Source organism: Durio zibethinus, chromosome 6 (genome assembly GCF_047325235.1).
Source record: "Durio zibethinus cultivar Kanyao isolate XHJ-2024 chromosome 6, ASM4732523v1, whole genome shotgun sequence".
NCBI lineage: Eukaryota > Viridiplantae > Streptophyta > Magnoliopsida > Malvales > Malvaceae > Durio > Durio zibethinus.
In genome coordinates this window covers 11,621,451-11,693,539 of record NC_143167.1, presented here as the reverse complement: position 1 = coordinate 11,693,539, position 72,089 = coordinate 11,621,451, and the positions used below count along the sequence as shown (strand labels likewise).

General features: G+C 28.8%; 2 protein-coding genes and 1 pseudogene across 4 annotated transcripts; 1 reads left to right on the top strand and 2 right to left on the bottom strand.

Annotated features, from left to right (window-relative positions):
• Positions 1–283: 283 nt before the first annotated feature.
• Positions 284–7,137, bottom strand: LOC111285125 (zinc finger CCCH domain-containing protein 14-like). The gene is made up of 3 exons (XM_022874382.2): positions 6,914–7,137; positions 5,120–5,180; positions 284–1,317 (listed from the first exon to the last, which is right to left on the bottom strand). Exons 1-3 carry the CDS (start codon positions 6,993–6,995, stop codon positions 561–563), a joined length of 900 nt encoding a protein of 299 aa, XP_022730117.1. The 5' UTR covers positions 6,996–7,137; the 3' UTR covers positions 284–560.
• Positions 7,138–33,015: 25,878 nt separating this feature from the next.
• On the top strand, positions 33,016–35,109 carry LOC111286353 (transcription initiation factor TFIID subunit 11-like; annotated as a pseudogene).
• Positions 35,110–61,824: 26,715 nt separating this feature from the next.
• On the bottom strand, positions 61,825–67,111 carry LOC111285478 (protein NRT1/ PTR FAMILY 7.1-like). 3 transcript variants are annotated; one of them, XM_022874956.2, is made up of 6 exons: positions 66,685–67,111; positions 64,726–64,779; positions 64,174–64,315; positions 63,830–64,047; positions 63,169–63,728; positions 61,825–62,962 (listed from the first exon to the last, which is right to left on the bottom strand). In XM_022874956.2, exons 2-6 carry the CDS (start codon positions 64,765–64,767, stop codon positions 62,104–62,106), a joined length of 1,821 nt encoding a protein of 606 aa, XP_022730691.2. In that variant the 5' UTR covers positions 64,768–64,779; positions 66,685–67,111; the 3' UTR covers positions 61,825–62,103. The 3 variants fall into 3 exon arrangements, with proteins under 3 accessions (XP_022730691.2, XP_022730690.2, XP_022730689.2); XM_022874955.2 differs by lacking the exon at positions 66,685–67,111 and adding an exon at positions 64,988–65,089; XM_022874954.2 differs by lacking the exon at positions 66,685–67,111 and adding an exon at positions 65,014–65,089.
• Positions 67,112–72,089: the final 4,978 nt, after the last annotated feature.

Below are 72,089 nucleotides of genomic sequence, written 5' to 3'. Positions count from 1 at the left end.
ACAAGGCCCTAGATATATTTTTCAAATGAAAAAAAAAAAAAAAACTATAAATTAATCTAAGGATCAATAATATATATATATATATATATATATATGAAAGTGTATGTCATTTAAGAAAATACTAGTGGATGACCTGTTGGCTAAGAAAATTTAAATATATATATAAGCTGACAAGTCAAACCTCACCATCCCCATTTTCTTATCCCTTTGGATAAAATAAGACTACCAATAATATTCCTCAACCTAAAGTTCAGATGAAAATCAAGGCACACAAGAAGCAGAATCTGTTAATCTCTTAAATTCATTAAGTCTTACTGCTGCCAGGAGTTATCAACTCATAACAATATACGCCACCAAGTTTCCATTCCACAGGTATACAGAAGAAATCATCAAATATAAGAAAAACAAAAACCTAGAAAACTCTTGGACTCCAAGCTAAAGCCTACCTTTGCATCCGGCAAAACCCAAAACCCTCATAGAAGTACCACCAAATTAACCAATGGCTACAGCAATAGTTTTTACCCAACACAAAGGAGAAAGACAACAAAAACATGAGGAATTCACATTCCTGGTTTGCGCAATTCTTCTGCTCCATGCGCAAAATGGCACCTGTCACCAAACGTGCAGGATCCTTTGGAAAAGTTCTCACACAGCTTCGTCTTAAAGTTGTTTGCTGAACCAGAGCCACTCATAGCAGGATTCTTCATGCTAGTTCCAGAGGCTGAACCAACATTTAAAATAAGTTCACGAACCATCGCACTGGCTTGTTTGATCTGATCAAATGTTCCCTCCAGCTCAATATTCCTTGAACTAGGATCTGATTCATTCTCCCTTATAGACAGCTTGGCTCCTGTGACACGACAAATATGCTTTGAGTTCACACCATTTTTACCGATAATAGCTCCTGCAAGGGATGCATCAATGCTGATCTTGGCAGTGGCAGATGCTCCAAAGCTGGCTGCAGCACCAAGACCTTGTGAGGTAGGCTCCATTCTGCCAACCATCCTTCCTGGCATTGATCCCATGGCACGAGGATCTTCATAAGCAGGACCAGTTGGCTTGCCAAGCTCCCACTCACCATGTGCAAAATGGCATTTATCACCAAACTTGCAACCTTCAGGGGTGTTGAATTTGTTGCACAAGCGGGTTTTCACAGCTGGAGGAGATGAGCCGTCAGGGAAGGATGGTGGAACTACTGAACTTCTGGCAGCTGCAGGGATAGTTGGGTTGCTACCCAACATCTGAGATACTGCTTTGATGCCACCGGGAACATAGTGCAAAAAGTGACAGCTCTCACCAAATGGGCACCCTGAAGTGCTGTAAAATAAACGAAACTTGAGTATATCAGCTAATATCAACAAAATACACTTCAACTAATGCTATAATACAAGTACCAGTTCAGTCTAATATAATTATGAATTTATCAAAGCTCTTCAAGCATACACCAGCTCATACAATACCAGGAAATAACTATAAGTGCTTCTGCATGTAACATCTAGGAATCGCACACAATAGTAATTTTCTGTATTAGTACATCATTGATTAACAAGCACCAAGAACATGACACAACCCTTCATTATCGTCCAGAACCAAGCAAATCAACAATCATATCTCCACAAAGCTGCTTTTTAAAAATATATTTTTTCAAAAAATATATCATACTTTTAGACACTTCAATCTAGCGGTTAATTCCTCTCGTTTAATAAGTTCTAACACTGATGAGATGAGCTGAGCAAAGATGAGATGAGAAAGGAAAATATTCAAGACCAAGCTTAACACAGATTAAGCTGCCACTAGACAAAACCTGACTATTTTAACATATATATTCATCTTCAAATAAAGAATTGAAAGATCTAATAGCAAGACTCAAGAGAAAGAATGCAAGACATTCCCTTAGTGAATTAATCAATCGGAATTTATGTCCAACCATTTCAACCCAATGTATAAAAACAGAAAGTTTCAATCACCTAAAATATTTGAACACATTAGGCAAAATTAAGTTGTCATCACTTACATTTTACCTAGCAAACATGCCAGCAAAGTAGTCAGGATAGAAAATTCCATCTCAAATATTCAAATCTCTAAATTTCTTTTTATATGATAAGCTTAAAACAAATAAACAAACAAATCAACATATAATTGCCAAGAAAATGAATCAGAACTGTTCACAAAATTCAAAAGAAAGGGGCTTCTAACTCACACAAATTGTCATACAGCCCTTATTTAATGGTGGATCCAAAATAAATGAGAAAGAAGCCAAATGTCGCATATAAACAACTATGCTAATTGAAAATGTATGCAACAGAAATCTCCCTTATTTAATAGTGGATCCAAAATAAATGAGATAGAAGCCAAATGTAGCATACAAACAACTATGCTAATTGAAAATGTATGCAACAGAAATCTCCAAACTTTCTGACACATAATCACCATAGCACATATCCAAACCACATTATCCAACTTTCCTTCGATAAGTCCTAGAAATGTACTAACTCAAGTGTTTCAGAACAGCATTCTTTCCTTATCATACCCTCTATTCTTTATTTATTTGCCTCTTTCTCCCTCCCAACGCACAATGGTTTATAATCTTATCTATTCTGGCCCACAAATATCTTAATTTCAGCTGTAACAATTTAAATAAAAGTTCTTACACTTCCATTCATCTAATAAGCAAAAGCAGTAATATACTAAGCCCTCTGATGAAAGTAATCAAGTAATCATCACTCACCAGATTGAACCCATCCTAGAATCAATTCTTTCCCCTCCTACTCCATCTCTCACCTCAAGAATAACAGAGCAAACATAATAGTCAATCTTAGAAAACCTTCCTACAATCTAATCTTTTTCCTCCGGCACTTTGTCTTTATATGATTACACTACTTATATGCTCATCGAAGATATTGCAGAACTCCTTGACCTTGATACAACATATTGTCTTTTCTAATAATATGGTTGCAATCCATGATATACATATTATCTTAACCAGAATTAAAATAGAACTCATATCAATCAAGCCACTCATCACATAATCTTTCCAATTGTATAAAATCTTATCACCAATTAGCCATATTTTACAAGAACCCTTTTCAATAATGGCATTCTCAATTCCAGATAGCACTACTGTAGAATTCATACCAAGCACCTCCCCAAGCACAGTAAAGATCATATTAATAACTCTCCTCTCTGTAAACCTAAAAATATCAGATACCCCAGTTTGAGTACTTTTTTTACTTTAGCATAAAGATCAAATCAATATTGGTATCCTTAAGCATTGCCAATTCCCTACAGTCAGGAAAAATGTTATTCTGTATCCTACTCGTAGCTGTCATTTCTCAAGTACCTTCATATAATAATAATTACTAAATATCAGCTTCTATCACTAGATAAATCATCACTAAACTGTTTGACTCAGACAACAAAAATGCTCATAACTAACATTACTTCTAGGGGAGAAACAAACCGATGCCATCAATTGTAATAGCAACAGTTATAAAAATTATAACAATAATAATACCATTACAAGATAATATCCTCAAATTTTATGAGGTAGACTTTCTCCAATTCACTCAACATTTCATTAATTGAACTGGTTACAAACTTCAATGATGTATGTGAGAAATTTTCAACCAAAAGATACTTCATTGCCTAGGAAAATGCAGTATGCATTCTTTCTTTCCCCCAAGAGAAAGATAAAAATCTATTCACAAATCAAATAAATGCAAACAAAACCAAGCTAATATCTTCACACAGTCTCCAATTTTATGTACAAAAAAGGGAATCCAGCTACCTTCCATTACCACGCCATAAAACTTTAATCACCATTCAATTCATAGGTATGACTTCCACAATTCATGTGTGGGTCCTACACATGTAAATGATTGTGATGCGTGTACAAAAAAAGTGATGGAAAGAAGTCCAATCCCAAAACACTTTTATAGAGGATATAAGAGAGAATGAAGAAGACTCTACTGGTCAAGAAAAGACATGAATTGCCTTACAAAACACACACACACGCACACACACACAAAAAGCCAATTGAACCTGGAAGCGATGAAGCTCTCTCTCGATTTTACAAGAGACAAAACAAAGAGAAGGTGTTTTCATAACTCAACAGAGTGAGACCAGAAATTGCAAAAAAAAAAACCTTAGATCTTTATCCTTCCAAAGCAAATTTTACTGAACAAGATATTTCGACATAGACAAGAATGCAACCAATGAATAAAGGCACTAGATAAACATGCTACTTGACTAGCAAACAACATCCAAAAAGTTTTATAAAAATCTAGAGCTTATTTTTTAAAAGAGAAACAAATCAAGATCAGAAAACAATACTAATAACATAAAACAAAATTCTATCAATGCATGAATTATGAATCAAATAAATGAAAAAATAATCAAAATTAAACAATCTCCAAAAGAAATTTAATAGCAAACTTTCTCAACTTTTTCCTTTCTTCAACAAGACAATCCTCAAAAATTATATGCCAATTAATAAAAGAAAGTAAGAAACCTTTTCTCAAATAATGAATTGAGGGACAACCTTCAAATATTTAATTAAAAATACCATTATCATCTTCATGAAATACCTGATTATGTTAAATATACTGTTTAAAATTTAATATGGCCATAATTTAGCATTAGAATAAAGAGCCCTGAAATGCAACAGGGAAAGATACATTGTAGGGATAATTTAGGCTTATATCTTCAGCCATTCTATTTCCATTATCTACGAAAATAGACTACCCCATACGGCAACTCCTGGTACTCACTCAATGGTCCACATGTTACTGCATTTAATTGAAATGATTACAGTACACTATAAGATAGAAAAGTTTTGCTTCCTGCATGGTTGCTTTCTGTTTACATATAGGCCAGCATGTAGTTAATCCAAGAATTCACCAAGAAATCAACCAATTCTGTTCCATAGTCTTTCTTATCATGATTAGAGCCAAGAGTATTACCTGTATCACCACTTTAAGTTACCAATTCATTAGTCATAATCACATAAATTTTGCTTCAGAAGGTTGTTGTCTAAGAAAATTTTACTAGAAAATTATAAAAATTAGAAACAGATGGTAGTGCATTAGGCTATTTATTTTAGATAGGTTAAGATTTGAACCTGAAAAACTTTGTGCATGGCTTCGATTTGCTTCCTATACCAGTTGGAAAGGACTCCATTTCTGTTGCAGAACATTAATTAATTTATCTCAGTTACAATTTCAGTGATTTATTGATGTTTGAACTTTACAAAGTATTCATTACCATGTTACCATTTCTTAACACTACTATAAAAAGAAAATATGCGCTTTATAAATTATGAATAATTGGTTTACATCATTTTTATAGAATATAACCATCAATATTACTAAAAAAATTGCATGGTGAGCTGACAATTTGGTAACTAAGTCCAGCAAAAGATTTGTAAAAATGTTCTGTCCATTAGAGAAATACCCTGTTTCCTTCAAGAAAATGAGGAAAGAAAGAATGAAAGAAATGTATAATTAAACATCATTTTTTCTTTTTCTGGTTCCCAAAAAAAAATCAACAAATCAACTATGTGATTTTGAAAGTAAGTTGAGCTTCCTATTTTCCCAGGAACTAAGTTTCAGATAATTAAAAAAAAAATAGATTTCTTTTGTTTTTCCTTTTCAACGATTTTCTTGATGGGAAATCAGATTTAAGGCAAATATCTATTTGCTCCACATAGCAATTCCAAACTTCTACAAGAATCACCATAAAAGAGAATTTTTCCAAATTTTCACATACAAAGATATAAATGACAAATCAAGACTCATAACAATTGCAACAATACAATATATACAAATATAACACTGGTGTCACAAACAAAGTAAGACATCATTGATAATCGTGCAAGAAAAGCTTATAACCAGAATGGAACAAGGATCAATGGACTAAACATTCAATCTTTCACCCACATAATCAAAGGATACAGGAACAAGAGAAGAAGTAAAAAATCCATCACCATCACTAATATCAACTCTGAACCCAAAGACGCTAAATATCATCAACAAAACACATGAATGACCACATGAAAAATTTAAACACGCTGCTGTTTAAGCTCTGCGACCCAAACTAAGTGAAATAACACACACACACACAAGCATATTTTGGATGACACCCTACACAATAGCAATGGATTCAAAAAGTCCACAAGTGGGTTTAACTAGTTGCCACATGTCCATTTACAGAAAGTAAACATAAATCATTAAGCTTACATATATTGTTAAATGGAAACGTGACAATCAATTAAACCCATTTGTGGAGCATTTAAACTCCATGCTCAAAGCAATAAGTAATCACATAAAACTATAAAAAGAGTTTAATTGTTTACCACATGTCAGGTAATTGTGTCACCTTAATACTTTAACATTGATTTCTAAAACTCCATGTTGCATGCATATTTAGCTTCTTGTAGAGTTCTAAAACTCCACAGTTGTGTGTTTGTGATTGATTGTCACAAATTAAGCAAAATCTTAACTCAATATGTTCAACTTTTTCTTTTCCTTTTTATAAAGCATCTTTTTTTTCCCTTTCCAAAAACTTCTACGGTTAAATTAAACTGGAGTATAAATCATTCAATTTTATACTCATCTTTATACATATCCAGCAAAATGTTTATATCCATTTACTAAAACAAAATCTAATATTCAAATCTCCATTAGTCATTTCGTAGCACCCAAACACTCTTAAACTACACAAATTCGAAGCTTTCCACTTTCTCAGTGCCTCAAGAAAGAAAGACACAAAAGAAAAAGACAAGAAAAGCTCTTCAAACCCTAGAAACCACCATTTCATCACAAATATACCGCAAACAAACTCATATAAGCATAAATGTAAACAAATAAATATACATATATATATATATATATTAAAAGCAGCATAAAATTCGCACCTTGCTTGGATTTCTTAAAGCCGCCATTGCCGTTCAAGGCAGACTCGGGCCTCCCTCTCTTACGTCCACCACCAAACTCCATTGGGCGAGCAACGAGATCCAAGAAGAAGAAAAGAAAATGAGTGAAAATGAGAAAAAAAAAAATGGAGACCTAGAAGATAGAAAGAAAGAGAAATTAGGGTTCGAAGAAGAAGGGAAAGGGCGGAATTGAAAATTAGGTTTAAATGTGGTTGATGATGTACTGAAAATAATAATTTTTTTATTTTTTTGTGGTTTTATTTATCCGAAAGGATAAAGGGCAGAAGTACTGTGGTCACGTGGAAGACTCACGTGCTGCGACTGACGTTACCGATTTCTCGACTCACGTCATTCATTTCACAAGATTTACGACGGCGTAATAAGTGGAATTCATAAAATGAAGGAAAAAAACGAATTTTGAGCGAAGAAAAACTTACTTGGCAAAAAAATAAAGCAAAGAACTTTTTATTGTTTGAGATCTCTCGTGTTGGTAGTTACTTTAGTTTCAATTATTTAAAAATTAAATTGAATCAAATTTTGTAAAAAAAATAATTTTTTTTAATATTTATTTTTCTATTTATAAAATTTAAAATCAAAATTTTATTTAAAAAAAATTAAACTTGTTACCACTCCACTTCAATTTGAAAATGAAATATGATAATAATTTTTATTTAATTTTAATATAAAAATATTTAAGATATTATAAGTATTAATATAAAAATATTTTAATATTTTAATAATATTTATATAATATAAATTAATTAATTAAATTAAACCTAAATTTAAGATTTAAAATTATCATCCAACTTCTACCATATTTGATTCATTAAAATAATTTTAACAAATTCATAACAAATTATATTTTAAAAATAATTTTTACCATTTCATAAAAATTAGCTATTATTCACAAAAGGATCAAAGTACTTATATTTTTACTTAATTTCACTTATTTTTCACTTTGTATAATTTTTTTCACTAATCAACTTAACTTGTAAGATGAAAACAAAGATAAATATCGAATGCATGTTAGTTTAAATAGTAAAGAATTCAATTTTTTTTTAATAAAATCTTAATTTTGAATCTTACAAATGAAAAAAAATTTTGAGAGAATTTATTTTTTTATGGGATTCAATTTAACTCAACTCTAAATTAATTAGAATTAAACATGATTATTGAATATTAAAAAATTAAAAAAAAAAGATAAAAAAGAGAAAAATATGGATCTCTTTTTACACTAAGTTAATGTAAGTTGTTTCTTCACATCCAAAACTGAAAAATATGCCATGATACAGTGAAATGAAGTGATAGTTATTTGAATTTAAAATTTAATTTAATTCATTTATATTATATTAATAATTTTTAAAAAATAATATTTAATAAATTTAATATTTAAATCTTAATATTTATAAAAAATTTTATTTACTTCTTTTATAATATATATATATATATATAGTTATTAATGATGTGTTGATCTGAGTCACAAACCTCGTTTTAAGGTCTACTGCTCCTAATGTAACTTCCTCTTTTAATAAAATTGAAAATAGATTCTCAGTACTCTTTTGCACAATATTGACAGTGAAAATTTAATTGCATTGGAGGAAACTTTCTCTTCCCAATAATTAATCAAAACGGTTACCCAAAAAGAAAAAAAAAAGAAATTAAACTAAAATGGAGTAAACCTTTAAATTATTAAACCTCGGAGAGAATGAGACACCTCAAGATATAGAATTGGTTCAACCCTAAATATTTTTATTTATGACAATGGTATTTAATATTATTTGAATTTTAGAATTTAGATTAATGCTTTTGGGAGGTACGGAAAGAAAATATATAAGAGAATAAATTTTGATTATAATTTAATTCAAACATATTTATATAAGGCAAGTAACAAAATTACTATATAAGGCAACTTAGGCCCCTTACATATTGATATTGTAATACCTAAGATTTTTCGTAAGTGGAGAAACCTCTTAATAAAGAAGCAGAAACACATAGGGATTAAGCACTAAATATCCCTTTTTTTTTTTTTTTTTATAATGAAACAGATTGAGATAAAGCATAAACACTTACTTCCCTTCTTCCTTACAAAGAACCAAGTGGCTGTAAGACTGAAATTGAAGATCAAGAACCAAATTTGGAATGGGATTTATCTTCTAAAAGTGAGTAAAAGGTCATATTTCAATTTGTTGGAAAACTCTTTGATAATGTTGAAATTTTTAGGTTTTACCCATGAGAGAATATATAGGATTTTATAAATTCAATTTATCTTCATGGTTGCTGGTCTTAAGAGTGTTTGATTGGGTTTATTTCAGTCAATAAATTAACTTTTAAGTTGAGAAATTATCATGTGATTGCTAGAATAAGAAGTTTGAAGTTGAAGAGGAAAAACCTTGAATTTACAAAAATCTTTCGGTGATTTTTAAAAATCCGTCTAGGGAAGACTTGAAACCTTGATTCATTATCAATTACGAGATTATGAAGATTTATTAACTAAATTTCACTGCTAGTGATCAAGGGAGAAACGAAATTACAGAAAAAGAAAAAAAATTTGTCTTAAATGAATTTGTTGTCTAAGGTAGTGGGTTTAAAGCAATATTTTGTAATCTACATGTTTTCACTATATGAATGGTACATTTTTTGAAATCCGATTGAATCTATTTTTCAAAGAGACAGAAAATATTCAATTTTTACTATATTATGCATACGCTGCCTCGCATCCGCAATAAATTTGAGTTGTGAAAATTATTACTATTAAAATTACCTATGCATTGTTATACTTAAAATTTGTTTATTTTATCGTCTTTATTCATCATATATATTTTATATATCTAATAGAAAATAAAATATAATCGATAAAAAGCGAAAGTGATTACAAATATCGTAATTAACTTATTTTTCATTAAATTTATCTAAAAAAATTTTAAAAAGTAAATTTTTTGGAAAATTAAAAAAAATTTAAAAAAAACTCACAAAGTGTTTTATATTGACACCCCATATTGAATTTAAAATAGTAATTTTTTAAATTAAAATAAAAATAACTTTATTAATACAATACATATATATAATTAAATAAATAATAAAAAATATATTTTTTTATATATACTTCAAAATGGCTAAAGGCAAAGTATCCTAAATATGTTTTCAACCTGAGCTCTCTTTTTTTAAGAACTAAACCCGTCTCAAGTCAATCTCGATTTTAAAAAATCTTCCCTTATCAGATTGAAATGGATCGAAACTCATCGGATACTAATTGTTTTAGCATCCTTATCAATCAACACATTTCGTTGCAAAATTAATGCATTTAAAAAATAAAAAAATATATATAAAAGATGAAAAAACCAAATATGGTGCGATAACGACACTTTCATTGGATTTTTTTTTACAAAATTACTTTAATAAAAAAGATGTTAGCTTTTTAGGTGAGATAATGATCCAAGAAGGGGTGAATTAGATTTCTCCAAGTTCTTCCTAAACAATTATTTCAAAATAATTGAATGAGGATTAAAATAATAAGCATTTTTAATGAAAAATATAATACAAGCAATAACAATTAATGAACCTAAAATCAAATATAAACAACAACAGATATAAGAAGATAGGGATAGAGAAATCAAATACAATTATTTATAGAGGTTCAGTCCTTCTCCACAAAGCACTTACATCATCTCTTCTTGGTTATCCACACTAAAGCTTTAATCCACTAATCTTGAATTAAAAATACAACACAATCTTTTTCTTTCTAAGGTTTAAGATAAAAACCTTACACTCTCTACTTTCTAGGTTAAGTAGCAACCTCACAATCCTATAATTTCAAGAGGTTGCCTCACTTTTTGATAACAAAATCACTTAATAAAAATGTAAACTTAGAACACCTCTTAAAGGCTATGTGTTTGCCTATTGAAGTATAAAAAAATTTGATAAATAAACAACAATATAGCTTGCATAAAATAAATAAAAAAAGATATGAATTTTAAGCTCTAACAACTCTTGATTTTTTAAGAGAATTAAAATACAACTTGTTAGATCTTGCTTTCTTGATGCATCAACCTTCTTGTTGTGTTGGAGTAGCCAATATATAGAGAAATTGAAGAACTAGCAGTTTGGGAAGCTTGGGAGAAGAAAATAGCCATTAAAGCTAGATGAACTAGCCATTGGAGATGTTTTTGGGCAAACCCGATTGATCCTTTCCCTGAGGGGATCGATTGGTTCACGTTTTGCTGGCCATTTCATGCTTGAAAAACATGACCCGAATCATCCTTTTATGTAGATGATCGATCTTGTCAATGGGGTGATCGATCCCCTATATAGAGTGATCGATCCTTTCTTCAACCTAGAGCAAAAAGATACATTCTGGGTAAAAAACCAATCGATCCTTTCCCTGGGGGGATTGATCCTGTCAAAGCTAGATGGTTGTCTTTTATTTTGCACTATACTTACTAATTTGATCATATCTTGAGTTCTATAACCCAAATAAAAAACCATCTAAAGAATTAGAAACTAGACTTAAAGTCTATCCATATAAAATTCATCACCTAATTCATTGTGTATAAATTATAGTGAATTTTCAAAACTATCCCTTACGTAGTTTTTAGACAACTACAAAATATCTAGTAAAAATTTAAAATCTTTTCTTAAAAAATTTGAATTTGAATTTTGTTTGATCCATTAGAAAGTAGACTCAAAGAACTTTCCAACCATACAAAATTCAAATATTAAAGCTTTGTGAATTAGTACAAAAAAAAAACCAAATTCAATGTTGAAAAATTTTGTTCTTGTAAAACAAATTTCTTAAGTTAATCTATTTCTCAAAACTAATATTATCAAAATTATATTGAGTCCAAAATGAATAAGTTCACTTTAAAAACAACAATTGGATTTTCATTTAAGCTAAATAAATAATGTTTAAAAATAGATTTGGTTTGAGAAATATGAAAACATAAAGCAATGTTTGTTTAAACTTTGAAAATCATATTATTTATTTAATATCAAAATATAGAACTTAAGAACATGTACTAAATAAAATTTTTTTCAAAATCTTAATCAAGTTTATTTAGCTTAATGTTTTGTCATTTCAAAATAAGGATCAATTCAAGGCTAACAAAAGATAAAAACATAAAAAATAAAAAATAAAAATAAAAAATAAAAAAAGCTCATTGGGGTATTATGTGAACATTCTAATTGAGTGGGAACTTATCGAAGATAAATTATTTTATCATTCCTATTCATTAACTCCCTTTGTTTCAAAATTTATTTAATTAAAAGAACAAAAGGAAAAAAAAAAAAAAAGCAAATTAGGGGCCACATGGACGGCAACATAGGTTTTTTACAAAATTTATCTACTTAAAAATTAAAAAAAAAACAAAATAGCAAAAAAAATAAGATAGCACATTGAGACCATCATGAGGATTTAACAAAAATTAATGAATCAAATTTATATAATGGACAGATTACATCTTGATTGTGTATAAATATAATATTTTTATTAAATTAATTTATTAAATAATATTTTTATTAATATAAAACATATATATAAATAAATAAAATAAATAATTAAAAATAATGTAATATATATAGTTAAGGCAAGATGGAACACCACAAATCCTTTTCCGACTCGATCTTGATTTATAGGAAAAAAATCTCGATTTGGTCTCCAATAAAAAACTCAACTACCAGATTTAGATGAATCAAAACCTAACAAATACAAGTTATTTTGTTATCCATACCTTCGTTGATATTTTTCTTAAAAAATTTATTTATTTATTTCTTTTGCTTTAAATTGTTCGATTAAAAAATAAAAAAATTAAAAGAAAAAAATGAAATAAAATGTCATTATTTGTACACATCTATGTGTTTTTATCAATAAAATAATCTAATAAAAAATAAAAGAAGAAAAGACAAAAAAAAAAAGTTTAGTTTTCATGTGACATAAATAATGTTGAGTTTTTACTACTATCATTTTTCTTTAAGAAAGATTAAATTGAAAAAAGAAAAAAACCAAAAAAATAATTTTTTAATAAGTAATATCAAATATATCCCACATTAAAAAAGTTAAAATATTTAAAAATATTTATATAGGGAAAAATAAAAGAAAAAGTAAATCGAGAAAATGATTAAAAAAAAATAACTTGACAAATGGTATACCTTTGGAAATAAAATGCAAGACAAAAAAGAATTTAAAATTTTTAAAAAATATTTATTAAATATATTAAAATAAAAAATAATTAAAAAAATACAACACTTCTTCTTAAAAAAGGTCTTTAACCTAAAAAAGAAAGAAAAAAAAAGTAGGCTACATATAAAATTTTGAAATCTAAAAAATATTTATTAAAAATATAAAAAAATGTAATATAAAAAAGAAAAAGGAAAAAATGTAAATACATGGTATATCATTAGTATCAAATAAGTCTCACACAAAAATAATTAAAATCTAAAAAAATATTTGTTAAAATTTTTTTAAAAAAGTAAATCTAAAAGCAAAAAAATTTTGGTATAAATGGGTTCTACCTAAAAAAATTTAAATCTTAAAAAAAATTTTGAAATATTAAAAAATTAAAAAAATTAAAAAGTAAAAAAAGTAAAAAAAAAAAAAAAGAGTAAGTGTCACGTGGCACAACTTAAAAGGGCCAAACGCATCATAAACTAAACTTGTGCCACGAATAACCAATTCACAACTAATTGTTGCATTCCTTTATTTTAGAATGCCAAAAGATTTTTTGTCTTAACCTATAATGCTTTCTTAATTTGGAATGAGATATTCTTTGTTCTTCAAAATAACATTTTCTTTCATTTTTAAGATCAGAAATGTTTCGTGATACTAAAGGATAGGCATGAATTTATAAAAACTAATAACTTAGATTTGTGATAATTTATAAAATACATATGCTTGTGAAAGAGAGGATAAGTCACAACAAGCTTTTGCATTTTTATTTCTAATATTAGAAAGTGAGTTTTTTATAGTTGAAATACAATGATTTTTATTTTTATTTGTTTTATTAATTCTTACTTGATTTCATTCATTGTATATAAAAAATATAAATAAATAAATAAGTTTCAAAAAATTAAAAAAAAATTAAAAGGACCAAAAAAAATAAAGAGCACCATATGGCACAGTAGTTAAGTTCCATACAAAAATAAATTTATCTAAATAATGGATTTAAAAAAAGGAAAACAATTGTAAAAAGAAAGATGAAAGAATTTAGTAAAATGGATCCCAACTAAAAAATTGAAATCTATAAAATATATATTTATAACTTTTTAAAAAAAAATTAGAAACAAAAAAATTTAAAAGAAAATATAAAAAATAAAAAAAAATGAAAAGGAGGTGGCATCATGTGGCATGATAAAGGGAAAAGGGGAGGTACTATACATTAGCAAAATTAAAAGTATAGACTAGCAAAATGTCCATGCTTTGCCATAGAGATTCACTGTCATATATATAATAACAATATAATTTTTTTTTAAATATTGTATCAACTAACATATTATAACTACGATGAATATATAAACCACAAAATGTTAATGGTTTTTTAGCTAAGAAAACATTAGTGTAAACGAACAAATATGCAATTTTAATATCTAAATACCACTACAATTTTCTCTTTTTTTTTTCTTTAGATTAGTTGGTAATAATTTATATAAGATGTTGATCAATGAACAAATCTCTTTTGTCATTATTTTTTGACATAATTCGTGGTTAGTATAATATTTGGATGTTTTATTTATGAAATGTAGATTGTCTTATTGCATATGTACAACAAACCGATCTCAAGCATGCATATCCAAGGCAATTATCTTGGTTCATTCCTCTTTGAAAACATCTCAGAGTGATGCTTGATTTGGTTATGATTAGGTGGGGCATGATAAATTCCTAATAAAGACACATTTTGTCTTTTACAGGCACATATAACACACCAATCTTAAGCATGCATATCTAGGGCAATTATCTTGGATCATTCCTCTTTAAAAACATCTAAGATTGATGCTTGATTCGGTTATGATTAGGTAGGGCATAATGAATGCCCAATAAAGACACCTTTTTGTCTTTTACAAGCATGGGTTTAAGGACATTTCTAATAAGTAATTTCCTGCATTTAAAATTAATTAATACAACTTATAAATCATCCAATAGAAGCAAAACATAAAGCAAGGAAAATCAGTTCAAGGACCAACTCTTAATAAAACAAGATCATTATTACCACTAATTTGTTTTGTTTAGGTTAGGTAATTTACTACATACAAAGTTATCCCTTTATTCATGCATATAAGAAGATAAAAGACAAAAAAAAAAAGCCTTCTATCCTAAGTCTACTAACTGTTTATCTTTTTATCCTTAATAAACTTGTTATACTTTCAAATCTTCTTCATAGTAGATTTAATCAATCACAAACAACCATCAAAATGCAAACCACACATAGAACCATCCCAAAATAATAAAATAATAATAATAACAAAATCTTGGCTTTTTTTATTCATCTTCCCTTGAAATTTGAGGAGCAATAGATGGACAAAAGTAATTACAATTAGATAAAAAAGTAGGTGAAGCATTAGACACTAAGAACAATTAGTGCTAAAGAGTTGTATTACGCATACCATATATGCATCTAAGTGTTCGAACAATTAGAGATGCTTTCTCTACACTTTTTTTAACTTGTAAAGAGTTGTTGTGTGGATTGTCCACTTAGCCTAGAAGGAAACCAATACATCTATCTCGATATACTCATACCTATGCATCATCAAGCAAATATATCACTTTAGATTAACTAGCCAACAAATACAAATATATAGTTAAATATGAAATTCATTGATCCTTCTAAGAAATGAAATCTTTTCCCATCTATATTCTGTAATTTATTTTGGATCTTTGGAAAACTTTGGTAATGGTAATCATTTGAGGCAAAATATAAAGGAAATCAATAAGTTTAGAAACATCCAAAACTAAAAAAAAAAAAAGTAGAAAAGAACAAAACAATATTTAACTCAGTAAAGCATCAAATAGAAACACATACTTACATGAAGAAATATATTGATTCATATGCCTAATGATAGCATGTGAATCAAAACCAATACTAACAAAAAGGTATGGAACATTTGTAGTGGATTCATAAATTCAAGTTGTGAAAAGTATAAAAAATATAAACAAAAAAGGCATGTAATTACATTTGAATTTCAATGCAATAAGATTAAAAGAAATATAGAACTTGTGATAGCAAAAAGGTAAAATCTACCAATTGATTCACCTAAGTTGCACCATTCATTACTTGTTGCTGATACAAATTCTTTTGCATGTCAACAATAAAATAAAAAAAAAAAAAATCTTTAAGCATTGAAAAAATATGATAAATAATCCAAACAATCTGCTAGTGTTAAATACATTCTAGCAACTATTCCAAGGTGAACCATTAAGAAGCTGGCTTGAATTCAACCAAGTTAGCAAAGGATTAAGTGCAAGAGTAGGAAAAGCAAACCAATAATAAAAGCTTCATCTTTTTTTTTTGTATAAATGAGATAAGAAAGGACTTTGATAATTTTACATTATCTTTCATAGCCTTTCCACTATGAATATCTTTCCAATTCTAATACTAATTGATGCAAAACATAACTCCTCAAATAAGATTCTAATTGCATTAAGCCAATTACATATCACACTCTATAGTAAACCATTCAAACTATTTTATCTTTTTTGCTTCTACCTTAAACAAGCTTCATTTATTCAAAGCATGGAGACTTTCTATCCTATTTATGTTGTAAAGAATATCTAAAACAAAGCATATATTTCAATTGGCTCAACTAATCGCAGGCATTGCTTATTCTTCATGCAAATCAGATAGTAAGGATTACGTAAGAAGAGTTAAATGATCCAAAACTTAAGGATAAGAGCATTGTGTAAAGAAAATTACAAGAAAACTATTTTTCTAGATTATAAAAACATCAAATTCACACTAAAAGCTTTCTAATTGAAAATTTTTTACCTCATATTCTTTTACTGATTCAATAACATCTCCACTCATATCAACATGCCTTTTAGGAACTTCACATCTTGGTTTCTTCATATAAATTAGGCTTTTCTTAGTTCTTTCAACAAACTTGCTAAAGTCCCTACTACTTTCAAATCTTCTTTTCTTGACCTAAAAATATAATAAGTGAAAAAGAATGCAAAGATAATAAACAAAAAAGAATACAAAGATACCAAATCTATTTTCTTAAAGAAAAATAACATAAATCAACAAACTGAAACAATTTAAGAAAATAAGTGAATAAATTACCTATAGTAAACAACCTTTACACAAAATCAACTAACCAACAACACATAATCTGTAAACCATAAAACCTAAAAAAAAATCGTCTAACTTTTCAAACATGTTCAAATAACATTAATGAAAAAAATAACTTTTTTAATAGTTTCTAATCCTACCACATTGACGTTTATTTGAACACATTAAAAGTAATAAACTAAATATTATCAAAACTAATAATTTGAAACACTTTCATAATAAAAATATTAAGATTAACAAAAATCAATAAAAAAGAAAAGAAAACTAAAAAAAGTGAAAACTTACCAAGTAGATTTTAGAGTGAACAATGAAATATGGAATTTTCTCTAACAACTACAGGAATTTGTTTATGGATGACCTTAACTAAAGTGAACAAATTACTAAAAATGCAGTTTGCTTTTACAATTAGAGGATTTTGCTCTTAATATACCAACATGTAACATGAAAATATTCAAAATTGACATCATCATTGAAGTACGAAAGACCAACATTGAAGCCTAACCACACCAGGAAAAAAAGTAGACTGATCTAATCAATCAAATAATCGGCACCATTAAGAGTGTTAAAGAAAGACAACATTCATTCATCAAAATAAAAGTCAATGGACAAAAAATTAAACAAACTTGGAACCAAAAAAATAAAAAATAAACATAATAAAAAGATAAAGAAAAAAAACTCATTCAATCGTTAAAATCAAAAGCTAAATATGTTTCTATATAAAAAAAAGTAAAGCAAGCATCAATGATGAATAAAAACATTGGAAGAAAAAACAAACTCAAACAGAAGATTTGAAACCTAAAATGATATAGTAGAAAAACAACAGTAACAAACTAATTGTCATTTGAACCAAAATGGCTTTTTCTTTGGCATTGAAAAAAGTAAAGCATTAATTCATTTTTTACGCTGACGAAAGTAAGTCCTTAATTTCGACATATAGTTGTTATACATAAACAAATGGCATTCAATTGCCATCTTAATTGATAAAGAACTAATGACTTGGAAAAAAAACTGTAAAGTTATTTACATACTTAAATTTAATAGTTTAAGTATAAAGTTAATTGTTGGTATTCATGCAAACCTTAAGAATTAGCTAGAACCAATCTAATTAACTCATTAGTAATATTCTTTTCAACCTTTTTCAATGAAAAAGTAGATTCCTTGGTAAAGAAATGGCCTTTAAATTGAATTTGAATAAATCATGAAGGAAAAACACACAATGCATCATTTGTGAGGAACTATCATCCAAAAATTGATTATTTATGAATTATATAGAAAAATTGCTTTCATGACAAATATTTCATGATACAACTTGTAATAGAACATCAAATGCCTAAAAATTCTATCATCAAGTGGTTCAAAACTCATAAGTACTCTATAAGTTTTTGTTAATATGATCAACTCAGTCTATATAAAATTCATGTTTACAATAAATGAAACACACTCCAAACATTGTGACTGATTTTATAGTATCACATGGAAGAAAAAAAATATGTAAGACTAATAATATTTACAATCATACAAATAAAACATGTAAGACTAACTAATAATATTTACACTTTAATCACTATTCTCTTCCATGGCTCCTTCCTACTGGTATTAACATGTTTTTACTTTATTGGCTTTAGATTTATCCACTACAAAAAAAAAAGGTGCAATGCTAAAACTAAGTCAATTTTCCTACGTGTGAATATATATCCCATTGTGAAAAAACAAAATAAATATGAAAAAGAAAAGGTGATTGCCTTTTAATTATAAAAATATGTAAAAAAAATTTATATTTCTAAATTGTTGTTAAAAAACACACAATTGAAATATCCATAATTTAAAAGAAAAAAAAATTCTACATCTCAATTGAAAATATAAATACCGACAATTTGTTAAACTTCTCATTTTCATTGGCTTCATGTAAGATTATAGTGTTTAAAATACTCACTACATATATCTACATCTTTTGCTATTAATTTAACTTATTAAAGAAAAACATAAGGTTAAAATTAAGCAATTCGCTAATTGTGTGTTATGATCTAGATTCAAATATCCCAAACATATTTTTGATTTGAAAAAGGAAGGAATTTGGGTTTGATCAAATGCTATTTCTTGTGTGAATCTAATAATAGCTTTGAAAAAAAAAAAAAAAGACAAACTTTGACAAACCAAAAAAGAAAAAAAAAAATTTTCAAACATCCTACTATTAATCATTTTTATAAACAGATATGAAAGTAAATTTTTAAGAAAAAAAAGATTTTGGTAAACAAAGGAAAATTCCCAAATTATTTATTTATAAAATTATCTTGTTATGTAAAAAAAATAATAATAAGCAAAATTTTTATGTGATTGAGTAGGTGTTTTAATAATATCCTTTCCAAAGATGACATTTCAATTTGGTTGCGATGAAATGCCAAAGGCCATCTATATTAGTGAATAAAGAGTGGCTTCCCTCATTTTAGTAACTTCCATAACTAATCTTTTTAAATTTCACAACAAATTAATTGGTAAATAAAAACAAAAAAATAAAGAAAGATCTCATAACCAAATTTCACCCAACAATGGAAGATTTATATCAAACTATTTTGAAAACTGAAAAAAATCACAAAAAAATTAAATTGATGGTATTAAATATCATATGCAAATAAGAAATAAATTGTATAAAAACCATATCATTTGGTCTTGCAAGAATGAAAAGCCATAGACTCGTGAATCATGAATAAAAAATCCTATAAAATAATTGCACATAATAAGTGCTAAAAAAGTGTAAACACATACAAATAATCTACACATCAATACATTGATCAATCATTAAACAAAGCTAATAAAAAATTAAACCTAAAACAGTATTCGTCATAGTTTATCATATGGTTTAATCAAAGAAAGCATTAAGAAAAAAATATGAATATTAACTTTATCTTAATTTATCAATTGAATCTAATATTAATTACGTTTAAAACTTTAAATTAAAAATAATAAAATAATCTCTCTAAAATGTATAATATAGCAAATCAAAACTATATATAAATATATATATTTAATTGATAAATTCAAAAATCAAAACTATAGAAAGAAATCAAATGTCAAAAGTATAATCAACAAAAAATTCATAAGTTTAATGTGTCATGCATAAAATATATTATCATAATGCTATTCTTATTGATGATCAACAAATGGAATTGATAAATATATAAATAATTCATGAAATAATAGACTCAAATCACAATTAAAAAGCCTAACAATGAATACTACAAATGGATAACCATTCAATAATTAACTTTACATATTTTCATACGCACTACTACTACTACTACTACTACAATTAAAACATAACCAGTTGAAGTCTCTGCTTGATTGAATCATTGTGGTTGTTTACAAAGCCAAGGACATGGTAGAAATGATTGAAAAATGAAAAGCAAGGGTGCCACAAGTGGGAGCACATGGTCATAAATTGATAAACTTTCTTAATGAAGTGCAAAGCTAATATTGACAAGTTAAGGGTTTCTTTTCCTAGTAGTTATAGACTTTTCATGAATGTAATATTGGATTGAGTTAAAAATGACTTTTAATTCAATAAAGATTTTTTTTGATAAAAATTGTCATGTAGTAAATTCTCCTTATTGCATTCATGCCTTTTGTTTTTGCATTCATTCTTATGCATAATTTAAGGGTTCCATAAACATCATTATAAATTTACACATTGTGGGAAATTAAGGCTTAAGGATAGCTCAACACCAATATTACACCCAAACTAGAGTCAAGAAGATGAAGCAAGACAATACAAACCATTTTGAAAGGTTAGAAAAGGTTTAGGAAATAATTAAGAGAAAACTAAGCAAGATCCTTGAAGCTCTAGAAAAGATAAATAAGGGAAGACAGTAAAAGAAGATACTTCACATAAAGATATTGAGTCTCAGTATCCTTTAGGTTTTGGCCTACATCAAACCCATACCACTCCAAATTTTTAGCCACAACAGACTACGTTCCCAAATTATAGTCAAAGAAATGTTTAGAGTTATATTAATCATGTCTTTTATTGAAAAGGTAGTTGATCCCATTCAAATTCCCAAACTAGATAAGACAAAAGAAGAAGTAAAGTTACAAATGGTTATACCTTCAGAATACTCAAAGACTGATCATACCATATGCAAGATTGAAAAAAGATTATAGGTTATTGAAAGAATAGATTTTTTCTGGCTCCATGGATGCCGTCAACCTTTTTTTAGTCCCAGATGTTATAATCTTTCCAAAATTTAAAGTGCCAAAATTTGAGAAATAGGATGGTACTAAATGTCCCCTTACACATATCACAATTATTGCCATAAGATGGCAGCATACAGTAACAATGAGAAGCTGCTCATATATGTTTTCCAAGATAGCTTAATCGGGTTTGCTACATGATGGTATGTTCAATTAGATAGGACTCGCATAAGATCGTGAAAGGATCTGACTCGATCCTTTATTAATCAATATTGTCACATCATAGATATGGCTAATGATCACCTTTCATTACAAGGTATGGAGAAGAAAACATCTTATTCTTTCAAAGATCATGCCCAAAAATGGTGGGATATCATTGCTCAGGTACAACCACTATTGGCAGACAAAGAAACAATGGTGCTATTTGTAAGTACTTTAAAGTCGCCATACTATGAGAAGATGATAGGGAATGGGACTAAAAACTTTATTGACATGGTAATTTCGGGTGAAATCATTGAAAATGCAATAAAAAATAGTAAACTAGAAGAAGGAGAATCTTATGCTAAAAAGATGCCTAAGAAAAAAAATTAGAATCAAGTTGTGAGTTTCAACAGGCAACAATTTAAAAACTACCCTCAATTGATCTATCCTATATATCATCCCACTATAAGTCATGCATCTGCTACACGACCTTTTTATTCATTTACAATTAGGCCCTTTATTCATCTGACTATCCCAATAAGTGGTGTACGAGAATCCCAAAATTGATAAAAGCCTACATTTGATCTTATTCTTATACGCTACATAGAATTGTACAAAGAGCTTTACAAAAATCACTTAATTGCTCTCATTGCAAAATAACTTGAACCACTTTATCCCAAATGGTATGATCTCATTACTCACTGTCACTATCATTATAGGATGGCTAGCCACTCTATTGAAAATTGTATCTTTTTAAAATATAGGGTGCAAACTCTGATTAAACAAAGGTTGATAAACTCTGACACCGGTGGAAACATAACATCTAATTTCAGTGGTAGCCTATTGCCTAATCACCCAAGGGCATAATTTTAGAGAGGCTGATCAGAATTACTTATCATTTTAAAACTTATTGAGAATATTGATCTATTTAATGTACTTAGATTTCATCTTATTTTTCATCATTTTAATAAAAGTGATAGATGTGATGCATTTTTATGGCATTTTCTCTTTTGTGAGTCACCATTATTTATTTTTACCTTTTCATACCTTTTTCTCATACCTTTTTTTTTATTCTAAATGATGAATATTCATACTATCATAATGATAATTCAGAGTTCAATTTTGAAAACCTCATTCACGATGATTATTGATTCATTGAGACTGCTAAATAAAAAAAAGATAAATCTGATAAGGAATCCCAAAATGGATACAACACATGATCTTTGTAAGTGTTTATTTACAAATTTGTTCTTGATCAATAAATGCTCTCCTTTAAGAGTATTCATGCTTGAAATGAGAAATGGCAATCTTTTTTCTATCCTACAAAAAAAAAAGTAAAATTATCATGTACTACCCCATTTAAGCTTGTTGAAAATTCTTTTGAAGAACCCTAACCAAGGATCACCCCTACACTAAGGGGCAAAGTCGAGAAGTTTGTTTACCTTTAGTAATTTCAAGGGCAAAATCCTTTTGTGCTTAAATTTTCATGAAGAATGATGAAAAGAAAAAAGAAAAATAAGAAAAAAAAAAAGAAAAAGAAAAAGAAAAAAAAATAATGAAAGAGAAATTAATGGGGCAAAATGCCAATATGCTCCATATAAAGAAATGATCCTTTGTTTGATTACCCTTCAAATACAGTTTGTGCTTGTTTCATCCATTTATTTCATAATCATTTACCCTAGCCTACATTACATCCTTTAAAAGTCTATTTTGATTAAATATGAATATTCGAATTAGAGAATCATAAACTGAATTAGGGTAAATTTGCTATTGAATTGTTTGAAGCTTTGATCAAAGTGTCACTAATGGATCAAAGAAAAAAAATAAGAAGAAAAGATGAGCAAAAAGTGTGTAAAAAAAATAAAACAAAACAAAAGCTAAAAAAAATAAGAGAAAAAAAGAAAACTTAAATTGAAAACCCGAAATGGCGGTTTAAGTAAAGATGGAAACTAAAAAAAAAAAAAACTTCATATGAAGATCCCAAGAATGAGAATGATGATTTGATGGAATAAGTTTTTGAAAGAGAATTCTGAGTTAAAATTCATAATTGTTTGAACAGTCATTATTTCTAGATGCTGATATTCTTTTTGAATAAGTGAAAATATTGTGCCTTTGATTTATCATTGACCATATTTCTTTTCGATTATAAAAACCCATTTTTCTTATTTTTCACCAAATGTACATCCTCTGAATGAACCAAAGAAATGTATCATGTCTGTCACTAATTTAAAAGATGACAAATAAATGAATGACAATGTTCATAAAAAGTTTTTCACTTTTGAAAGAAATCTAAGATGAGATAAATGAAAAAGCCTGAGAAAATAATTTAAAATGGGGACAATAAGGTGACCTAGTGATAAACTTAGTGATAGATTAGTTGACATGACTTGTGAGTTATGACTAGATAAGAAGAATAACATTGATCGACTGATAGAATTTGCTCTGAGATGCTGAGAAGCTAAGAAAGAATACATGAGATGGTGAAGTCTTGAGAACTTTGAAAATTCATGGCATTGATTTAGTAACATCTGCATTACATAAATTATGTTTAAATCCTCGATGATTGTAGGACATGCATTTGCATCATTGCATTATCACTTATTTTTAATCTCGACTCAGTCCAAATCATCTTCCTGACTTATGACTCAATCTCGATCACTCGATCTTAACTTAGATCAGATCATTTTCTTAACTTGTAGTTTCGGTCACTCATATTTTACTTTGACTCAGTCCTAGTCATTTTATCCTTTTGACTTGTGGCTCAGTCTAAGTCATTCGATCTTGGCTTAGTCTAGATCATTTTCCCATACTTGTGGTATCATCCTGGTCATTCAATCTTGGCTCAATCTAGATCATTTTTCTTAACTTGTGGTTTCATCTTGGTCATCCAATTTTGGCTTAGTCCAGATCATTTTTTAGACTTGTGGTATCATCACGGTGATGAAACATCTGATCTTGGCTCAATCCAGCTCATTTTTCTGACTTGTGGCTCAGTTTTGGTCATCCGATCTTGGTTTAGTCCAGATCATTTTATTTTTCTGATTTACGGTTCAATCTCGATCACCCATTTGATCTCGACCTAGTCCAAATTATTTTTTAGACTTACGACTTAGTCTCAGTTATTTGTTTGATCTTGGCTCAATCCAAATCATTTTCTTAACTTGTGGCTCAGTCCCGGTCACCTGTTTTGATTTCGACTCAATCTAGATCATTTTTTTTATTCGCAGTTCAATCCTGGTCACCTATTTGATCTCGTCTTAGTCTAAATTATTTTTTTGACTTGTAGCTCACTCCCAATCATTTTCGTTTGTTGACTTGATTCTTGAAACAAAGTAGATGTCTAGATTTTTGCGTCATCCTTGTCTAACAAGGATGTGTAAAAAGAGCAGCTATAGATACCCATCTGTGTCTAGAGTCTATCAAATCTATTTTTTATTATTATCATTATTATTGTATTATATTATTATTATTATATTACTAATATATTAAATTATTATTATTACTATTATTATTATTATTATTACTATTATTATTATTATTACTAATAATAATAATATTATTATTATTATTATTATTATTATTATTCTTTCATTCTTCTTTTCTTTGTTGTTCTATCGGTGACAAGAATTTTGGGAAACTGAAACTTTGAATTAGCTAGATCAGAATAGTCAATGGTTTTAATACAGAATCAAATAACAGGATTCTCAATTTGCTCTAGAAAAATTAGCAAAGAACCTGGACCTAAACTGAGGTTCGAAAAGAATTCAATTTCAGGATTCAAGATTAGATTGGTTCTGTCTATTTTCTAAAGACTCTCTTAAGGGGGCCTCTAAATTTGACATAGTATGATAGAGGAACACACAATGGATTTTTGAAGAATGGGGTAAATTTAGTGTTCTAAAAAATTTTTTGGGCAGCAAGGAATTTTGGAGATTTTGATTTTGGGAATTCTAGGTTCGATTTGAAGTTTCTAGGTTAAATTTGGGTTTTTAGGATTAGGATTAAGGTTCTGGAGAGTTTATGAAAAAATCTAAAAAAATCTAAAAATTTTTGGGTTTTTCTAAAAAAATCTAGGTTTGGGATGAATTTTTATGGTGAACTTTGAATTTTTTTGTTGAATTTTTCATGGGGTTTTAGTTTTAGGCTAGTTTTTTAGAAATCGATGAAGATTTTCAATTTCCAATAGTGATCTTGGGTAAGATTCTAGAGAGAGGTCAGAAGATTTTGGTTAGAGAGAGAGGGAGTAAAGAGCTTCTGAGGTAAAAACCTTGAAAATGAGATTTTATAGGGTTTCAAAACAGTGTCGTTTCTGAGAACCCAGATTCGAGCGTAACCTTATTGGGATCCCCGTGTTGATTCGAGTGCTGACTTGACCGGATCGTAGGTTTTTTTTTCTATTTTATTTTTATTTATTTTATATTTTAAATTTTTTTAATTTTATTTTTAGATTTTTTATTATTTATTTTATTGATTTTTATTTTTACTGAACAATTTATTATTTGTTAAATATTTTACAAAATTCTATTTTTATTACAAAAAAAGGACAAAAACAAAAGAAAATAAAAAAATAAAGAAACAAAATAAAAATAAATTTTTTTAATAAATTTATAAATTCTATCAAACTATTGAAAAATTTTTATGGATTCAAATTTTATGGAATCTACCAAAGTAATGGGAAATTCCATAAATGAATTTAAAAAAAATAAAAAAATAATTTTATCTTCCAAACGATTAGAGGATTGCCTTCTAAATTAAGTCATACTAAATTATTTGAAAACTTAATGAATTTTTTTAAAAAATAAAAATAAAATTTTATAAACATTTTAACAATAAAATCTCATCAAACTATTAGGAGATCTACCTTAAGGTAAATCCTATCAAACTAATGAGAGACTTTATTGATTTTTCTAAATAAAATGCTACAATCAATCTAATGACGGAGCCTCTTTAGAGTGGGATACTAGTCTCTATAAATATTAATGAAATGAGAAAATTATCTTAAATTTCTACCAAACTATTAGAATAATTTTAAGACTAATTTTCAATATTAAATATTTGGTAAATTACAAACATGTTCAAGGCTTGGATAATCTGAAATCAAATAGATGCCATCCTCTGGATGGACTCTGTGAGGGTACTATAACTTTTCTCACACGTAATCGTACTCCTAAATCTAAAATATGATTTCATGAATCAAAATCTACAATTTAAAGATACCTAAGTCAATATTAGGATTCCTCTTTAAATGTGACAAATTCGATCAGGTGGCCAATTATACCTAAACAAAAAAAGATTGATGGCGACTCTTTTAATCCATGTCTAGCTATAGGTCCATAGATCTATTCATTATGATAAAAGGTAAATTGTAAAAAAGTTTAAAAAGATGTATATTATTATAGGTAACAGCCAAAGTAACACTTGTCATCAACCATTATGTACCCAATTACAACATTTGTATCATAAATATACTTAATCATGCCTATTGGATGTTTCTAAGCATTAAATTGGGCTCAAAGAAACAACATTTGAGAAGCTAAAATGCAAGTAACATATCAGTGATGCCCATATAATAGTGCCTTAAGTGAGATACAAAATTTCAAATGCTAAGTTTTATATAGAGATGAAGAAATCTAAACATGATTCCAAATACCCAATCGCAAAAAGTATAAAAAAAAAGAATAAAAAACTCAATGGATGATTACAATTTTATAAAGTAATTCAAAAACTAAATAGTACATGATTTCAAGTCAAGGCGATCCTTATGTTTTACAATGACGATTGGCTTTGACTTGAGACAATGCAATTTTTTTTCATTTTTTGTTGTGATGATGAATCAAGTAATTAACACAAGTATAAAATTAAATAATCAAAATCTCAAATTCTGTATAAAAATTGAATGCTAAGAAAATTGTAACTTGTTATTGATGATTATAAAATATTCCTTACTGAGCCCATTATACTACTTAATCATCATCTTATTATTATACCAATCTCAATAATGGCAATTAGATCCCTAAACTTTAAAGCCACAGGCTACCTTCTAGCTTGAATTGGCATTGGCTCAGCAAAACCCAATTTAGCAATCACCTCAAGGCAATAATCTAACACACAATAAAAAAATCACATAAAATTAGATTAAATCAAATTTAGACAAAAAATTGAAAATCAACATAAAAAAAACCAAGAAATTGGCTTCTTGGAACATCCTAATTGATTTTCAAATATCATGTCCTTGAATTGTACCCTTTTGTGTTCTATGATAAGCAATAGCTTTTTGCTTTGTCATTCCTCTAATTGTAGGAATTTTTATATATTCTTAAAAGGAACCAAATATCCAAAATTTTGCCTTGAAAGCGAAACATTATCTAAATCCCCTTTAGATGACCATCTATGCCTCCCTCTATAACCCTCCCACCACCATCACCATGAACACTACACTGCCTCTATTGTCACCACCATGATCAGCTTTACAACCTTTTGCACCATTACTTTTCTTATCTTTTTCCCTAATTATTTTCTTCACTTTTTGAGACAAACAAATAAATATATCAAATCTATAAAAAAAGACAAAAATGAGAAAGAAAAACTTAAAATCAGAATAAAACTCAAGCAAATAAGGGAAAATTTTGGGCAAACAACATGTAGACAATTATATATATACACATGTTAGATGTAAAATGTTAGATTTGTAAAGACAACGGTACAAAGAGCTAGTTTTGGAAGTTTTCAAAATAAAGTTCCAACTAATCCTATATTGCCATGATTTTACATAATCCAAGTAATTTTTTTTTTAAAAAGGGGAAATGCAATATAAGAGAACAAAATTAGCCATTCGGATTTCAATTAATCTTCTACTTGATTGCAAGGGAAAAAAATCTAAAATTTTAGAGCTAGAATGCTTCATTACTTGAAAGTAAACAAACAAACAAAGAAACAGTTACTTTCTATGTACAAATTGAACCCAATAAAACATATAGTCATATTGTAGACAAAGAAAAGAAAATAATTTATATAACATAAAAAAACTCAAAAGCATGACCAGATAGAGGTTCATTTCATGCCTTGTGTTTGGAACTAAATGGATTTTGGAAAGGAAAACAACAGAGATTAAAGAGTACAAAATGGAAAATAGATTACATGTAAAGATATCATTCAATTATCAACCTTTCAAGTTGGCAACATTCAAGTGACACTATTAAGGATAAAAAAATAATTACGTTGGCTTGATTTTCATTAAGAAGATTTCAATTTTATAAACTGCAACCACCTTAGTTACTGAGAAAAAATAAAAAAAACAATAGAGAAATAAAGGGAAAGGTTTTTTTTTTTCTTGTAAATAAAAAAAATTGGAATGTTATTAGTCATTCCATGTTCAAAAAATTATAGTATACCAAAAATCGAATTATACAAAGAAAAGCTTTTAAAGTTCTAGTATTTTGGATTTTTACCTTGATTGAGACCTTTTTCTCCCTTTCCTTTCATCTTACTATGATGTCCTAATCTTCCTTTAATGTCTCAAACCAAAACCTAGCCTTAATGGGAAAAAAATGATTTAATTGAATTATCTAGTTGAAGAAACATAGGCAATAAGGCAATAAAAGTGATGAATAAGGATAATGATGGAGATGGAGATGGTGAGATGGACAAAGTAGTTTTGATTTTAAAAAATTGAAGAATCAAAAGTAATCTGCAAGCCATAAAAAAAATTGAAAACTAAAATGAGAAGAGAGAAGAAATATAAAGCGAAATATGATAATGGAGGTAATGGAGTAGAAGTTAGCTTTTAGAAATATCTAGATAATATTTTTAAGATTTAGATAAGATCAAAGCTTACTTATTTCTTTTTCTCTCGCTAGCTTTCTCTTTTTATTTAAGTAAACATCCTAGCAGCTTTTTAATAGAAAAAAAAAACCATGAAGAAGAAAGAAACAAAGACAAATAAATTTTTTTAAAAAAATAAACGGGCTCACACTTACCCCACCTACCACCTTTTTTAGCAATCAATTCCAGTATCTCCTTTTATTACTTTTAATTTTTTTATTGCCTAAATTTATTATTTTAATCGTTAAAAGTAGTATAAAAGATCGAAGATATAAAAAACACTACGTTTATACTTTAAGAAACGTAATTTTTGTAATTTTTTTCAATCAAAAACTATATTTCTGCATATAAAAATATAATCTTTCTAATTTTTTTTTTCAATCAAAAACTACGTATCAATTTTCAAAAACATACTTTTTGTAATTTTTTTCAATAAAAAACTATGCTTCTACTTGCAAAAATGTAATCTTTGTAATTTTTTTTCAATCAAAGATTACGTTTCTACTTTCAAAAATGTAGTTTTTGTTATTTTTTTTCAATAAAAAAACCCTTCAATAAATTTTTTATCACATGAATGAGTTATCATAACATTAATAGACAACTCACAACAACCTCCCTAATCCAATGTTTTTATCCCAAAAAATAACCTTCAACTCTTTTTAAACACAGACAATACTATAAACAAATACATCAATCTCATACTTTTTATCTTCAAATCTAACCGTGAATTCCTTTTAAATATATTGAATAGATGTTCCTAAATCAATGTTTCAAAGACTACAGGGACAATTTTAATTGCTAGTATAGATAGATGATTCACCACCTAAACTTTTTACCCATCTCTCTCTCATTCTTTATTTGGTTAAATCAAGGAATAGGTACCCTTATTTTTTTTTCTTAGACATTTCTATAAAGAAAAAAAAAACCAAAAAGCAAAAAAAAAAAAATGAAACAACCATGTAGGACCCCCAATAAAGAGTCTTATGCTTTGTACATTTGTAAAATTTATCTTATGAATTAGAATACAAGAAATTAAGTATTGTTGACATCTGCCATATCTCATTGTCGGTACTTTTTTTTTTTTACAAATTACATAAAAGTTACACTTTAATAAGTTTTTAAAATTTTTTTGTAATTTTTATAAATTATAAAAAAAATTATTAATTTCTTTAAATATTTGTTTCAACCTTTTCCTATAATTTTAAAAATTACAAAAAAATTATACTTTTTATTCTATATTTTAACTCTCACAAACTACAAAACTCTATTTTTAAATACCTTTTTCATTCAATTTGCCTGTCATTTTTATAAATTATTAAAAAAATCTACTCTAACAATTTTTTTCATTACACTTTTATAGTTTTAACAAATACAAAAACTACACCTTTTAGTAAAATTTTTTTCCATTTTTTTAGTTTACGGATTCTTTGACTTTAATACTTTGTATTTATCTATCTTCAAATTTGAGCAGACTTCACCTATAAAAATTATGTGTAATTTTTTTATAATATTTTTTACATTTAAAAAAATGAGAGGATGCAACATAAGAGAGAGAATAGTTATAAGGAGAAAATAAAGAATTTAGGAGAGAGAAAAATAATTTAAATGTACATATGAAAATGAATAATAAAAAAAAGTTAAAACTAAAAATATTGTTTTAAAGATAAAAATTAAATAGAAATATAATTTATAACTTTTTCTTTTACTTTTGTAATTATTTTTTAAAATTATAATTTATAACAAATTAAAAAGAGAAAAAATTGATCAATCAGTTTGCATTCCTATTTCTATTTGATTTCATTAAAAATTATAATTCTTACATAATATATTAAATATCAACTTTATAAAAAAATATTTATCTATCTTTTTATTAAAATTTTTGCACCTTTAACGAGGCAGACATTTTCTAATATTAAGATAAAGATTGTTTGTAGATTTGGTTTATATTTTTTTAAATAAAATTGATTTATAATTTAGGTATTAATAATACCTTTGACACATAAAATTATCAGTAAGATATTTGGATCAAACGTATAAAATATCTTTTATACAGCTAACAAAAAAAAATCATTTCATCTTTTCACTTAATTTAGTTTGATCAATTAAATCAAATAAGTTTAATTATATTTTGATTTTAAAAATAGATTTTCATACTTGATTCTAAATCAATAGCAATAAAATGATAGTACATGTAGTTGCCAAGTATATGTACTTGCCATAATAATTGCTTTTAAAGTTTTAGAAAATTTGAAGATGTAGAAGGAATAAAAAAAAAATGATTTTGAGGTGAAAAAATATTATTTTAAAGGTAATTATGGTTATAAGATATTAAAAAATTTTAAATGCTTTAAATCAAAAATAGTGAAATTAGTGATGTAAAAAGATATATTTATAATAAACAAACAGTTATAAATTTTTATTCAAATAATTATGGTAATTTGTATAGTTATATTTTTTTGTTCAAATAGTTATAATTTTTTGAACAATTATTAAATAATTATGACATTTTATTTTATCATAAAATAATTATTTCTATTCATACAAGTTTATTTAAAATAAATTAGACCTGATAATTTTAAACACGATACGAAAACGATAAAAAAAATCATGTATAGATTTAATGTAATCGTGGTTCGTATCTTAAACATATTGACACGATTAAACGACGACATTATTCTTGTCGTATTCATGTCAGATAGTGATGAAACCTTTAAGACACCCTTAAGACATGGTATTATTCATACAAACATATAAAATATACAAACTACAAAAATTATTTTAATTTATTTCTTATATAAATTAATAATCACATTTATTATGTTTAAATAAATTATAAATATTTAATTTTTAAATAATTTTTTGTTTAATTATTAATTTAAATGATGTTTTGTTTAAATAAATGGATTAATTGTATCTAATCGTGTTACTCGTATTTAATCGTGTTAATCATACCATGTTGTATTGTGTTACTTGAATTGTGTTAAACAAATTAATTTTAAATATATTAATAATGTTATATTACATATGACACATATAATAAACATATCATGTTCGTGTTTAGGTTATTTGTATTAGTTAAATATTCGTGTTGTGTTCATGTTAAAATTATTTGTGTCATATTTGAAATTGTGTCTAACATAAAACATGATATGATGACATAAATTGATAAGTTTAAAATAAATATAATTTATTAATTTAATAATATTTTAAAAATTAATAAATTAAAAATTAAAAATAAATTTATTTATCAAATAAGTCCAAGTTTGTCCAATCTTTGATTTTTAAAGTTCTTTGATCACTAAAAAAAATTCTTAACAAACCTTGATTTAACTCACGTCAACACTTAATTCAATTAATTAAATCACATAAGTATTTTTTTTAAAATTATATATAAATGGTCTTTTATTTAATATGAGACTCTCCACATTCTACAATACCAATGATATATTTTCCATCTTTTCAATTTTTTTCCACTCTGAAATTTCTATTGCTGCATTTGTTTGTGCACTCTATCAGCTAAAGCCTACAGGGTGAAATATAACCCTCCCTAGCTAGTAGGCACTCTTTTTGGAGAAGGAAGGCCATCGCAATTTCGCCGTTTCTCTTTCTACCGTCTAATTTGCATATATAATCTTTGTATTATTTTTGTTGATAGAATTGTGATGGATTGCAAAAGCGGATAATTCGGATGAAGCAATCAAAGGGTCCATTTGAAGCGGCATTGGAGGAACAAGAGGAATCACCACCTGATTCCCCAATCAGTCAGGATGAGTTAAACAGCCAAACTCCAATTGAAACCCATAACCAATCCGCTGGTGGACACAATATTCTTGCATATGATGACATTGGCACTAACATCAATAATCTCTCTCCCATCAGCCAGTTCCACTCCTATGTTGGTCTTCACTAGTGTTAATGCTAATTCTGCGGATGCAACTACCACTAAGAACAAAGAATATGATGACGATGAAGAGGAAGAAAACGTGGACGTTGAGCTTGGCAAGTTCCCTTATAGTGCTGATCCTGCTAAATGGCCAAGATGCAGTGAGTTTCCTTTTCTTTCCATTTTGCTTATTCCCGTTCCACCTTTGATACATTAATGTATCTGGAGAAACAGACATGTTTTCTGGTGTTTATATGATCTAGTATAAATATTTCAAAACTGATGCTCTTCTGCTCCATACTTCTGTTGCCGTTTTATAGTAATTGGGGAGGCATCTGCCTAGAGCCGTTAAATATCTGCTTCTTTTCAGGGCCATTTTATCACAATTCACAGTGGATCAGATGAGTAGATATGAATCCTTTAGGAGGTCTGCACTTCAAAAGTCCAACATTAGAAGGGTAGGCTTCTGAGCAGATTTCTTTTTTTTGGGGTTCTTTCGGAAGATTTTTTGTTATTATTATACATGGTAGATTTGTTATTATTTGTTGTCTTTTAGATGCTCTACATTCTAAACTTTTTGTATTCTTCTTTCAAAAGATAAGGACATTAAACACCGGACATTTATATATATATATATATATTAATTTGCACTTGAGCATTAGCTGAAAGTTATGTTTTGCCCATTGTTGATGAATGGACCTGAGATTCCTTGGGGCTTTATGCTAGTCGCTATAGCTCAATGGCCTATTTACACATTTCAATATTGTAAAACATGAATCGATAATACATTGACTTCTGGTTTGTGCTGGCGTAAATACAGTTGTTGGTAAGCATCACTGGAAGCCAGAAATTTCTTTACCAATGACCATTGTTGTGTGTGGGATAGCAAAATTGTTTGTTGGTTAACTTGTTGAGACAGGTATGTGCACTTTTTTCTTCTACGGTAGTAGTGTTGAGATTTCATTTCCTGACACAAATTAGTTTGATTGAAATAGAAAACAAGCAGAATGAAACATTGCAAATGGAAGAATACTTCTAAATGCAGCACTTTGAAACTTTCTCAATTAATTACGTTGTCCAGAACCAACGCAACAAAAGATATGAACCAACATATGGCTTAGTATTAAAAAGATCATCAATCAAACTTTAAACAGCCAAGTTTATTTTCATTATCTTGGTGGTTTGCAGCTAAAATAGTTATGACAGAGAGAAGAGAACTGGACCAATCAGGCCTCGTCATATCAGAGAAGCTTATAGAAGATCGAAGCTTGAAGGCAAAGTGCCTAAGAGATCAGTGCAAAGGCTTTTTCACTAAGTGGATCAAGAAACAAGCTTGGTCAACATTTGTCAAGTCTTTTACTAGTTTCGTTGTTCGCATATCTGACAACACTTGTTATGTAATTTCTTTTCAATCTCGTGTTGCCTTTCTTCCTTTATTTCTTTTCGTTGAAGAGGTTATTAGATGCTTGTAGACCATTGAGTCAGTGGTAGGTGGATGGAATCAATGTATAATCGTGTTTGTGTATACTGAGGATGCCCTATTTTTGTTTTCAGCTCCAAGACAACCTAGATACTTTGCCAAAAGTAAGGGCTCTTCAAGCCCATTTGCTTGTTCATAAGAGCTCGGAAGATTGGAATTTATTGATGGTTGCTTATGATTTTAATCTGATGCGAGACATAATAACAGTGTCTAGGCGGTTTTCCCTTCTTGGGCTGAGGCATACGTTAGCTTGGGTTGTTGGAGGAACCTGTCATTCTGAAGCACTGTCTGTTAGAGCACTGTTCTCATATTGTCATGCTTATATGATGAGATGACGGCCAATCACGTCTGGAGAAAGATAATTTGTTCTATAGCGCAGGTATTTGTACACTGTGCATCTGGTTTAAGTCCATTTTGCTAGTAAGTGGTATGTTGCACTCCCTTGTGAAAGAGAGTAGGGTAGAGTATAATATAATAGAATAAGGTCTGCTGCCTACATTTTTTTTTGTTGCACATTTGTTCGCACCACAAGCTTTCATTGCCATGCTGCATAATAATCAATGTTAAAATTTCTTGCACTGATGACCAGCACCTCCTGCTGTCTGTATGATAAACAAATACATGAACAGATTATTTTACTCTGCTCAGTCTTTTATGATTATTGATGTGTCTGATGATATCTACACATCCATTTCTATGCATTATATAAAAAATTATCCTTGGAAGAGGTTCATTTGCCATCACATGACATTCATAAACAATTTTTTATATTATTAATTGATTTTTTTTATTTATTTTAAGTTACGTAAATCTAATTATTCATAAACTTTAGATTCATATTTATTAAATAGTATAAATACCTATGAATCAAACTAATTATTTTTTAATTAATTTTCTTTTATTTTTATTTTAAATTACATGAATATAAATATTCATTAATTTAATCATTCATAAATATATTATCATTATGAACCTAATTAATTAATTATATATATGTATTTAATATTTAATGTCATTTAAGTCACGAATAAAATCCAAATTATTTTTTGTCCATATATTCTCATTTCGTGTATTGATTTAAACTTTTGAGACGTGAATAACAATTATGATTATACTTTTCATATATTCAAAAGTTCTATATATAGTTAAAAGTTCGATTTCAGTTCACCTTTTCTTTATGTCTAAATATTTTATAAAAGTATAAGTTGTTGATTTTAAGTATTAGAAAATTAAGTTTTTATTTCTAGTTTATACCTCAAAAGTTTGAATTAAATGAATTTACTGACATTTAGCACTATTTTGTATCCATATATTATAAGTTTGTTTTTCATTAAAAGTTACAAATTATTCTTTTGAGAAAATATATATCATTTGAAGTTTTTGTATACTTTTATCTTGAATTTATTCTCAAATAACTTTTACTAAGCCTGGGAAACAATCTAAGCGGTGACAAATTGAGCCCTTCGAAGATTTTAGGAGCTACAAAATCAAAAGAGAAGCACTTCATTCATTGTCCCAAATTACAAAGGTCTGAACATTTTATTCCACTTCCTCTTGGAATATATCTGACGTCAATGATGCCGCCCTTCTGTGGAGATTTTTATAGTAAGTTTATTTTTTTTAACATTATAATAAGGTCGGCAAATAATAATAATTAGATTTAATAATTAAATATCAATTATTGATTAAATTTTAAAGTAAAAAAAAAGTAAAACCTACTTATCAAGTAATGAGATTGTAAAACAAAATTTATAAAATTTTAGACATAATTTAAATAATTTTCACTTTATGTAATAATTTTCTATTTTCCACTTTATTACAGGTTTATGAAATTATTTAAAAATAAAGACATAATAATTAAAAATATTTCTTTTAAAATTTTTTTAATGTAATTGGTATTTTTGAAAATAGCTAAAAATATTATAAAAAAATAATTCTAAAGAAATTAAAAAAATATTAATATAAAAATTCTTTCAAAGAAAAAATTAACTTAAAAGAATTTATATTTTAAAATAAAAAAATTATTAACATAATCAAATGAGAGAAATAATAAAATGTATATCAATTTATGTAAAATGCGATTTATAACATGTTAAAAAATAAGTTATGAAAATTTTAAATATAATTAATTATAAGAAGAAGTGTTAGAAGAATTATTTTAATGTAAATAATTAAATTAAAATATAAACCTTAAATTAATCATTTTCTTATAAATATATTAAAAAAATAGTTAAAAATACATTTAAAGATAAAAAGTAATGTAAAAGAAATGATATTTTAGAAAAAAAATAATCAAAAATTTATTAACCTAAACATGTGAGAGGAATCGTATAATTTGTATTATTTAATATAAAATACAGTTAAAATGTCGTAACATCTAAGAAAAAATTATAATAATTCTAAAATTAATTAAGTGTAAAGACAATCGTAAAAATATATTATTAAAATGTAAATATCTAAGATAGCAACGTAAAATTTTAATTAATTATTATTCCTATAAATATATAAGAAAAATATCTAATAAATAAAAAAATAGATAACATGAATAGATGAGAAGAAACGTAACATTCATATCATTTGACGTAAAATGTATAAGAAATATCATAACACACTAAAAAAGAATTATGATAATTCTAATTATATTGAAAAGTACAAATAAATATAAAAATACAGTATTGTAACATAAATAATTATAATGAAAATATAAATTTTTAATTAATTATTACTTTTGTATATATATAAAGAAACAACTATAAATTAAAAAATAAATTGGTAAGGTGAACAAGTGTGAAGAAACATAAAATTAGTGTTATTTAACATAAAATTGGTAAAAAGTATTATAATTGTAAACACCATTATATTTTTTTATTATTATTGTCATTATTATTATTTTTCCTTCTTCTTTTTCTTCTTCTCTTATCTGATGCATTAAATGTACTATAACCAAAAGCCCAAAATACCAATGGTTGCTACCACCGGCAGTCGCCTAACACACTACCTAACCGACAAGCGTGGGTTTTGGGTTGAAAATGTAGGATTCGAATAGTAAAAGATCTGTGATTTTAATTCCAAAAAGCTCTATAAATAGAACTTCTAACTTGCAAGGAGAATAAAGGAGGGGAATCGAAAAACACTATAAAAAAATTTTATAAGAATAAAAAAGAGCTTCTTGTAAAAAAAAAAACCATTTTAGCTTTCTGTAAAAAAAAAAAAAAGAACAAAAAACCACAATCCCCAAGTAGGGGAACCATCAGCGCCAAGCCTTTGCAATAAAGAAAATATCCAAAAAAGTCAGTCGATTTAAAAAAAAAAAGAAGGGAGGCTAAAACTTTGAGCCCCGATCTAAGTCGATTGGGGCTGTTTTCGGTGAAAAGGATATCGGATCTAAAAACTGCACGTCGAGGATAATATTTTGGCATCTTTTGAGATTTTTTGGCAACCGACCGACGACGAACTGCACGACGGACGATGACTGGCCAACCGGTCTAGAGAGAGGTTCTAAGTGTAGAGAGAGAAAAAGAGAAGAAAAAATGAGAGAAAATTTTTTGGGCCTTTTATAGAAACTGTCAAAGCCAAAACGACGTCGTTTCAATAAACCCTCAAAACGACGTTGTTTTAACGTCTGAGGATCCACTTGTCGACCCGTGACCCGACCCAGAGTCTGCGCAACTAACCCGATTACCTAACTCATCCTTAGACCTAGATCAATCCATTTGAACTGACCCAGGCGGGGTCAAACTGTCCCTAAATCGTTAGATCGAATCAAGCCGTCGATTCGATCGGACCCGCGTTGATCGAACCGTTGATCTGTCCGGTTTAGGTAAAAAAAATTTTTTTTGAATTTTTTAAAGATTTTTTTATATATTATTTTTGTTATTTTAATTATTATTAATATTTATGCATGTAAAAATATTTAAATTTACCAAAATAAATTTTTATTATTTTATAATATTAATTAATAATATAAAATTGATAAAAAAAAGAAAAGAAAATTTTATCCAATGATGAGATTTAAAGGTATTTCGAGTAGTGATACCTATGAAATCTTTAAGTGAGAAGAATTTTTTTAAATACTACCAGTATATTTGAGTACTTATAAAAATTTTTCAATACAATAAATTTTTTTTTTTGTTAACAATAAATAAAAATTAATTAATAAATTAAGAATAAGTAATATAAACAAGAAAAAAAAATTTTATCCAATGATGGGATTCTAAAAATATTTCGAGTAGAGATGCTTTAAGAAATCCTTAGGTGAGAAGATTTTTTTTAAAATATTACCAGCGTATTGAAATATTTATAGAAAATCTTCAATACAATAAATTTTTTTTCTTCAAAATTAAAAAAAAAATAAATAAAACAATTAATAAAATTTTTAAAAAAAGAAAATAAAATGTGTACATCAACATGTTATTATTTGCATTGCATACATGGCATAATTTTTTACGAAAAGTAAATTCGGACCTCTAAAGATGAGATTCTAAGGTATTCCAAGAAGTGATGCCTAAGAAATCTCTAGGTGAAAAAGAGTTCTTTTAATGTTACCAACGTACTGAAATATTTTAAGAATTATTTCAATAAAAAGGCTCTAATTTATTTTTCTCGAATAATATTTGAATATAAAGACAATAAATAAAAAATAAAAAAATCAAGAAAGTTAATTTTTAAACATCGAAAATAGGACTATTTTTTATCAAAATCAAAGGATAACACGTAGTTAATCAATACCGTTTTAAACGGGCGCTGTGGGGGTAATAATCTTTTCTCACACGTAACCGACTCTCGAACCCATACTGTTGCGCAAATCCTAAAATTATCTTTTTAATAAATTTTAATTAATTTTAAGATTTCATTAAAAGGATATACTTTAATAGGTGACCAATTGCACCTAGCCAAAAAAAGATTGGTGGCAACTCCGTTATTTTTTTTTTTCGTTTTCAAATTCATCGTGCGAACACAAAACCGTTACGACAGCTTGGCGACTCCACTGGGGATACATTTGTTTTTAAGAGTTAGGCCAACATTAACTACATGTTATCCTCAAATTTTGATTTAAACAGTCCTAATTGATTTCTTAAATTTTTATTTTTCATTTTCAACCAAAAAAAAGTAAAAAAAAAACAAATTAAAAACAAAAAACGTTCACACACATTTCTTTTACTATGTTTTTTTTTTATACTTTATTTTTCTGTATATATTACTCTCAATAAATAAATTAAGATATATTTGCACACATAATGACATACTGCATCTCATGCATAAGCTCTATACCCGAGCTCTGTCCCTTATAGGAGGAAGTAAAATACCTATGCCCTCGTAAGGTGATAACCTCCGTAATAACAAGTGAAATACTTTCACTCAAATTGAGTCCTTTCCGTTCATAGCCTGTAATAGGTGAGGATTGAGATCCCTTACTAGTCCAGGTGGATGACAGTGAGGAATAATTTGAAAACCTTTAGACACGTGCCAATCCAAACCCAACATATAATAAGCCTAAGAAACCAACCTTAGGTACAGCCTTGTCTATCTTCTTGTAGGAAATACCTAAAAATAAAAGTTGTGTGTAACACAAAAAAAAACAAAAAATCTTTAAAAAAAATTTATTTTCAAACCCTATCCTCACACTAACTCAATTTTATTTTTTTTATTTTTTTACATAAATCATATCATACAGTTCTACATCGAGATATTTGCTCTATGACATATTTCTCCCCAAGAAATTTTCATGGATCCCGTAGAACTTCAGATTTGCTCATCCTCAGTCAGTGTCTCATGTGAGCCATATAATGAAGTATATGTTTGGTCAAAAGAAGCCCAACAAAATAATTAAGATTGCTTGCCTATCAACTATGTGTCAAAGTTACCCGAGAAGGTGCATTTGGATCTCACACAGAATGATTTAGAAGATTTAGTTGCTATTTGGGGACAATTAAATGAAGAAATAAAAGAAAGCTTTTCTAAAAAGTATGCGTAGATTGCATCCTTCATTTCAGTAGTGATCGATGAGCAATTGATAAGGGCAACTATACAATTTTAGGATCCATCCTATAAATGCTTCACTTTTAATCGAAAAGATTTGATGCCAACTATTGAAGAGTATTCGATTTTGCTCGGGATAAAACTATAGTGTCCAGATAAAATATTCACCCAAAAGCCAAAATCAAGTTATCATAAAAAGCTGGCCAAACTTATGGGGGTTAAAGTAAAAATCATTGATTCTTTTGCGAAGCTTAAAGGTGAACATCTCAGCATTTGTTGGAACTTTCTCCGAAACTTCATTCAGGAGCATTTAAATGATGACAAAGGCATGGCTGTGTTTGCTTTATCATTGTATGGCATGGTAATCTTTCCAAACACTTTGGGTTACATTGAGATAACTGTGGTGGATTTTTTCAAGCAAATTGAAACCCAAGCAATTAATCTCGCAACAGCAGTCTTAGCAAAAATCATTCGATCATTGAATTTCTGTCGATGAAATGGAAAGAGACGGTTTATAATATGTGCAATACTATTATATGTGTGGGTCAGAAGTCATTTTAAATGCGAAAAAAATGCATTTTCAAAGCCATATCTACGAAACAAAGCACCAATTAAAGAGTTTTGCAAGAGTCAATGGCCAACATTGAAGATTAAAGAAGAGTGGGTCCTTTTTCTTACGAAAGATTATCGATGATGAAATTGAATGGATGGCACCTTAGATGCCTTGAGTGCCTTTGTTGTATCGTAGAGAAAATGAGCCGTAGATACCATTGTTAGGATTATGGGGTATTGTAAGTTACGCTTCGTTAATGGTGCTTAGGCAAATTGGTACAAAACAGTTTGTTCTTGCCACTCATGGCTTAGCCCAAATGGAATTCATTTATAAAGAACTAAATTCACTAAGAACCTCAGAGCAGTTAATCCAAGCATGGAAGAAAATATGAAAAATGAGATTAGGGCCTCTCATCGATAAAGTCACTCTTGATTACAAGATTTAGAAAACAAGGCGGCCTAGGATAGTACTCTCTCTTGATGATAGCTCATACCAATTAGCTAATCTTTCAATAAAAGTATAATTATCAGAAGTTGAGCTTGTGAAGAAAGAATTAGAAGTTGAAAAAAAGAAATAAAAAGAGAAAATTTAAGACTTCATGAGAAGGTGGGACAACTAAAATATGAAGCAGAGATACAGAGGAGCATATTAGAAAAAATCATAAAAGAACGAGATGTGGCTAATAGTGATTTGAAAGATCTACACCAAGAAAACAAGTGGTTATGAATTCAATTCAAAACTAAAAAAGTTACTAAATCTTATCTTAGTCGGCAACACAAAGTGGATGAGCTCCAAGAAGAAATAAACCAATGAAAAGGCAAAACTCAAGAAAAGCAAGAGGAGACCATTAGAATTTTTCAAGAATGCCAAAATTGGAAGGGGTTATGCTTTACAACCTCAACAAGATTGGTGAAATGCCAAAAAAAAAAGGAAAGGTTGAAAGCCATGCTTGTAAAAAAGAGAAGAAAGTACTTTGAAGTACTAAATGAGAAAGAATCACTTCACCGGATAATCTGAGGTTTGGAGCTACAAATGCAAGATCATAAGAACCATATTTCAACAATGATAGATGAGTGGCATAGAAGGGAAAAAGATTGGATCTTCACATGTGATTAAAAAAAAGATGCTCGCATGATATGAAAAGTAAAAAGTTTAGGAAGGTAACAGTACATAGAGCACATAACCAGTTAAGTTTGTAAGACAGTAAAAAAAGCATGAGAGATGGTTGAAAAGGTAAAAGCAATAAGATAAGAAGTCAATCTTGTAGGAGAATATGGATAGCGTCTAGTAAACTTTCTAGATGAAGAAAAAGACCGTTATGAGCAAGTCAAACACTTCTATGGATATAATTCTAGGAAGATAAATCCCATGTAATCAAAGTTATATGGAATCAATGAAAATTTCTAGTTTTGAAATTTATCCAAGAGCAAATATTTTTCACTTACATTCATGCATCATTTGCACCATTTTTGTTTTTTTCAAAAAAAAAATATAATTTTTGACACATGGTATTCTGATTTTTCTAAAAATTTTATGGTAATAAAGGTTCAAGAATAGCTCGCCTTTCAAAAATTTTGACTCAACCCACTCACCATTCAAACAACACTAAAACTTAAACAAGAATTATGAAACAAGAACGACCAGTCGATTTGAGAGAATCGAGAAAGCTAAAAAAGAACTAAGAGGGAATCTTAGTACAATAATGGATATGCTCAGGAAACTTGACAAGGGAAAAACAGTAAAAAAAAATCTCAGCTTTCAAGAGCAATCGCCAGACATGGTGTATCCTGTTTACGCTTCAGGGTTTGAGCCATAACCAACTCAACCTTCTTAAGGAACTAGAGTACAAATTCTTATTCTCAGTGGATATCTCAATCTTTATTCAGGAATGACATCCACACTTACTCTGAGACAATTTTAAAATTTTGTTAATCCTGTTATGATGAAAAAATCACCCGAGCCAATCTTAGTTCCTGATTTGGATGATCTCAAAGAAAGAGAAAAGCTAGGGATAAAGATATCTAAAAAAGTGAAAGATAATAGTACCCAAAAAAAGATGAAATTATTAGAAAAAAGGCTTAGAGTAGTGGAAGGAATGAATTTTTATGGTTCCACAGATGCAACTGAGCTTTGTTTAGTCCCTGGTGTGGTCATTCCGCTTAAATTAAGGTCTTTGAATTTGAAAAATATGATGGCACAAAATGTCCGATGACCTATATCACCATGTATTGTTGAACGATGGCAGCACATGCTTACGATAAAAAATTGTTAATACACATATTTCAAGATAGTCTTACAAGTTCTGTAGCTAGATGGTATGTTCAATTAGATAGAACTCGTATTCATTCTTGGTAAGAGCTTACAAAGGCATTTCTTACATAATATCGGCATGTCACGGATCTAATTTCAGACCGTCTATCTCTACAAAGTATAAAAAAAAATAACTGAAAACTTCATGGAGTATGCACAAAGATGAAGAAATGTGGCTGCACAAGTCCAACCTTTTATCACTAAGAAAGGGATAATTGTTTTATTTGTGAATACTCTGAAAAGCACTATACTATGAAATATTGATAGGCAATGCAACCAAGAACTTTACAGATATGGTGATATCGAGAGAGATTATCAAAAATGTCATAAAGAATGGTAAGCTCGGTACATGAGAGAAAAATGGAGTAAAGAAATGTGAAGCTCTCAGAAAGAAAAAGAATGAAGCCCAAGCAGTAAGCTATGTGGGGCAACAGTTCAGAGGTTTCACGCCCTACTCTGTACTAGTATACCAAACCCATTACCCTTTCGTAAACAATGTTACATCTATCCCTTATCTATATCAACTATACCAACCACTACAACCACTAATTTATCCATCCTATTTGTAGCCATCTTTTCGGACACTCACCTATTCTTATAACCATCTTGCTGTACCTACAAGACCAGAATGGAGACCTAATAGTGGTCCAAAAGCCCCAAGAAATACTCAAGAAAAACTTACTTTCGATCTCATTCTCATGACATACATAGATTTGTATCATCGACTTGTTAAGAAATATTTACTTGCTCATGTTTTTGTTGAACCTTGAAACTTTTGTTTCCCAAATGGTATGACTCCAATTTGCATTGTGATTATCACTATGGGAATTCAAGTCATTCCACTGAGAATTGTACTACTTTGAAGCACAAAGTACAAGGGTTAATCAATGAAGGGGAGTTAAACTTTGATACCAACCAACAAGAGACTCCAAATATTAATAGGAACCCTCTATCGAATCATACTAGGTCATCAATAAATGCTTTAGTTGATGGGCAAACAAGCTCTGTGAAAAGAAGAATAGAAGAGGTCAAAACTCCTATGGCTAAAGTGTTTAAAGCTTTATTCAAAGCTAACATATTGAAGTCAATAGAATCTCAGAATTGTTCTAAAGCAATTAACTTAACTAAGAGTTGCAATTATCACAAAGGTGCTTTAGGGTATTCTATTAAGAGTTGTCACCAATTTTATCAAAAGGTGCAAAAATTGATGGATATGGGCCAGATAGAATTTTACGAAGAAAGAAAAGAATTAGTAAAAACTGAAGTGTCTACCATTGATTCAAAGAATAAGTTTATGCGTAGACCGGTAACTATCTATTATGATGAAAAGTCAACATTAAAGCTATAAAAGCTCGTTTCTCGATACTGCAAACATAATGAACGTAAGAGGCATGACCCGAAGTGAGAGATATTATACTCCAGAAGATTTAGAGAAAGCCAGAAAAAAAAGTAATGGTAAGAGAAGAAGAGAAAAATCAAAATAATACTGTCACAGCTCTAGAAAAAGAATTTCAGAAGCCAGTCTCTGAGAGTGAAGCTTATGAATTTTTAAAGCTAATAAAACATAACGAATATAACGTGGTAGAATAGTTGAACAAGATGCCAACTAGAATTTCACTTTTGTCGTTATTGGTCAGCTTAGAGTCACACCGTAATGCTCTGTTGAAAGTGCTAAATCAGGTATATGTGCCTCACAATGCTTCTGTTGAATATGTGAAACAGCTTGTTAGTAATCTGATAATTACAAACTATATCTCTTTTAGTGATGAAGAGATTCCTCCTGAAGGTCGTAGAAATACCAAGGTTCTCCACATTACTATTAAATGTAAGAGTCATATAATGGCTAATGTTTTGATTGATAATAGCTCATCCATCAATGTTGTGCCTATGACTATTCTAGCAAAACTTCATGTTGATGAATCTTATATGAAACCTAGTCATATGATAGTTCGAGCCTTCGACAGGATCGAAAAGAAATATTAACAGACATAGAAATGCCATTGCAGATTGGCTCGTGCACTTTCAATATAAAATTCTAAGTTATGGATATTTCTCCCTCATCTTATTGGGTAAACCATGGATCCATATGACAGATGTTGTTCCATCCTCATTACATCAGAAAGTCAAATTTATTGTTGATGGGAAATTGATATGTGTAGTAGGAGAAAAAGATTTATTGGTTACCTAACTAGTAAATACTCTTTATGTAGAAGCAACGAATGAAGCCTTAGAATGCTCATGTAAATCTTTCAAGATTGCTAATGCAACTTATGTGGCTGAGGGATCTAAACTATATTTGCCACACTTGTCTACGACAACTGAAATGGTTGTCAAATAGTTTACCAAGATGAAATGGTGATCTGGAGCTAGACTTGAAAAAAACCTATAAGGAATCACGAAGCCATCAACCATACATGACAAGAAAGATAGATTTGGCTTAGGATATAAGCCAACAAGAGGGTACAAAGTAAGAATGGTGAATGAAAAAAAAATAAGAGAATGACTAATCTTGAGGGATATAAGCCAGAGTTAGAGCCCATGGTCAGTTCATACCTCTATGATTTTTTTCTTTTGGGAGGACATATTTACCCAGATCTACCTACAGCCCTAAATACAGGATTCATGGAAGAGTTTTCTGAGCTAGCCATTCAAATGGTGGATGACGAAAAAAAAAAGTTGAGATGAAAAGTTGTTCGTGCACCCTTGTCCTACAAATTTCAAGCTAAATAACTGAAAAGTAGTAGAGCTGCCTCTTGTTTTTACAACTTCTGAAAAGTAATATGAAACTTTAAATCTCTAATTACTTTTATGAGCATTGGGTGATCTTTTGTGGTATCTTTATGTTTGTCTTTTTAATAAAACACTTAGAAGATGCATCCGTATTTCTTCTATTGTTTTCATCTTTATTTTTCTTTTCATTTACTTTTTCCATCATTTTCTTGCCATTCTATTTTTGTGTGTCAATATTCTCTTCATCTTACCCTTTTACAGGGTCCCAAATAATAAACATGAAGATAATCATGGCAATAATCTTGGATTTGATTTTGAAAACTTAATTCATGTTGATGAACTTGATAATGAGAAAGATTCAAATAATTACACACTACCTCTTGATTTGTTAAAATTAATGAAACATGAAGATAAGCCAATTAAACCCCACCGTGAATTTATCGAATCAATAAATTTGAGAGATGGTGAAAACAAAAGAGAGGTTAAAATTGGTACATCTCTTTTACCAGTTGAAAGACAGAAGCTAGAAGAGCTGCTTCAAGAATATATAGATGTATTCGCATGGTCTTATCAGGATATGTCAGGACTCAGTACTGATATTATAGAACATAAGTTACCTTTAAAACCAGAATTTAAACTAGTATAGCAAAAGCTAAGGTGTATAAAACTAGAGATGCCGTTAAAAATTAAAGAGGAGGTGAAAAAGTAATTTGATGCAGAATTTTTAGAGGTGGCAAAATATCTTGAATGGGTAGCCAACATAGTACCGATTCTTGAAAAGGATGAAAAAGTGAGAATGTATATCGATTATCGAGACCTAAATAGGGCAAGTCCCAAGGATAACTTTTCTCTACCTCATATCGATACTTTAGTAGATAATACGACTAGGCACTTCATATTTTCCTTTATGGATGGTTTTTGAGGCTATAATCAGATCAAGATGGCTCAAGATGATATGAAAAAAATCACATTTATGACCATGTGAAGGATATTTTGTTATAGAGTCATGCCTTTTGGGTTGAAAAATGCTTGTGCTACTTATCAAAGAGCAATGATGACTCTCTTTCATGACATGATGTATAAAGAGATAGAAGTATATGTGAATGATATGATCATAAAATCTCATGAAGGAGAGGATCATGTAGTCAATCTTAAAAAGTTGTTTGACAGGTTAAGAAGATTTCAGTTGAAGTTGAATCTTGCCAAATGTATATTTAGAGCCAAATCAGAAAAACTATTGGGCTTTGTGGTCAGTGAAAAAAGAATTAAAATTGATTCAGATAAGATATAAGCCATCCAAAACTTATCTCCTTCTCATACCTTAAAAAAAGTACGATGTTTCTTAAGAAGATTAAACTATATTGCTCGCTTTATCTCTCAACTCACTTATAAGTGTGATCCTATTTTCAAGGTTCTTAGAAAACATGATCTTGGAGAATGGAATGACGAATGCCAAGAAGCTTTTGATAAGATCAAAGAATAGTTATCAAATCCACCTATGTTAGTGCCACCAATGTCAGGAAAACTTTTGATTTTGTACTTGACAATCATGAAAATTCAATGGGATGTGTCTGGGGCAAAGAGATGAAACTAATAAGAAAAAATAAGTAATTTACTACTTGATTAAGAAATTCACTGATTACGAGTCCAAATATTCACCATTAGAGAAGATGTGTTGTGCATTAACCTGGACAGCTCGAAGGCTTAGACGATACATGCTTTTATCACACTACTTGGCTTATAGCAAAGCTAGATTCTATTAAGTATATCTTTAAAAAACCCTTATTGACAGGGAGAATAGCACGATGGCAAGTTATGCTTTTAGAATATGATATTGTTTATATGACTCAAAAGGTTATTAAAGGGAGTGCAATAGCTGAATTTCTTGTTGATCATGCAGTCGAATATTATGAGCCAATGAAATTAAATTTTCCTGATGAAGATGTGATGGCCATTGAAGAAAATGAACCTATTGAAAAATCATGGAGGATGTATTTTGATGGAACTGCTAATACTTTGAGTCATGGTATTAGGGTAATTTTGATATCTTCTAATAGGCATTATTACCCCCATCAAAGCCAGGTTAAATTTTAATTGCAAAAACAATGTGGTTAAATATGAGGCCTATGTTATAGGTCTACAAGTAGCAATTGAAAAGAAGATCAAAGTGTTAGATGTGTTTAGAGATCAACTTTAGTTATTTATCAGTTATGAGGTAAATGAGAGACAAGAGACTCTAAGTTGATCCGGTACCATACATACATCTCTGAGTTGGTCAAGCAATTTAAAGAAGTTTAGTTTGAGCATCTACCTAGAGAGAAAAACCAAATGGCCGATGCACTGGCTACTCTAGCTGTAATGATTAAAATAGATGCAAATACTGAAATCTAACCTATCAAGCTGGATGTGAAGGATGTACTAGCACATTGCTCAAATGTCGAAAAAGAAGTTGATGGGAGGTCATGGCATCATGATATCATGCAATACATTAAAAGCTAACAATACCCAAAACATGCAACAGAAAATGATAAAAGGACTATCAAAAGATTGGCTATGAATTTTTTCATTAATGGAGATATCCTTTATAAAAAAGGTCGAGATCAAGTGCTCTTAAGATGTGTAAATGCAACTGAAGCAAAAAAGATTATTGAAGAAGTCTATGATGGAGTTTGTGGGGCACATGTAAATGATCATATGATGGCTAGACAAATTATGAGGGCTGGCTATTATTGGTTGACAATAAAAGGTGAGTGTATTGATTATGCTAGGAGATGTCATAAATGTCAGATTTATGCTAACAAGATTCATGCTCCCCCATCAACATTACATGTTCTGGCTCTTCCGTGGCCATTCTCTATGTGAGGCATGGATGTCATTGGTCTCATCACTCCAAAAGCTTCGAATGGACATAGATTCATTTTTGTGATGATTGATTACTTCACCAAATGGGTAGAAGCTGCATCATATGCTAGCATGATCTGATCTTTGGTATGTAGGTTCATAAAAAGGGAGATAATATATAGATATAGGCTTTCAGAGACAATTATTTTTGATAATGCCAAAAACATAAACAACAAAATGATGAATGAAGTATGCACTCAGTTTAAGATCCGTCATCGTAATTTGACACCTTATCGTATGAAAATGAATGGGGTAGTAGAGGTTACGAATAAGAATATCAAAAAAATCCTAAAGAAAATGACTGATACTTGTAAAGATTGGCATGAGAAGTTACCTTTTTCTTTGCATGCTTATAGAACATCAGTCCGAACATCTACTGGGGCCACCCCATTTTCTTTGATATATGAAATAGAAGCTGTGCTACCAGTTAAAGTAAAAATTTTCTCACTGAGAGTCCTGATGGAGGTAGAGTTAGAGAAAGCAGATTGGGTTCAAAATCGCTACGAGCAATTAAACCTCATTGAAGAGAAAAGACTGTCAGCATTTTGTTATGGTCAATTATATCAAAAGAAGATGATGAGAGCACATGACAAGAAAATTCATCCCCGTTGCTTTAGGGAAGGAGACTTAGTACTAAAAAGAATCCTTTCAAATCAACATGATAATAAAAAAAAATGGACACTAAATTGAGAAGGCCCGTATGTGGTGAAAAATACCTTTTTTGGTAGGACATTGATTTTGGCAGAGATGGATAGAGGTGATTTTCCTACTCTCATAAATTCAAATGCTGTAAAAAAATATTTTGCTTAAAAAAATGTTAACTTATCTAAGCTGAAAACCTAAAAAAATGACTTGGATGTGAAGCAGAAGCATCATCATCAGAAGATCCCATAACACAGGGGTAAGTATAGTTTGATGAACTCTGAAGAATCAAGAAAGTCATCTAATTTAGTTTTAGAGAAATAATCTGAGAATATTTTGTTCATGATTATCTTGTAATCATTATTTGGGCACCTTTGTTTCAACTCAAACACTTTTCCATGCACTTGTTATCATCCTAATGAAATACGTTATCTTTCATTTGAAAATAATGCTTATCCTTTCCTTTATCTTATCTGATATTTTTGTTCATCGTACAAGTGAATAAGAGAAATATGTGATTGCATTTTGTTTGTCTTGAACTTAAAATAATGAAAAGAAAAACAAACATGAAAGATCTCAGCATTACTGTTTAAAGTTGGCAAAGGCAAATGAAAAAATATGAGAAAAGCATGACAAAAAATTGATGTTGCAGACTTTAGAAAAAGAAAAATGAAGAATAAAATGTCAGAAGTTAAAAACATATTGGTTATATAGTAATTGTTGAGAATTCAGATAAAAAAAGCAAAAAATGAAAGATTTTTGAGAACCTTTTTACTACAATGCATAATTTTGATTGTGTTACATGCATTGCATTTAGAGCACTCAGTCCATGCATCCATGAGAAGTTGTAACAAAGATAGAAAATTTCCATTTCTTAATGAAAAATAAGATTTTGATAAAGACAATGATCAAACAAAAAAATTCAGAAAAGGAAAATTTACTTGTTCAAAGATGAGAACTCGAATTTGAAAACATATGAGATTTTTAAAATTGTTGAGCCTTTGCTGAGATAAGCTTTTTTAAGATGAGATTTTTTAAAATTGTTGAACCTTTGCTGAGATGAGCTTTTTCAAGATAAATTTTTAAAGTTGTTAAGCCTCTGTTTAGAGGAGCCTTTTCTAAGATGAGAATTTTAAAATTGTTGAACCTCTATTGAGATGAGCTTTTTCAAGAATTTTAAAGTTGTTAAGCCTCTGCTTAGAGAAGCTTTTTTCAAGATAAGAATTTTAAAGTTGTTGAGCCTCTACTGAGATGTGCCTTTTTAAGATTTTTAAAGTTGTTGAGCCTCTACTGAGAGGAGCTTTTTTCATATGATTTTTTAAAGTTGTTGAGCTTCTGTTGAGAGGAGCTTTTTCAAGATAAATTTTTACAGTTGTTAAGCCTCTGCTAAGAGGAACCTTTTAAATTTTCAAAAATATCGATTGAACCTCTATTTAGATAGCCTCTACTGAGATGAGCTTTTTCAAGATAAATTTTTACAGTTGTTGAGCCTCTGCTAAGAGGAACCTTTTAAATTTTCAAAAATATCAATTGAACCTCTATTTAGAATAGCCCTTTTCAAAAAAAAAATTATGCTTAATGTTTCATCTTTCCAAATAAAATGGTTGTTTGTTTATCTTTGCCTTATTCCTGATTCTCAGAAATAGGCAAAGAGGGGCAACTGTAAATACCATTTTATTTATTTGTCTATTTCAAATCAACTGTAAATATCTTTGTCTCTTTCTTTTTTTTCCTTCTTCTCTTATCCGGTGCATTAAATGCACTATCACCAAAGTCTAAAATACCAACGGCCGCTACCATCAGCAATCACCTAACACACTACTTAACCGACAAGCGTGGGTTTTGGGTTGAAAATGTGGGATTCGAATCCCAGAAGATCTAGGATTTGAATTTCAAAAAACTCTATAAATAGAGCTTCTAACTTGCAAGGAGAATAGAGGAGAGGAATCGAAAAAAATTGTAAAACAATTTTAATAAAAATAAAAAAGAGGTTCTTGTCGAAAAAAAACCATTTTAGCTTTCTGTAAAAAAAAAAAAAAGGAACAAAAAACCACAGTCCCCAAGTAAGGGAACTATCAACACCAAGCCCCTGCAACAAAGAAAATACCTAAAAAAGTTAGTCGATTTAAAAAAAAAAAAAAGAGATCGAAACTTTGAGCCCTGATCTACGTCGATCAGAGCTATTTTCGGTGAAAAAGATACCAGATCCAGAAAGCGTACGTCGAGAACATTTTGGCATCTTTTGAGATTTTTCAGCAATCGACCAACGATCGATCGACAACCATTGACGGTGATCGGCACGACGGATGGTGACCGGCCAACCGATCTAGAGAGAGAGGGTCTAAGTGTAGAGAGAGAGGGGGAGAAGAGAAAATGAAAGAAAAAAATTTTTAGGCCTTTTATAGAAACTGCCAAAGCCAAAACCATGTTATTTCAATAAACTCCAAAAACAACGTCGTTTTAACCTCTGAGGATCGACGTGCGGACCCGTGACCCGACCCGAGGTCCACGCAACCGACTCGATTACCCAACTCATCCTTAGACCCAAATCGATCCATCTGAACTAACCCAGATTGGGTCGAACCATCCCTGAACCACCAGACCGAACTGAGCCGTCGATTCTATCGGATCCACTTTGACAGGATCGTTGATTGATCCGGTTCAGGTAAAAACAATTTTTTTTTAAATTTTTTATATATTATTTTTGTTATTTTAATTATTATTATTAATATTTATGCATGTAAAAATGTTTAAATTTACCAAAATAAATTTTTATTGTTTTATAATATTAATTAATAATATAAAATTGATAAAAAAAATAAAAAAAGAAAATTTTATCCAATGATGAGATTTAAAGGTTTTTCGAGTAGTGATGCCTATGAAATCTCTAGGTGAGAAGAATTTTTTTAAATACTACCAGTGTATTGGAGTATTTATAAAAATTTTTCAATACAATAAATTTTTTTTTGTTAACAATAAATAAAAATTAATTAATAAATTAAGAATAAGTAATATAAACAAGGAAAAAAAGAAATTTTATCCAATGATGGGATTCTAAAAGCATTTCGAGTAGAGATACTTTAAGAAATCCCTATGTGAGAATATATTTTTTTAAATATTACCAGCGTATTGAAATATTTACAGAAAATCTTTAACACAATAAAAATTCTTTTTTTTTCTTCAAAATTAAAAAAATAAAACAATTAATAAAATTTTTAAAAAAAGAAAATAAAATTTATGCATCAACATGTTATTATTTGCATTGCATACATGACATAATTTTTTACGAAAAGTAAATTCGAACCTCCAAAGATGAGATTCTAAGGTATTCCGAGAAGTGATGCCTAAGAAATCTCTAGGTGAGAAAGAGTTCTTCTAATGTTACCAACGTACTGGAACATTTTTAAGAATTATTTCAATAAAAAAGCTCTAATTTATTTTTGTCAAATAATATTTGAATATAAAGACAATAAATAAAAAAATAAAAAAATCAAGAAAGTTAATTTTCAAGCACCGAAAGTAGGATTATTTTTTTTATCAAAATCAAAGGATAACACGTAGTTAATTAGTACCATTTTAAACGGGCGCTGTGGCGGTGCTAATTATTCCCCACACTTAACTGATTCTTGAACCCAGACTGTTACGCAGACCTTAAAATTATCTTTTTAAGAAATTTTAATAAATTTTAAGATTTCATTAAAATGATATGTTTTAATAGGTGGTTAATCGCACCTGACCAAAAAAAGAATGGTGACGACTCTGTTATTTTTTTATTTCGTTTCCAAATTCGTTAGGCGAACACAAAATCGTTACGATAATAATATACTAAGAAAAAATTATGACAATATATTTTAAACATAATAGAAAGTAAGAATAATCGTAAAAAGATATTATTGCAACATAAATAATTATCTTAGCAACGTAAAATTTTAACTAATTATTATTTTTTAAATATATAAAGAAAATAACTAAAAATTGAAAAACAAAAAGATAACATAAAATGTGTATCATTCAATTTAAAACTAAAAGAAGTGTCATAATATATTAAGACAGAGTTATTACAATTCTAAATGTAATTAAAGATAAGAACAATCATAAAAACAAATTATTGTTACATAGATAATTAAGTTGCTAATGTAAAATTTTAATTAATTATTTTTTAAAACATATAAGAAAAATAACTAAAAATTAAAGAACATATTAGTAATGTAAACAAGTGAGAAGAAATGTAAAATTAGTATCATTTAGCGTAAAATGGGTATGAATTGTCGTAATACACTAAAAAACGTTATGACAATTTTAAATGTAATGGAAAGTAAGAACAACCATAATAATATATTATTGTAACATAAGGAATTATATTGATAACATAAAATTTTAATTAATTATTGTTTTGTAAATATTTAAGAAAAACTAGATAGAAATTAAAAAATAAATTGATAAAATAAATAAGTAAGAACAAATATAAATTTAATATTATTTCATGTAAAATAAGTAAGAAGTATCATAATACATTAAAAAAGAGTTGTGACAATTCTAAATGTAATGAAAAATAAAATCAACCTTAAGAAAGTATTATTGTAAAGTAAATAATTATGTTGATAACGTAAAATTTTAATTAATTATTATTTCTATAAATATATAAGAAAAATAGCTGAAAATTAAAAAATGAATTGATAATGTAAATAAGTGAGAAATATAAAATTTGTATAATTTGATGTAAAATGGGTAAGAAGTGTCATAAAACACTAAGAACGAGCTATGACAAATCTAAATGTAATTAAAAATAAGAATAATCAGAAAAATATATTATTATAACATAAGTAATTATGATGGCAATATAAAATTTTAATTAATTATTGTTTTTGTATATATATATATAAGAAAAATAGCTAAAAATTAAAAAATAAATTGGTAATTTAAATAAGTGAGAAGAAACGTAAAATTAGTATTATTTGGCATAAAATAGTTAAGAAGTTTTGTCACACACCAAGAAAGAGTTATGATAATTCTAAATGTAATAGAAAATAAGAACAACCATAATAGTATATTATTGTAACATAAATAATTTTGTTGATAATGTAAAATTTTAACTAATTATTATTATTTAAATATGTAATAAAAATAGCTAAAAATTGAAAAACAAATAAATAACGTACAAAAGTGAGAATTATGTAAGATTAGTATAATTTGAGGTAAAATGAGTAAAAAGTGTTGTAACACATTAATAAAAAATAATGACAATTACAAACATAAATAAAGGAAAGAAAAATTATAAAAAAATTATTGTAATGTAAATAATTAAGTTGCCAATGTAAAATTTTAATTATTTATTTTTTTAAGTATATAAGAAAATAGCAAAAAATTAAAAAAAAAATTTGTAATGTAAACAAGTGAGAAAAATATAGATTTAGTATCTTTTGGCATAAAATGGGTATAAATGATCGTAATATGCTAAAAAAAGTTATGATAATTTTAAATATAACTAAAATTATGAACAACTATAATAATATATTATTGGAATGTAGATAATTATATTGGTAACATAAAATTTTAATTAATTATTATTTTATAAATATCTAAGGAAAATAGTTAGAAATTAAAAAATAAATTGGCGATGTAAACAAAGTGAGAACAAATGTAAATTAGTACCATTTAGCGTAAAATGGGTAAAAAGTATTATAATATGTTAAGAAAGAGTTATGACAATTGTAAATATAATGAAAAGTAAAAACAATAGTAAAAAAATATTATTATAAAGGTAATAATTATTTTGACAATGTAAATTTTAATTATTTATTATTTCTGTAAATATATAAGAAAAATAGTTAAATTTAATAAACAAATTGATAATATAAAGAAGTGAGAAGTAATGTAAAGTTAGTACCATTTGGAGTAAAATAGGTTAGAAGTATTGTAATACATTAAGAAAAAGTTACAACAATTCTAAACATGATGAAAAATAAAAACAGCAGTAAAATTATATTATTATAATATAAATAATTGGAATGACAGTATAAAAATTTAATTAATTGTTGTTATTGTATATATATAACAAAAATAGCTAAAAATAAAAAAAATTGGTAATGTAAACAAGTGAGAAAAAACGTAAAATTAGTATCATTTGATGTAAAATGGATAAAAAGTATCGTAACACACTAAGAAAAGAGTTATGATATCTTTAAACGCAATGGAATATAAAAACAACTGTAAGAAGATATTATTATAATGCAAATATTTAAGTAGACAATGTGAAATTTTAATTAATTACTATTTATATATATATATATAGCTCATAATTAAACAATAAATAAGTAACTAAACAAATAAGTGAGAAACATACAATTTGTATCATTTGGCGTAAAATGAGTAAGAAAAAGTTATGATAATTCTGTATATAATAGAAGGTAAGAACAATCATAAAAAAATATTATTAAAATAAAAACAATTAAGTAAACAAGGTAAACATTAAATTGATTATTGTTTTTCTAAATATATAAGAAAAATAACTAAAAATTAAAAAACAAACATAAACAAGTGAGAAAAATGTAAATTTTGTTTTCTTTGCCTAAAATCGGTAAGAAGTGTCATAACATATTATGAAAAAGCTATAACAATTCCAAACATAATGAAAAGTAAAAACAATTGTAAAAAGATATTATTATAATGTAAATAATTAAATAGGTAGTGTAAAATTTTAATCAATTATTATTTTGTAAATATATAAACAAAATAGCTAAAAATTAAAAAACAAATATGTTATATAAACAAGTGAGAAGAATTTTAAAATTCATATTATTTGACGTAAAATAAGTAAAAAACATCGTAAGACATATTAAGAAAGAGTTATAATAATTTAAAATATAATGGATTGTAAAAACAACCGTAAAAAAATATTATTGTAACGTAAATAATTAAATAAGCATCGTTAAATTTTAATTAATTAATATTTTTGTAAGCATATAAGAAAAAAGATAAAATTTACAAAATAAGCAGGTAAACTCTCTAAAAAGAACCATAAAAGGCTACTTCCTGTCAACTACTACCATGAAGTTTGTTTTCCTTAGAATTTTATGAAAACCATTTGACTTGTATCTTTTTAATGATAAAAATGAGGGTTTTGTGATGGAAACTGTGGCAAACTTGTCTTATGCTTCATTCAAAAGATATATATAAAGGTGATATACTGAATTCTGGAGCTTTCTATTTTTTTTTTCAGTTGCATGGGGAGTGAAATTTTGTCCATTAGTGATAAATTTAGCCATAGAAGAAGAGGGGAATTTATTTCTTTAGTTTTGGTTGTAACACTAGATGTGGTTTCTTGCTAGGCAATGGCAGTTAACATACGTTACATGCATTAGAAAAAAAAAACAATACACACACACGCACAAATGAAACTGGCTTTTTGTCAGATGCCGGTTCTATATATAGAATTAACCTACTATGATACTGGTTCATATTTTTCTTTAATGATATATTTAACATTGGATACTTCCGGCAGGAATTCAAACCCTGATCATACCCTAATCAGTTGAGCTGGTTGCATCATCTGATTATTCATAACAAATAAAAATTTATAAATTTGTAATTATTTATTACCTTGTATTATGTGTAAATAATTGAACTATTCAGGACAAAATAATTGTAATAATTGATAAATTGACCAATGGCACAAGTCTGGATAGGTTGATGAAGTCCTTACACTCCATGGATGGTCAATATAAGATAATGATCTTTTGCTTTGTTTTGTTTTCGGTTAATTTTAGGAATGATTCATGAATTATAATAAAATATTTGATATAATATTTAAATTTAAAAAATTTTTAATATAAAATTTATATTTAAATTTTAAAAATTTTTAATATGATATTTAAATTATAAATTTAATTATTAATATAATATTTAAAAAATTATTTATAAATATATATTATTATTTAAAATTAATTACGTTAAAAATAATATTATATTAATTAATATATTTATATTTCAAATAATACATTAAAAATTTTTAAAATTTAAATATATATTAAATATTTTATAATAATTTAAAGATTATTTCTAGCATTAACCTTTTTTTTTGTCATACATAAACTTTTGCAGTGACAGACGCTTGAAATCTGTCAGAAATTGAAACTGGTATTCAATATTCCAACAGTTCCCAGCAAATTACAACTTACAGACTTCCTCTGTTTTAAAGGATTAATATTAGCAGAGCTTCTTTGTCAAGAGAGGATACTTCAGCGATTTAGTATTTGCACATTTGCATCAAATGAAACTTAAATGCCTCACTCACAAAATTGCTGGCTTTTTTATGGCCACTGCTTAAACTCTTGTGATATCTGACAGTGACCAAGAAATTACAAGATAAGTTGGTGGCTAAAGACATCCAAGATAGATAGTCACCGCAGGTCAACCTTTCCACTATTCCTTAATTTGTTCTCATTTTCCATGATATTCATAGCAGAAAATTTATGTTTGTCCTCAAAACGATGAGATAAGAAGAGATGATCACTATTGCTACCTTTCCAAAAGCTATATATAAGAATCCGAATAAATCTCCATGTACCTTTCTATCTTTTTGTGGTCTAAAAATGCATATCTCTTATTTCACATCATAATTTACCATGATTAAGGCAGTGAATGACACTCTACGACTGATAAAATCAAATTGGATCTCTTACATTTAAGACAATTTTGAATAAGTTTTCGGCTGACATATGCGGAGACTGATATCACTTGTCAGGCTGTCGCATCAGCCACCTGGTGCTTCCTGGACTAGCAGATTTGGTGCGCTCTCATTTTCTGGTTTGAATTACACGTGAAAGGTTATATTCTTTCCTTATCACGGTTTAAAAGTTCATTTGAACAATGGATGTGATTGATTTTTATGAAATTAAAAATATCGATAAAAATAAAAATAATTATTGTGTATAAGAAATTAAATATAATAATAATAAAATTAAAATCAATAATAATATATATTTAAATATAAATACAACAATCACGATAAAATAAGATGTAAAGAAAAAAATCATTAAAAATATTAAATTAAAAGTTATATATAATAATTTTTTTATAATAAATCTTTGATATTTTAAATTAATAAATAATTAAAAAGTATTAAATTATTTTATATCAAATAATATTTTATTAATAAGTTAAAAATTAATAAAGTTATTTATATCAAATCATATTTTTATTATTAATTATTTGAGAATTAATGTATACATATTAATGTTATTTAACAGTTAAAATCTTAAATTTTTATTTAATAAATAGTGAAATATCTTTTAGATTAAAAAGTATATTAAGATTGAATTTTGTTGAAATTGTTGGAGTTTTAAAATTAGGGGTATTTTAAAAAATATATTAAATTAAGGAGGATAAAATTATCTAATTTAGGGTCTAGTAGTCCTAGATCCTTCTTCCTCCAATGGAATTCAGCCCATTCAGTGCGGGTCAAATGATCAAACTGCATCATTTTTTTGATAACCAAATATTTATTGGCAATAAGATTGAAGTAAAAATGATTCAAACGCGCTGAATTGATGGTTCAGTGAAATTCAAATGAACCGAAAATCTTCAAAAATCAACGAAAATGAGTTGCATGTTATGCCCCAATATGATGTGAAAACACTACTTTTTTTTTTTTTTTTTTTCTAAATATTTATCCAGGAAATGATCATGACTGCGAAGTTTGTGTAGGGTTCGATGCAGTGTATATGTAGCTAGTAGTCTTTTTCCTCTTTAGATTCCACATCTTTGGTTTCTTGTTTAGATGAGTTGCAAGCAGAAGGCTGAACCAATAAGAAATAAGACTCTAGCCACCAAAGGCCCATATGCTTCTAGGATTTCATCCATTTTAGTAAGTGGGGAAGGTGAAAACTGGACAGCAAGAAAGTAGCATATCAGTTTGTGGTGCAGATGAATACCACTATTACTCTGTATATAATTTGAAATTTGAACAAACCTCTAAAACACCACATACTTACTGCTTTCATGTCATTGACAATTTACATAGCAAATTCTATCTTATTTAACAGTCTCCTCCACTTTTAGAATTGGTAGAAGATGTAGGTCTGCAAATCCGCTTTAACCTTAATAGAAGCTATAGGTTGTGAAATTTATGCTGCAGTACTCCTTTTCTTTCATTCCTATTTGTACAAAAGTTGGGATTTCGAAAGGAGAAAAAGAAGGTATCAGCATGCAAAATAGATACACTCCTAAAAATTTCATTGAACCATTTTTCACAAAGATTGACAGAAATTAGAGGATATGAATGTAATCTCTGATCCGGTGTATATAGGACAGCGTAGCCTTGCTTTTTAAATCTTTTAGTTGCTGTGTTACGCATTAATTCACATGTAAAATTTTGCAACTAAATATATATAAAAATTGAACTTAATCTTCAATGGACTGGATTTATAATTAAATACGATTTTTCTCCGTGTTATAACAGAACAAAATGACACAAATGAATAAAGACTTTGGAAGGTGAAATTAAAAAAGGAAAATAACTGATAAAAGAAGTTTGAAAATGGAAGATTTTGCAATTTCAGAAGCGAGCAGACCTAACTAAATGATGTCAAAAATTAATTAATCAAAGAAGCCTTTGTTGCAAAACAAGTAAACTGCTAGTCAGAGTGTCAATCGACGGTTTGAATCCTAAGATAATTAGAAAGATGATGAGACTTGAAGTCTTGAAAATATTAATTGGGCCAAGCACATGAACTGGCAAGGACTATTCACACAGTTGAACAAGCTAGTTACTCACCAGCATCTAATAGGCTATTTCCTCTAGAGGATGACCCTCTTAAACCTCGCTTTGGAATTTCATATGTTGAAGAGTCTTGAGAGCTTTCTTCTTCACAGTTCATATGTCCCCATGGATATGCTACTGCCATGTGAGGTTCTACACTTATAGCATGACGTGAAAACACATAGCACTACATAGCACCAAACAGAGACTACATATAATCCGATTACTTTTTCGAGTTCCACGTGTTTTTACCTGCCCATCTCCACTATAATTATACATAGTGGAGAAAATACTTGGGGCCTCCTTTCCACGAATTTGGCAATTATATGAAGATGGTTACGCTTGCTTAATTATTTAGTTCTCATTTATGGTGCAATCTTGTATACGCAAATGAAAACAATGTTGTATGTATCATGTGCAGGGTCTCAAAGTAACGGTGCCAAAACTCTCATACTAACTTTTCATATATGGGGACAGCCAAATGGACCCGTATATCATTTTCTAGATGGCCTCTAGGGGAGGTTTCATCTCACATAATGACCAAGTTTTTGGAGTCCACTTGAAGCCCCCACTTTAAGAGTTGGTAGTCATCTTTTCACTTGTTCTCTTCTGGATGTTAAACATCAGCATATGCTAAAGTTTCTGTCAATTTATGGCTTTAAATCAAGGACATGAAGCTCATTCATGTCAAAGGCTACAACTCACAAAGTCCAAATGCAATTTCTGATTAGTATCTATCAATTAATTACACTAAACAAAGTGCTATCAAAGTGGATTCAGCAAGTTGATGACTCCAAAGTGCATGTGCATGGACACAATTTCGTGATTTGAAGACTTCCATATATTTATCAACACTGCTGGCTAGAATAAGTTCAACTTTAGTTATCATTCAATCATGATATATCAATTAATTGGAAGATGTTAGAAAGAAACATTCAAACCAATTGTCCTATTCCAATTGTTTTCCCCGTTCAAGAAAGCATTCAACCTGAGAGGGATTGATGACCAGAACAGATCACAAAGCTTATGCACTTTACTTGACCAATGAACTTTTGATCATAACAAAAATTTCCAATATTTTCGTCTGCTAAAGCTTTTAGACCCTTTGATTTTTGAGTAAATTAGAGAGCAGGAATAATCATAATTACCACTATCATGATCATAAATCAAGCACAGGGGAAGAAGAAGAAGAAAAATAAGTTAAAAATTTTCAACAAACAAACATAACCAAGTCCACCAACTAGCTAATGGACTCTACCAACCTCAACCTCACATTGAAGACGAAAGTACTACCATACCAAGGAGGCAATCATGCAGGTAAAGGTCATGCCTCCCGTGTGGAAATGGATTCTTTCCGAAAACGTTATTTAACAAGGGTACAACTATAAAGGTGCTAGCTCCAAAAGTTGTCACTCGATTGTATCTTGAGTGTTAAAAAGCGAAATGGAGCTTGCAAACTAAACTTTTACGAGCATATCGTTTTGTTGTTCTCCCAATTGAATTTCCTTCTCGCCGGTGTCAAGGTTGATGCACTTGTACCATTTAGCACAATACACATAGATTATAAAATCAACAGTAGTTAGAGCTGCAATAAGGAAGTAGAACCTGTCCAAATGGCCTTCATTCAGGTCAGATGGAATCCAACCAGGATTCTCACCTCTTGCTGTAATCCCCATAACCATGTTAACTAATAAACTGCTAACATAGTTGCCAAGAGAAATGGAAGCCATGCAAAGGGAGCTTCCAAAGCTTTTAATACCATCCGGAGCTTGTCCATTGAAGAACTCCAATTGACCAACGTACATGAAAACTTCAGATGCACCAACAAAAACATACTGTGGAATTTGCCAAAATATGCTTAAAGAACTTTTCTTCTCACCAGGGGTCACAAATTTAAGTCTTTGTATCTCTGTGACACCAGCAGCAATCATTGCAAACATTCCAATAATGAGTCCAATGCCCATTCTTTGAAGCTCGGTCAATCCCTTACGGTTTCCACTTAATCTTCCAGCCAAGGGCGCGAGGATATGACGATAGATTCCAGTGCAAATGAGAACACTGCAAATATCGAAAGCAGACATACTGGCAGCAGGAAGGTGGAAGTCTCCAAGTTTGGAGGCCATTACATCTCCTTGCTCCACAAAAATCGATGCCATTTGTGTGAAGACGACAGAGTAAATTATAGTACAGAGCCAAATGGGTAACATTTTTAGGACACATTTGGCTTCTTCAACTTGAGTTACAGTGCAGAGCCTCCATGGATCGTTTGGTCCACACAAATCATTCTGCGTTATTGTAGCCGCCTTGTCCAGGAACCTGCAGGTCAATTTCAAGTAACTTAATTAACAACCTAAATAAAGAAACATCAGCAAATTAAGAACAATTTCATTCGTTGGCATTACTATATATATAAATAGAGAGAGACACAGAGAGAGAGAGAGAGAGAGAGAGAGAGAGAGAGAGAGAGAACTCTTTATCACTGATCAAATACTATACTTTAACCATATGTAGTAAATACTTACTTGAAATCACCACTATGGAGAATTTTTCTGCTCCCTTTGATGGCAGATTCTGTTCCCTCCACCTCATACAAGGCATTAGCAGTAGCTGGCACAACATCCCACTTCCTATATGCAGCGACGAATACTTGACTTACGCGTGGCAGTGGATTGCCACATGGTTTTATATACCTATATCTTGCTGTCCCCAACAAGTACAATAATAGGGCTATGATTGCAGAGCCTAACGAAACCAAGAAGCCTAGCGTCCATTTTCCTGAATCCTCATAGTAAACCAGTATAGTGTTTGAAAATAGAGATCCGACGTTAAGTGCAAAGTAGAAGTAACAAAAGAATGCAGCTTTCGAGTCTGCTGCTTTCGGATGTGAATCATCAAACTGGTCTGCTCCAAAAGTGGCTATGGTTGGTTGATGCCCGCCATATCCAAAGGCTATCAGATATATTGATAAGTAGAAAATGCCGACACCAGCTGATGATGAGGGCATGCAGACTTTTATTCCATCACCACAATCCGCAGGATTGATCAAGAAAAGCCAAGAAGCAAGTGATAGTAGCCCCAAACCCTGTGTCAACATTTCACAGTCAATCAGCTATAAGTTACTAAATCAAGTGCATAAATCAAGATCACAGGAAGGTGATTCTATAATCTGTAGATTTATATTACCAGCACGAGTATGAGCTGAAAGACAGCACATGTCAAGTACCGACCCCAGTACGAATCGCTAAGGAATGCTCCGATCAGAGAGCAGAGGTAAACAGTTCCAGTCCACTTGCTAACGTTATTGGCAGCATCAGCATTTTCTTGGTCTAGAACCCTGGTTAAGAACAACACCAAGTTCACACCTACTCCAAAGAAAGCTAATGTTGCTAGGCCTTGATTCACTGCACCAGAAATGAAGATCACTCATTTCTCAAAGTTTCTAGAGATACAAAAGAAAAGCAATAAACAAAAGAACAATTCATGTAAATGTAACAAAACAAATTATTAGCAGCGTAACTGAGAAATACCTAGCAAGAGACTTGCATATTTCCATCCTCCTGATTTCTTCCTGGTAAGAGAATTACTCGTTTTCAGCTTCTTCTTTCCATCGGTATTCTTATTTTCATTCACAGCTTCCACTTGTCTAGAGCTAATAATTTCTTCATTAACCTGTCATTATCAATAATAGAATAAGATCAATCAAGAAAAATAATTATAATGACTTTAGACAATGCAAGGTCAATTAAGTAACCAAAACTGCTTTGGCCATATTGAAATAGAAGTTCCACCCAACTAGTTGGGATGTTAATGAATCATTTCTCAAAAAGATTGACAGTAAAGAATATTAAGAGAAGAAAGCTAATGGATAATGCATGCACCGAAAATCAGCAAGACAGTACCATATTTACAAGAAAGTACTTCAACTAACTTCGCAATTGTAACAACTTTCATGATGATCTTAGTAGTGATTGATCAGAACCATCTTCTCAAAGGTACCTCTTACTTGTTTTAGAGGAAAGAAAAAAAAAGTAGTAACTTGACTCGAACTAAATTTAATACTATTAGTTTAGTTTGCCAACCTTTATCTCAATCTCATTGGAAGAGTACTCAATGGCAGCCATAGATAGTTATTTCTGCAAAAACCATACAGAGATGAATAAAACCATGCAAAAGAGAGTAACAAAAACAATCGTTTCTTAATAAATATATATATATATATATGAATATAATTGAGGCATAGTTTACCCATGAAAATCATGAAAATAGAAAAAAAAAAGGGCAGAGTATATTGAAAGTTTCAAACAAGAGGGCAAGGAAGAGATAATTAATTGTACTATTAACCTTGAGACCTTGTAAAGATAACTTACTCAAGGGAAGCTAATAACAGATAGAAAGGAAGAAGTTTTCTTATTTATTAAGAGAGAAGAGATTAAAGGGTGGTATGAGAAGAATGTGAGGAAAGAGTCCAATATATATAGGAGAAATAACATAAAAGGATAGAGAAATTGACTTTATGATCTCAACTCAAGAAAAAAAAAAAAAATTTCTTCAGGAAAAAAATGGATAGAAATATTGGTGGACTATAGCAGAGAAGTTTGCATGGACGAGTGTATGCCACATATTAGGTCATTTCTTTCATGAAATCTTGGTCAGTGGGATTTTATTTTCATTTGAAAGTGATATTCCATTACTCTCTCTCTATCCAATTTTAAGGTTTTCAAATTTTATTGATAATCACTCCTAAATTTCACTCTTCTCTCATATATGTATATATGATCAGCTCTTTCATCTGTCTATAGATAATCACTTATTAATTTCATCACAAAGCATATGGAACAGTTATAAACTGTACATTCACACGAAAATCTGAGTAGCAATGATGATTTTGTTCATCCAATACATTTCAAACCATTTCATTTTTCAAATGCTGCCAAATACATTTTACAAGTAGTAAAAATTTGCCTTACCCATTGAACCAAAATTTCATATTAAAAAGCAAAAGTGGGTAAGGTGAAGAAACTGAAAGTGGGAAAATAAAATTGGGATATGAGCCAAGAGCAAAGAAATTTGATAATATGTCAAATGCTAAAATTTCTATATCTGTTATATACTTGGAACCGAATTTGAATTCTGAAGATAATATCTAAACATTTTCTTGGATGAAATTTATAACCAGGGAAAAGAACCTTAACAACTTTAAGATGAAGTGCTAAAAATAGATGTTATGCAGTTAAAGAGAAAAGTTTTGGATTTATATACAAAAGCAAAAACAAAAATCATATGGAGTTAGATAACCAAAATTGTCAAATCATATGGAGTTAGACAGTCAAATTTGTCAAACTTATATTCCTAAAACCATGTCAAAAGAACTGAAATTTTATTTATCAGGAAGGGTATCAGCTGAAGGAAACTCCCTTCTTTTACCATGTTTAAAAAGTTTTTTTTCTTCTTCCTTAGTTGCGGTTGTAAGTTTTCTATACAAGGTAACAGCGATGTGAAAGGATCAATTGATCTCCTTTGAACATTCCATGGAAAAAGGAGAAAAAATTAGCTGCTCCATCCAGATTGATAATGACTGAAAGCATATCATCTTTTTCCATAAATAATATAGATATTTGAAGCTAAATGTTTTCCTGGCTTAGGCAACATTAATAGAACTTTGAATCCGGAATTTAATTAAGTGATTCATGCAATTATCTATAATCGATGGTATCTAATAAATTTAGGGTTCAAGTCGTTACACATATAATCTCTTTCTTTGTTCTTATATTACGATCTCTTTTGTGCAAAAAAAAAAAAGATATAATAGAATTATTTTTATGAAATTGAACAGTTTCCCATCAATGCCAACACTTCCCCTACTAGATCATTGATAATTTTCTACGCAATAAAACTAAAGCTTCATGTTATGTAAATGTCATGATGTATTCTAATTAAGATCAAAGCCTAACTTCATACGTCTTTTCCATTCGTATATGAAAAATTCTTCAAAGGAAAATTTATATTACAACTTGCAAGCATTAGCTAGGCTTACTAACCTTTTACGAAACTTGGTCACTGACAAGGTAACGTCTTCGGGGATTGTTAAAGACTCCGGTGATGGTGAAGAACCGATGTCGAGGTTGGCGAGGGAGAGAATAGGCCGTGAAATCACTCCACTTTCCGGGAAGGTAGAAAATGATCCGGCAAAGCCTATTGTCATTTATGGATTGCAACTTGAATCCAAGAGAGTTTTAAGCTCACAATTTTCCTTGTCTCAACAAAATGTATGAACTAATGTGTGTTGAACTCTTAATTTCTTTTTTATCTCTTTCTCTCCACACAGAAACCTTACACTTCCAATAGAAAAAAAAATGAGGCAGAAGACTAAGAGCTTTGCATGTAAAATTTGTTGTAAGCAAATTAAAAAGAGTTTGATGAGGATTCTGTTGGGTGTAACAAATTTTCCTAATAAAGCTCCTCCATATCTTGTCAACGTTTACTAGTTCAGATATTTCTTCTTAGTTCCTAATATGATTCTAGAAGTAATACCACTTTTACCTAAAAATTATAAGTAATTTTGATAAGGATAAATTATGATTTTATCCAAAAAAAAAAAAAAAAAGGGAAGATGAGGGATTGTATTTATAGTAAAATTTGTTAACAAAATATATGATATTTGACATTTCGTTCAGTTAGTATTTTTGTTTTTGTTTTTATTTTTTGCTATTTGTTCTTTGTTTTGATCCATTTATTTTTGTCTTTTATTTTTTAATTTTATATTAAAAAACAAATAGCAAAATGCGAATAGAACGAATAAATGTATAACAATTGAAGTCACCTTTTAATTAGAGCATATATCTATATATCTTAATATAAGTTCTACTTTATAACTTATCGGTGTCCTTTTTTTTTTTTTTTTTTTGGTATTAAGAAAACTTATCGGTTTGTTGAAAAAAAAAGAGAACTGAAAATTTGATTTACTTAGATTTAGACCATGTGCAGTGCAGATGAGAGATATATAAAGCAAATAGATTATTATTGTATACAAATTTTTACGTGGTAGTATATGCTTTAATAAATTTATCTATTAATTTCATCAACTTTTACTCAGTCGAATATCTATATATAAAAAAAAATTTAACTACTACTTTTTACACATCAACTGAGCCTCCCATCCTTAACTAGAATCTTATAATCAAATTCTCCAATGCCATGTTTTTTAGAATAAAGAGTACTACTTTATGAATGAAGAAATTAATTAAAAAAATAGTTTTGATAAAAATATCAGCTATATTTTAAAATTGTTCAGGTGATGTGAAACGTTTATAAATTTATATTTTCAATTTTTATTTGTATCACATATTTATCATTTTCAATATTTATTGAGTTGTCTTTTACCAATGGTTTTCTAATTAATTTTACGTACTTATATGGATAAGGCGGTTAACTTGGGAAATAAAGTTATGCGGATATGAAATTTCCTTTTAATAGGAAACAACCTCTTCAAACTTAATCGAGGCATATGTTTCGTCATTTGAGAAATAGGAAATAAAACCTCTTCAAACCCTATATATTTTCATTTTGTATGGAATGGCAAATAAGAGATTAATTTCTAATCCATTAATTAAGGTATAACAGGATATGTTGACAAATCAAATTAAAGACAAACAATTAATAAACTTTCTTTTAAATTTTCCCATGAAAATTAAATTAGAAAAATTTGACTCTATGCTTTTTAAATGGACAAGGAGTCGTTACCATTTTTTTTTGTTTAAGTGTGATTAGTTGCCTATTAAAATTATTTTTTTAATAAATTTTAATTAATTTTAAGATTTTATTAAAAAGATATATTTTAATAGTTAATTAATCACACATAACTAAAAAAGATTGGTGGTGAATTTTTTTTTTTAAATTTCATCTAGTGATTCTCAAAACCATTATGACAGTCCCAAAATTTGAATTCAAAATTAAACAAAAAAATTGATGGCAAGTCTTTATTTTTTTCAAATTTATCTAATGGTTCATAAAATTGTTATAATAGCTTAATGACTTTGTTGAGGACACTTTTTTATAAAGAGTTAAGCCAAAAAATAATTATGAATTATCCTTAGTCTTGATTCAATGATCTTAATTGGTATTTAACTTTAATTCCCTTGGTTTTAATTTTTTTAAATAAAAAAAAAACAATAATGATAATAAATAAATAAATAAAATCACTTGAATTTTATTTAATTATTTTGTACAAATTATTCTCAATAAATTGTAAGGTATTTGTGTTATTTCCCCTCGCACACACAATAATACATAGCATTTCATGGATGACCTTTATACCTGGGGTTTGTACTTTATAAGAGAGAGTACAATACCTATACTTTCGTGAGGTGATAACCTCCACAATGGCAAATGAAATACTTCCACTCAAATTGAACTTTTTTCATTCATAGCTTATGATGGATGAGGATTTAAGTGCCTTATTAGTTCAGCGTAAACGACAGTGAATAATTATTTGGAAACTTCTAGATGCATATCGATCTAAACCAAGCATATACTAAGTCGTAAGAAACTAACCTTAAGTAGAGCCTCGTCAACTTGGTTGTAGAAGATACCAAAGTTTAGGACAAATGAGGAGATATTTTCACAAAAAAAAAAAAAAAACATGTGTTTAAAAAAAGAAACAAAAAACACTAAAAAAGAGCAAAAATGAAAAAGAAGGTATTTTGTTCCAAAAACAACTCATAAAAAAAGAAGAGCAATTTTTTAAAAATACATAAATAATAAGGGATTAGTAAAAAAAAATTATTTTGTTTGGTTATGGAGCACCATAAATGCCTATAACTAAAGGAAAATTAATTTTTTCTAATCTTGAACCAAATCTTTATACTAACTTAATTTTGTCTATTTTTTTTCTTTTTTTTTTGCATAAATTGCATCATGTAGTTTCATGTTGAGATATTTGTTTTATGATGCCCTTCTTCTTAGAATTCCTTTTTATGGATCCTATAGAACTATAGATTTGCTCATCGTTTATCAGTGTCCTATGTGAGTCATATAATAAGGTACATATTTGGTCAAAAGAAACTTAACGAAAGAATGAAGATTGTTTACTTACCAATTATATGTCTAGGTAGCCCAAAAAGGTGCATTTGGATCTCACATAGAGTAAATTAAAAGACTTGTCCATCATCTGGGGTCAATTAAGTGAAGAACGAAAGGAAAAGTTTTATGAAAAGATGGGTAGATTACATACTTCATTTTGGTGGTGATCAAGGAATAGTTGATTAGAGTGACTATACAATTTTAAGATCTATCCTATAGGTGCTTCACTTTTAATTAAGAGGATTTAGTGCCAACCATCAAGGTGTACTCGATTTTGCTTAGGCTAGAACTATAACATTCAGACAAAGTGTTTACCTAAAAGCTAAAATTAGGTTACTGTAAAAAATTGGCAAAGCTTATAGGGGTTAAAGTGTAAACTATAGATTCTTTTGTGAAACCTAAGGGTGAACATCTCGATATCCGTTTGGATTTTCTCTATAATTTTGTTCAAGAGCATTTAAATAATGATAAAGGCATGACCATTTTTGCTTTGGCAATATATGGCATAGTGATCTTTTTGAAGACTTTGGACTACATCGAAATAATCATGGTGGATTTTTTTAAACAATTCAAACCAAAACAATTAATCCTTCACTAGTAGTTTTGGCTGAAACTATTAGGTTATTGAATTTATGTAGACGAAAAAGAGTAAAACACTTCATAAGATTTGTACCATTGTTGTATGTGTAAGTGAAAAGTCACTTCAAGTGTAGAAAGAGTGTATTCTTAAAGTTGTATCTTCGAAACAAGGCACCATTCGAAGAGTTTTGTAAAAGCCATGGCCGATATTATAGACCAAAGAAGAATAGATCTTATTCTTGTGAAGGCTTACTTAAGATGTCATAAAATGGATGGCGCTATGGATGCCCCGCGTGCCTATGTTGTATCAAGGAGAAAATGAACCATGGATTCCACTGTTGGAACTATGAGGTATGGTAAGTTACACTTTGTTAATGTTCTTAAGGCAATTCAATACAAAATAATTTGTTCATGTAACTTATGGGCTTGTTCAAGTAGAATTCACCTATGGGGAACCCAATCTTCTAAGAACATCGGAGTAATTGATCCAAGTATGAAAGAAAACATGAAGATTGAGACTAGGGCTTTTCCTCAATAATGTCACTCATGATTATCAAATTTGGAAAACAAAGTGACTTAAAGATATGGTGTTCTATCTTGATGATGGTTCACATCAATAAACCAAACTAAGGGCAAAAACATCATTATTGGAAATCAAGCTAATTAAGAGAGAATTAGAAGCTGGAAAGGAAGAAATAAGAAAAGAAAATTTAAGGCTTTATAAGAAAATGAGATAACTAAGATATGAAAAGAAGTGTAATTGAGTAGATTGAAAAAGGTCATAAAAGAAAGGGATGTAGCTAACAATGATTTAAAAGATCTACATTAAGAAAACAAGAAATTACAAGTCCAACTTAAGATTGGAAAAGTTATTAGATCTTACATTAGTCAATAATATGAAATGGATGAATTCTGAAAGGAAATGAATCATTGGAAAGGCAAAGCTCAAGAAAAGCATGAAGAAGCTATCAGAATTTCTCACAAGTGCAAGAATTGGGAAGAATTGTGTTCGACCACTTCAGTAAGATTGGTAAAATGTTAAAAGGAAAAGAAGAGGATGAAAGTCAAGCTCGAAAAGAAGAAAATAAAGCACTTTGAAATGTTGAATGAAAAAGAGTCATTTTGCCAAGTGATTCAAGGATTGGAATAACAATTGCAAAGCCATAAGAATTAGATTTCCACAATTATGGAAGAATGGCAAAGAAAGAAAAAGGACTAGAGCTACACATGTGACTAGGAAATAGATGAATGCATGAAATGAAAAATGAAAAACTTAGGAAGGCAACAATACGTAGAGCATCTTACTAGTGAAGTTTAAAAGGCAATGAAGAAAGTAAGAAAAATGGTTGAAAAAATAGAGGCAATGAGGTGAAAGGTCAATCTCACTAGAGAATATGGACAAAACCTAGTGAACTTTCTATATGAGGCTAGAGATCATTATGAGCAAGCTAAATGTTTTTATGAATATAATTCTAGAATGATAAGCTTCGTGTAACAAAAGTTCAAAATTAATGAAAATTCTAGTGTTGAAATTTGTCAAAAAGCAAATATCTCACTAGCATTCATTTGTCATAAGCATTGTGTTTGTTCTATTAACCATCAATTCACCAAAAAAAAAACTAATAATAAATGGAAATAATAAGTCAAACCAATTTCAACTAAAAACATGCAATATTTTAATTTTTTAATAATTACGGTAATAAAGGTTTAAGGATAGCTCAACTAGTACAGTCTTCAAATCAGCTTGTTTATCATTTGCACAACATACGATCATGAGCAAGTGCCA

Bases quoted from the DNA above. Each gene is read 5' to 3' on its own strand.
- LOC111285125 (XM_022874382.2), bottom strand. From the start codon at position 6,995: ATGGAGTTTGGTGGTGGACGTAAGAGAGGGAGGCCCGAGTCTGCCTTG. The intron at 5,181-6,913 runs GTGCGAATTTTA...GTTCTGCAACAG, and splicing joins CTTTAAGAAATCCAAGCAAG to AAATGGAGTCCTTTCCAACT. The intron at 1,318-5,119 runs GTTCAAATCTTA...TTTATTTTACAG, and splicing joins CCATGCACAAAGTTTTTCAG to CACTTCAGGGTGCCCATTTG.
- LOC111285478 (XM_022874956.2), bottom strand. From the start codon at position 64,767: ATGGCTGCCATTGAGTACTCTTCCAATGAGATTGAGATAAAG. The intron at 64,048-64,173 runs GTATTTCTCAGT...TTTCTGGTGCAG, and splicing joins ATATGCAAGTCTCTTGCTAG to TGAATCAAGGCCTAGCAACA. The intron at 63,729-63,829 runs GTAATATAAATC...ATGTTGACACAG, and splicing joins TTCAGCTCATACTCGTGCTG to GGTTTGGGGCTACTATCACT.